Source organism: Anomalospiza imberbis, chromosome 2 (assembly GCF_031753505.1).
Source record: "Anomalospiza imberbis isolate Cuckoo-Finch-1a 21T00152 chromosome 2, ASM3175350v1, whole genome shotgun sequence".
Lineage (NCBI taxonomy): Eukaryota > Metazoa > Chordata > Aves > Passeriformes > Viduidae > Anomalospiza > Anomalospiza imberbis.
Window position 1 is genome coordinate 13,880,075 of NC_089682.1, and position 51,850 is coordinate 13,931,924.

A 51,850-nucleotide genomic window follows, 5' to 3' on the forward strand; every position below is an offset into this window, starting at 1 on the left:
ATAAATATTTCCAAGTATTTCAATCCAAGCTGTATGTCCTGTCAAATCTCTGGAGCAAAATACAGAAAATGCAATTAATATTCAGTGTTGACCTGTAATTTTTCATGATTTTGGACATTTGGGATTGTCTTATTGTTTTCAACTGAATGTTTTCTTCCTAATCCTTAAACCTTGCTTTGATGTTTATGAGTTCACAGTTGCTTCTGATGTTTTATTCAAGCCACTTAAAATTACAGTTTATCAGCACTAGGCTGTACATAGAAAAATTATTAATCTCTGTCAGAATAGTCCAAATACTAAATAAATACTGCATGAGCAATGCTCAGAATTCAGGGCAAATGCAAAATTAACAGTTTCATGTGATAAGCTACATGAATTTCTGTATGCTGGCAATAAAAGGACCATAATTTTTCTTTATTATCTTTGAAAACATATTTTAGATCATTAGAACCCTATTCCTGCAGGCTAATACATCTTATTTGCCATTCGTAATTATGCAGTTTAATGAATTTGGGATTTAGACATAACTAATTATCTGCCTGAATCCAAAAATCATCTATATCATGTGTGCAAATGATTTGGGTTATAAAAGTTATAGAAATAAATGTTGGGAAAGAATCCAGCCAGGCCTCAGTTTTGGATACAGTAGAAGTATTGTGTCTGGATACAGTAGAATTGGCTCTGATCCTGCAGTGTACTTAAATCAGGGGGAAATATCTCAGGCTTTAAAAATAAACCTATGAAATCTAAGTATTTCCTTATAGCTAAGGGGGGTTTGCACAACGAGTAGGTGTTTTTATTATGTATCACAGTCACAGTTTGTCTTTGGCACAGTCTGCTGCACTGCCTGGAGGTGATTCTTTTCATGGCACCTCGATTTTCGAACTTTCAGCACGCATGCATACCAGGTTTCCACATTTTTTTCCCACGACCAGATGAGCGAGAAGCTTTGCAATAGCGCCCTCAGCTTTTTCACGGAGTCGCAGCATGGTTTCAGTTGGACGGCACTTTAAAGACCATCTAGTTTTCAGGTGTTACCCTTGCATGTACTGAAATCTCTGGTTAATGCACTTTGTGTTTGCCAGAACATGTTTTCTCATATCCTCATCCAATCTCACTGGTCATTTGCTAAGTCTTCAGCAAGGCGTGCTTAGCAACTCCATTGCTACCCTGTACCTCCTGTATACGCCGTTTTGTTGGCAAGCTGAAATGGCCAGTGAGAGGCACAAAGCTCGTGGTTGGTGTGGAAGCCCTGGGCTGCACCTGGACACGTGTATAGATCCCGGTCCCGGGAGGTGCAGACACGGTGATGGCAAGTGCTCTGGTCCTTATGGCTCTGTGGAGTCTTGGTGCTGAGCCAGGGCTGCCCCTCTGCCTCACACCCCAGTGCAGGCCCCTTGTCGTCGCTGCTCCAAGTTTCTTCAGCTCCCAGGAATAAAAAAAATTCTGATTACTTGAACTTGTTGATTGTTCGCCTGTGCAAAGCACAGAGCTGTATTTTCACAACATCAATCAGGTTGGAAACGACCCGAGATTATCGAGTCCTACCTGTGGCCGAACACCAACGTGTCAACCAGACCATGGCACTGAGTGCCACACCCAGTTTTTCCTTAAACACTTCCAGGGACGGTGATTCCAGCAACCTCCCTGGGCAGTCCACTCAATGTCTAAACACCCTTTCTGTGAAGAAATTGCTCTACCTAATGTCCAACCTGAATCTCCCCTGACACAGCATAAGACTATGTCCTCTCGTTCTGTCGCTGGTTGCCTGGGAGAAGAGGCTGATCCCCACCCGGTACACCCTCCTTTCAGGGAATGGCACAGAGTGCCAAGATTTTAAGCCTCTTCTCCTTAGAAACTTCCGAGGCTCTCAGTTACCTTCCCTAGCAGTGCCACCAAGTGACGGGCCGGAGCAGGGGCCGTGTTCCCCACGGCCGTGTGACGGCTTGGGGCCCGCCTCAGGCTCCGGGCACAGTGCCCAGCTGAGCGCCGCCAGCCCGCCTTCCTCACGGCACAGTGAAAAAATGGAGCATTAAAACGAAAAAAGAGCGATGTTTATTAAGAGCAAGTGCCGGCAGGGCCCGCCCGCTCTGCCGGGCCCGCCCGACGACTAACGGTGTCCTGCCCCAACCTCCGCCCCGGGGAGCGGCCGCGCTGCCACAGGGACGCGGGGCAGGACGGGGCCGGGCCGTGCAGTCCGGGGATCCCGGTGGGCAGAGCGAGGGCCTCCAGCTGCGGGCGGCCCGGAGCCCTTTCCGTGCGCGGCCAGCCGCGAGTCGCTGGTGCGGGAGGACCGCGTGGCTGGGGCAGGCGCGGCCGCGCGGTGACAGCCCCGGCCAGCACCATGCTGCCCACCCGGTAAGGCGGCCCCCGCGTCCTCCGGCGCGGGTGGGGAATGGCGGCCGGGGGAGATGGTGCCCCCGGCGGGCCCGGGCCCGGGCAGGGAGGCCGTTACCCTCGCTCCGCGGCCGCGCCACGCTCCGCCATGAGGGGCTCGGGGCGCGGCCAGGGCGGGGCACCCCGGAACTTGAGCAGCGCCGCGGGCAGCGCGGCCTCGGGCGCGGCGCCCGGGCCGGTCCGGGGCACCGGGCGTGAGGGGGCTCTGGGGGCGCGGCCGCAGCGGGAAGGCGTTTGCTGGCCGTGCCGTGACACACCGAGCCGGAGGCTGCGGCAGCCACAGAGGCGTTTCACCATCGCCATTCACGTCATTCCTGTGTATACGGGACTCCGCTGCCTTCAAAGATTTTTGTTTGTTTGTTTGTTTGGGGTTTTTATTTTATTTTGTTTTGTTTATTTGGTGCGTGTGTGTTTGTTTTCTCTTTTACTCTCTTAAGGCCTCCATGTGTATGTGCAGACAGTGAAGGCTTGTGTCTACATGATACATACGTGTGGATAGTGTAGGCATCCATGAAGGGGGGAGAGAGAGAGGTGTGTACATGGCCTTGCATTTCTGTCGGTGCCTGAGGACCTGCCACCTTTCCTTTTTCGAGGTGGAACCCCAGTCCCAGAGGAAGAAAATTAAGGGACCAGCAATCCATATTCCTTGTTAGGATGATGCTCTGAACTGTCACAAGGGGGCTTACACACCCTCTGTGTGTTTTTGTGTTACCACAGTTATGCTTGCCTAGAGGAGTAGAGCTGGCTAGTTACCTTGTAGAACACTTAGTGAATTGTGGGTGGATTGCATTCTCTGAAGGGTTCCATGGTTGTCCCTTCTTGCTTAATGGTTAAGAGGTTTATATCCTGCACTTTAGGCTTTGGAGGAGAAAACCAGGCTTAGCTGAATGGGACTGCTTGTGAGACCTTGTGAAATCCTTTTTGGTATATTCCTCCTTCCACTGCTATGCACACCAGCCAAGTGCAGGAGAAGTGTATGGTTAGGGTCGTGGGTGATTTCCTAGAGGCCCATAGATCCCATCTTTGTTAAGATGCTACAGGGTAGAAGCTGCTGTTGAGTCTAAGTTGGTTGTCTCAGGACATCTGAATAGTCAGTGAAGAGAACAATTACTGCCAGAGAAGCATTCTTTTCTCTTGTTTTTAGATAACGAAAGCTGTCAGTTGGAATTTCAAGGGGAATAAGAGCCTTGTTTGGACTGGAGAATCCACAGCATTAGCTGGAGTTTTACCAGCATTAAGGACACCTCTATTGTTTTAGTAGCAAGTAATTAGTGGAACTGTTGCACTGAGTATCTAGTTCTAAAAATCAAGCTGAAAATAAAGACTTTCTAAAGTCAACAGCACAAATCCAACATGAAATCCTAAATTACTTTCATGGGATTATTTTTAATGACACTAAATTCTTCTGCTCTGCCTATAGGTTGTGCATCATGAGGAGGCTTCCTTCTGTTCTGGCTAGGACACTAACTTCTGGGACCAATGCCTCCCCAGGGCTTCCTGACATGTCTGAAGGTAAGGTAGATGGCTGTGCTCTGGAAGATTTAATGATGTTACTGAGGAGTTTATTTTTTCAGGTGGTGTCCCTTCATGTATTAATATGGTTTGGATAATGAACGTGTCCTTGTCTGTTAGCTCATGGTAGAAGTGTTCAGGAAGCAGCAGGAAATCACTGTGTGTTTGGGAGGTGAATGGCACAAATATGCATAATCATTGAAACTGCAGATTGAGAGGCTCCTCTGGTCCTTCAGCCTTGGCAGAGCTTGGTTCTTTAATGGCAGGATAACTGCTGCTCAGCTTGGGTCTTGATAGAAGGCCCATGTAGTGCAGATAGGTACCATGAGACTGGAGAGAACGGCCAAGAAATGGGGAATTGCGTGGAAATAATGCTGTACAGAACTTTTAATCTGTCAGTCCTGTTAATTTTGCAAACTTGTAGAAATCTTTTAATCGGATCAGCAGCATTGCCTCGTGAAATTGCTCTTGTCAATAGAGCTTTGTGCTGAAAGTTTGTTTCGATGCTCTAATAGTAATAAGCCATAATGCTCCTGTTTCAGAAGCTTTTAAAAAGATTTTCTTGCATTCTAATCCCTTGTACTTGAAAATGGTAGGAGGAATAAGGCTGGAGCCAGGTACAAGTAATTCCTTCATGGAGCTCTGCTTATTTCTGAGATCTTTTTTCCTTTGAAACAGAAGACACCAACAGTTACTGGTTATCCAGTAAAAGAGAAAATGAGGATTATTTGTTGTTAGAGAACTTATTTTCATTGGTGTTAATAAATGGCAATTTAGGAGGTTAAAGGAGAGAAGCAAGGATACATTATGTTGCATACTTGCAGCTTGCCTGAGTGTTTATTTGAGTATTTGAAAATTATGCCATCTAGAAGGCCAGTAAAGACAGTGAAACAGTGAGGTCATCCTCGTACTCCAAGGGGTACTAATATTTTGTGGACTACAATAACTAAACATTTGAGATTTTATTTCAAAATTGTTCAAAGTTTTTGTCCTTATGTAAACTGTTCTACTGTTACGTAAACCATCAATTTGGTATCCATGCTTTCACAAAACAACAAATACTTTTTCTTACTAGTTTTTCACATGCTTCCTTTTCACAATTTTGGGTTCCCACTTCTTCCATGGCTCTCCCAAAGGCTACACAAAGAAGGACTTTGGAATTTTCCTCTGAAAAAACTCTCATCCCACTTCCTGAAAAATGCTACAGATAGTATTTCCAAAGTTAACAGTGTTTGTCAACTGTACATGGTAGCCCCAAGTTAGAAGAACTGTTTGGGGTTACACTGGAAGCAGACACTACACAGAGTCAGTGGACAGGGAACTGGAAAGCTGGTTTGAAAGGAAAGGACAAATTGAGTTGAGAACAAAAGGACTCTGACTGTAAATCAGAGGATAGATTGCCTGCAGTTACTAAAATTAAGGCACACGTGCCTAAACAGAGCAGAAGCAGGTAGAATAATCAAGTAACTCCTTATTAGATGTAAATTGCATTGTTTCTTTTCATTATTAATCTAACCTGTGTTTTGTACTCCACAGGACAGTCACCCATTCATGTGAATAATGGTGTGTTGTGGTAATTTGTACATATTGAAATATTTGCTATAACACTAAACTTAGCTACTGTTTTTCCTTACTTTAGCATTGATGAAAAATGAAGTGCCATCATTCTTCTCTGTTGCGTTGCTTAAAGCCCCTTTGCCTTTGGTGAATGGCCCTGGTCTTAATTGTGGCAGTGTTGCACTAAATCTCTGTCAGCACACTCTGTCTACAGTGCTGGATAAAACGTTTCTGAGAGGCTTGTGGGATACAAAATCTCTCACGGCAGCAGCTCCTGCAGTACTTGGCTTCATTTCAGACATTTGAATCTGCATCCTTCACCTAAGTCCAGACCAAGCTGTGTACCAAAGCTGGTGGTCTCCCTGAACCTGGATGCAGCTGGGGAGGCATCAGCACGAGGGGCATGGATCTCACTGGTAGAGATGAATGCAGTGATCTTGTCCAGCTGCTCTCCTCGTGTCCTTTTCCACAGCACAGTGCAAATAAACTCGGACCCTGCTGCTCTGGCACTGATGATCCACTGATGCCAGTTTAGGAGATACTGTGCAATATGCTATGTGAGCATGATGAAGAGGTCCCATTTGCTATAACTGTTTTGCACATTTAAGACATTTGCCAGATAATAAAAGAAATAGCTTATAGATTTTTGTGCTTAATTTTCTTACTTAAATTTCTGTTGTTATTTACTTAAATTTCTAATATCTAGAAGAGCAGGATAGTCTTTCCAGGAGGAAAAAAAGGAAAAAGTTAAAAACCATGTACTTATGAACCATAAAATGGACTAGATTTGGCTTGACAACATTTAGAAACGCTTTACACTTTGTCCCTTTTATTGTTAAGATAAACATTTTAATATGTTCTCAGCCTGGAAAATATTTATTTTTATACCTAGAACTGAAATCAGATGTATTAAATGGGACTAACAGCTTGTATAAATTTTTGCAGGTTTGGTCCAGAGATTTTTTTCAGAGCTTTTTACCTCTTTAGAGTTGAAAAGGACAATGAATTTAGTTTAAACAAAGAGAAAGTGCTGCTTATTTCCTGTTCATCCCGGCACAGTTTGCACACTGTTGAAAAATTGAGGTTTTGTGTTCTAGAAGCTGTAACAGTGTTTCTGCTAACACTGTATTGATCAAATGCATGCTATGGCAGTTTCACAGGTAGAGTATGAGTAACAAGAAAGTAATACCTATTCAGTAAGCAAGTCTGCTGCTGCTTAGGGAAAAAGGAATCAGACCGTCCCTGTTTCTGAAAGAAATCAACTCTCAAGATTTTCAATCAGGTTCTTTCCTTGAATTTTTTTTTGTTCTTAGCATTATTAGTAGAGGTCTTCTAATTTCAAAACATGTTTTTAGCCTAATTTTGTAAAGAAATGAGGCCTAAGCAATCTATATTTTTGTCTTTGTCTACCTATCTTCATGTCTTCCTCATCTTCCAGAAACTTTTGTTCATGTCAGTCAAAATAGATGAGCCACCAGTCTCAAAGAGCAACATATTTCCACAAATTTTGTGAAAATTTGCTTCCAAATCAGAGATCTGTTAGGGTGCCAGAGCTGGTGCTGGGGTCAGCCACGGACGCTGGTGTTTGCTGGCTGTTGGTGAGTCACTGGATCCATGTGCTGGCTGCAGTCATTCCCTTGCCTGCCTCTAGCTCAGGCTGGTGCTTCTCTAGCAGGCAGGCAGAGCAGAAACAGGCTGGGAGTGTAGGGACAGGGGCTGAGGGTGCTGCAGGGGAAGGAGAAGAGAAGGGAAGGTTTGGGGTGTAGCAGTAGTGGTGGTGTGGGGGGACTTGGGCAGAAGCTGAAGTGACTGAGGAGGAGGGGAGCAGAGCTGAGCGGATCTGACTGAGAGAGTGGAATGTGATTTCAACCCTAGGAATTCTGCTAGGCTCCTCCAGCGTTTATAGGCCAGCTTGCTGATCACTGTGAATACTCTGACTGGGCATTTAGTTTGAAAAATGCCAAGCCTGATAAAGAATCAGCTTGTGACTCACCAGCGGTCTCTTTCTATTTCACAATGAAATTCTGGATATTTTTTGGTTGCTCTTCCTTGATGTGTCCCTAACATTTGAACCTCATGGTATAAAAGATCTTTGTATATAAGCAAGGGATCCCGTCTATACAATTCTCAGCTTCTATTCTGAGCTGAGGAATTGTTGCTGCTTGTTTTCAGATGTTTCCAAATAGCCAACATTCACCAGTCATGGAGTAGTTTGGTAAATTTGATGGGACCTTAGCACACTTAATAATCTCATCTGAGAAAGAGTAGAAAAGATGATTATTCTTGAAATTTAGGAAAAAATTGTGCAGAACTACTAACAACTCTGAGAGTGCAAATAGGGCCAGAATAAATCGTACAGGCCTCTCTTCAGTGTCTTAAGACTGTGTTCTTTCAGATTGCTAAAAATTTGGGCTATGAAACTGCTGGCAAGAACCAGTTTGCTGATACTGCCTGCCTTCGTGGGTGGGATTATTTAATTGGTATTCTCCTCATTCCATTTCCCAGCTGCACTGTTCCCTTTTATGTTCATTTATGACTTTCTGATTTGTGTTATCTCCACAGTGTGTGTTTGGGCTTAATATTTTCAGATCAAAATTCCCCAATCTAATCTTGATCCATGCTGTCTTTCAGCTGTTAAGTAGCACTGTAGGTGACTACACTAACAAACACTCTTTGCTGTCTGTATGCAATAAGCTATGGTATCATGTTACTCAGCCCATTACTGTGATATGCCTACTAACAGCAGCAGTGAATTTGGCCAAACTTTCATTTCTGGGCTGCTATATGCATGAATTTGCTTAATTTTCCTGTTCTGGGATGAGGATTGTGCCTTTAACACTGGGCAACCTCATGTTTATTACTTGCAGAACGAAGCTTGATTTGCTTTGATTTCTTTTTTTTTTTTTTTTTTTTTTTCCAGTGCGGAGCAAATTGAGGGATATAGTGGGAGCATCTACCAACTGGAGGTACAGTGTGCATTACATGTATTTTACTTCATTTGTGAAACCAACCTGGAGCTCAGGGTTGTGGTAGTAGAAATTAGCAATAGTTAGCTTGTTGTCAGGGGAAGTAAAAGATCCCACTAAAAGGTAATTGAAACAAAGCTTCTGAATTGATACATTGTGGATCACAAATTTCTAAGATTTCTCTGGTAGAAATAAAATATCTGATCTTGGTACTTACGAGATTGTCCCACTAGCTTTAAATCCAGTGGGGGTTAGGAGCTGTAGAGTCTGGCTGTCAATGCTGTGTTGCTGAGCTCTCAGCAACAGGTGGATTGCCTACATGGTGGGTTTATCCTGCACTGGTTTCAGAGGTAGCTGAGCTTGTTCACTGTGTACCAATGAATGGCACCTGTGTCCCTTTGGAAAATTGTCAGCTTGGGATCTGGGTCTCCTTAATCAGGAGCATCTTGAGCATTTCCTTTGTCTGCCCTAACTTAATTTTTGATTAACTTACATAGACTTTAAATAATTGCTGGTTTGGCTTTATTCAAGTTACTTTCTTCCCCCTCCATTACATTGAATAAACCAGAATTGACTGTAACCCTCTGCTGTTACAGTCTGGAAAAGTCAATTTAGCAGTCTGGAGGAATTACTCATTGTAGTTTGGTTGGTCCCATGTTTTTTGTTAATTTTGGCTGTGTTTGCCGAGCTCTTTTTTCCCACTTTGTGCAGTGATAGGGAAATTAGGAAAGGCATGCCTGGGTGAAGTGTCTGATGTATCCAGGCCTTCTGACTCAGTTCGTCTAAACACAACTTCAGTCATTCTAACAAAAATGCCTGAATCTGGGAACCTGATTTTTGCTTAGTAAGAGTAGTATCTAAGCCTGAGGGGGCTTGAACTTTTCATCAAGTCAGCTAGACAGGGCTCTAGAAATTGTTTATGAAAAAACCTTTCCCACATCCCTAAATGGCTGAGGAGGAATGATGCCATATGGAAATGCCATTTGAAAATTGAGATTTTAGAGGGCTCTGGTCAAGTCTGATCTTCCATCTGTTTTTTTCCCCCTTTGCTCCCCTCCTGGAGGGAGAGCAGACTGAGGCCAGGATCACCACCGCAGTGTTTTTCTTAGACAGGTATTTCTCTTGTGCTGGACAAAATACAGCAGAAATGGTTTGCAGATTAATGAATCCTTTAGCTACCATGAAGAAGTAAAGCCAGAGAGACCAGAGATGGGAGTGCTTGAGAATGACAGGTTAAATAAGAGAGGTTGGGTGGACATGGATTGTGTAGCCTTTGAGAGCCAACTTTAAAAATAGAGTGACAAAGAGTTGATACTGTGGAGACTGAACAGCTGGGAATTTAACTGAGTTAGGCCACAGAATGACTAGAGAGGACAAATCTGAGGAACAGCTTGATAGGGGTCCTGAAAAGGGAGCTGGGGAAGGACTGATGGACACATATCTGGAATGCTGGGTAAGAGGAGGAATGCATGTTGGAGGAACATCTTTAGCCATTGATTTTGCTAAAAGGAGACTTTGGTTTGTGATTTCTCTTGTAAAGGCCAGTGGCATTTTGTATTTGTTATGAAAAAGAAATATCTTGCTCATGTGTTCTGTTTTTGTACTTGTAGTTAAAACTATTAATCCGTTCATTGTTAAATGTAGTCTAGATGGAGTTGTGGCTATTTCAGAAATATATAAACATTCCTCAGAATGTTTAGGGCAGGTGCTAGTTAGATGAATTATTGTTACTGTATGACTAGTACTGCAGTGTAACAGTATTTGTCCGTTGAAAAATGTTACTGCATTGAGCCTAATACTTCTGCATATTGAAGAGCACATTCTGAAGTGGAAGTCAAGAAGAATTCTGCTCCTGACCTCAGAGAAGCCAGGATAGAGCTGGTGAAAACATAATGCAGTTAAATCTTTATTGTTAGGTTTCTCTATGTTTGTAGACAAATTGCTGATTTACTTTCTGATTAATTTCTTTTAAGCCTTTCACTGAAAGAATTTGGAAAAAAATTTCATTAATAAGGACTAAGATGCATCATCTTGGATCTTGCATCTTTCTTTAGTCATCCAGTAATATTCTGTTTCTGTTTAGTGGCATAACTTAAAACATTAACCCTTTGCCGGAAGTTGTTATCTTTCTGTTTCCTCTAAACTGCATGGTAATCACGTTTCCCAGATGAGGTAAACCACATCTCATGTTTAAAACAAACAAACAAATGAAACTAACTGAAGTTTTCTGCTTGACTTTCACTCTCTTTGGTCATGGATTATTTGCATTTCCCCAAAACTTATTAAACAGAAAAGAGGTAATATAAATATGTTGAAGCTTGACTTTCTGAAATAATCTGTAATAATACTCAGCCAAGTAAGTCTTCATATTAAGTGGCTAATACCCAGAATTTATCCCAAGTCAAAACTTAAGACAAAATATTTTTTTGGTGAAAAGGTTTTATGTTATTTTCTTTACGTCTTTTTTTGGTTTAAATTAATTTTGTTAAACACAATGTCACTGAAATCTCAGCAATGCAGCAAGCACAACTTGAAGGAATGGCACACATCCAGAAATCTACCATTAAGTTTGGTTGCTTAGTGTTTTATGCATGCTTTCTCTATGAAATGGATCCATATTTTTGCTTATTGCTTGGCTTTATACCAGAACTGTTGCATGTTTAACCCTTAGGTTTTTAATAGATGGGTATTGATTCTAGGGATGTTTTGAAATACTTGCTTTATTCAGTCAGGTTGCACTTTTAAGGGGCGGGAACTTTGGAACAGGTAAGAGAGCGTGTTGGGCAAGACTGTTCCATCTTGTAGATACCTGCGCAAGGAATCATCGTGGTAGATTGGAAAGAAGTGACAGTAAGCTGGCCCCTTCTCCATTGTGAGAGTTGCATCCCCTCTGACTTGGTGGTGCTGGAAAAGCAACTCTGAAGGAATTGTTCTCCGTTTTCCATGTTGTTTCTTTCTGTAACTTTCTGTAATTTTAAGATGTCTGTGTAGGAAGAGAGTAGGTTAGTTTACTTTGTCTTTTAACTTGCTGTTAGAGCTGATGCTGCAAAAGGGGAACTCACCTGTGGATGATGGCAAGTCTTAGCAGATTAGTTCACTTGTCATTAGTGCTAGCCAACACTGTGCATCTACTTTACTTCTTGGGAGAGACTGTAAATTGATGGTCAGTCCTTTAATATTGGCAGTGTGGAAGATCTGTGATACTGTAGCTTTGGAAGACATGAATATGCACAAAACCTCATAGGTTAAATTCTGTGTGATTTGTTCTTTTCAAGGGGAATGATTTTGGTGGCATTCAGAATTAGATGCATTTTGTTCATCTCATTAGTGTGAAGTGTGTGCTTGCCACTGGTACACAAACTATTTAAAAAATTTCTGCAGTAGTCTTGCTTAGCATCTCTCATTTTGTGCATTTCACGTTCTTTTCAAGGCACGCTCACTATGTCTTGCTATTTCTACTACTTTTTGGTTTTAACTTTGATAATCATTGATGTGACGTCTTTTAGTTAGGGTTTCAGTTCTCTTGTTGTACTTCAGAATAAAGGTTTTTTTCTTATCAGGGATCATGTGCAAGCAATGCAAGAAAGAAAAGCTCTTCATACTTTACTGGCAAAACGGCAGGAAGATCTCCCTCCTAGGAGAATGAAGGATAGCTACTTGGAAGTTATTCTGCCTCTAGGAAGTCAGCCTGAAATAAGAGAAAAATACCTGAATGTACACAACAGCGTAAGGTAACAGAGCAACCATGTTAGACCTACAGGAAACTGTTAACTTTCTGTTTGCCATGTATGTAAGTATTTAATTGTAACCCCCTATATTGCAGGTTTGGAAGGATACTTGAAGATCTTGACAGTTTAGGAGGTATGTACCTATGCCCTTGTAAAGGCTGCACAAAGTGAATTTGATTACTGCTGAGCACTGTTTGGTGTGACACAGTAGGACCTTGGAGAATAGAATTATAGGGAAACCCATAATTCTACAATTTCAGAAGGGAAGGGAAAAAAGAAGACACTGATACTGAAAGAGAAGGAAGGATGATAAAGAACAGATGGAAGCAAAATTGTTTGGCTTCCTGCCTCTGACAGATTTTTAAAGGACAGGCTACAAAAATAAGTTCCTGAAAAGTGATCCTAGATTATGAATTTGGATTGAGTGTGAACTCAAAGAAAATTTGTGGTGTGCATATTGAAAATGAAAACTTAGGATTTTTTTTAATCGTAAAAAAAAATCTCAACCACAACTGCCACAAACACCCAACAGTTAATGAGATGCAAATATTTTAATCTTTCCTTTGGGGAGAAGAGAGTATAATCTGGAAATAATGTAATGTATCCATTGAGAACAAATTAAAAACAACTGGTGTATGTTCTTGGGTTCTGCAAATTGTTGTTAAGGGTAAAACCAACTCAGTTATTTAATGAGTTAGCTTTCTTAGTTTTTTCTCCTTTTTATTTATTTGTGGTCTTGAAAAGTTTACCATCTTTTTCTTTTGTGTAATAAGTATGAGGTTTTTAATAAAACTGGGAGATACTTTGTCTTAAAACATCACCAGGTGACTTCCTCCTTCATCCTAATTCTGTAGCTGGTTGGGAGCTTTTTGATGGAGGTTTTTGACAAAGAATTAGGTACTTATTAAGGGGAAGTTGTGAATAGAACATCTTTTTTCTGTTCCTTCTGAGAGTCCAGATGGACAAAATTGAGGAAGGCAGAGAAAGAAATGAATGCATGTCAATTGAGGATAGATGAAATAGCTGCATGACTGATATTTCTTCTTGGAGGTGGAAGATACTTGTTTCAGTATCTGTCCTGAATTAGAAAAGGAGACTTCAGACTGTTGGTTATCCTGCATTGTTAAATGAGATGAGCCTGTTTTTTATTCTGTGCCTTGTTTAATTCCCCCAGAAATCTGTGAAGATCTAATTTTTTTCCTGTGACCTCATAGAATGTCTTTGCCTTGTTTGCAGTTATACTGGACTTCAGTCAGTTCCACTGGGGATGTATTGTTTTGGGTTAATCAAGATTCTGTCCCAATTAAACAATATTCAGGGTGGCCGTATTGATACAGTAAGTTGATAGGCTTAACAGGTTTTAGAATTGTGACTTCAGTAAACATAGGGAAAAAACATCTTCGATTACTTGGAAGGATAGAGATCTTCCAGATCACAGATCACAGAATATTCTGGTCTGGAAGGGCCCCGCAAGGATCGTTAAGTCCAACTCTGAGGTGAATGGTCCATGTGGGGACTCATTGTGTCTTATCTCATTAAGTACAATACAGATACTTTTGATAATGAAGATCTGTGTTGAGTGAAAATTATATGAACACTAGGAAAAAACATGTCTTTGCAGCCTTCAACTACTCCAAGGAGCCTGTTTACTTGAATGTGCTCTTATGAACAAAGCTAATTAGTTTAAATAGTAGTTTGGCTAGTAGTAAATTGCAGTGTGATAAATACCTCTGACTATGGTTTTGTGCCTGTAAGGCATAGTTTATTTAATCTCCACCTCTTTAAAGGAATCAGTATTTAAAAAGTCCTCAGATAGCATGTATCCTTGGACAGCCTTCATGAAATCAAAATAGAAGCTAGGAAGAGTCTGAGACAGGGAACTGCAGAGGTAGAGCAGAGAGATTATGTGGGATTGGAAGTCAAGTGATGAGCTGGTTTAAAATGCTTAGTTAAATTTATCTTTGCAGTAAGTAAACATGCATAAAACTGAGATAGCTGCTGCTGTTTTCTTTATAGCAATCCCACGTGTTACATACATGAAGATGTGGAAGCTTTGCTCCAGATAGTAGGATAGTTTAGTTTGTGTTTTCCAGGTACCTCTTATGCTTTGCAAAGATGACTTTGATCTGCTCCACTTATGGTTTTGTTAAAGAGCTGGCTCCATTTTTGATCTCTTCACAGTTCTTATTTGCTACACTCACACCAAGAAAGAAATGCAGCAGAGGTCTCCTTTATCCATAGTTACAGCTCTGGTGGATAAAATCAGTAAGTGGCAATTTAGTAAATAAAATAGTTTCATCTCCTTGTCCTTCTCTTTCATCAGCTACTGCCTTCCCATGGTTGTTATTGAGGATACCTTTTTCACTCCTGTTTAGTTCTCTTCATCTTGTTTTAGCTTTGAAGTTTTCTGGCTTTTGTTGACAAGAGGTGGGAAGAGGCTTCTATAGATGCTTTTCAGCATTTCATGTCATTTCCCTTCAAAATGCATCTTATATGGTTCCTGCACTTTTGTGTTTAATTTTATTTTGATGTGCAGATTCTTAGCTTCATTATTGAACAGTGTTTGTTCTGGTGAATTGGACCTTGCTTGTGTTGCCTGTTCTGATGAACACTCCCTTGGGTCTGCTGTCTGTCCACCTCTGTGCCTGCTTCCTACTCCTGTTCTGGCTTCAAAAGTCTGCAGCGCCAGAAACTGCAGACAAGCAATGAGGTCCCTTGCAACTACTGTCTTTTCTGGGTTGTCTTTGTGTGTGTTGCCACTTTCAGATCACATAAAGGTCCTAGAAAATCTGGCCTCTCTAGTATTAGTTGTGAGTGATCTGTCTCCAGTAACCCCCTATTGTTTGTCTTGTAGATTTGTGCCAAAAGATTATACATCCAGACTGTGACATCAAATTCACAGGCAATGTTTCTTGGGTTGGGAAGACCTCCATGGAAGTGAGGATGCACATGCTGCAGGTTAGTCCTGTGACTTATTTCTGTCTTATAATGGGCATGAGGTGCTTCAGGGTTAACTTACAACAGCATATAGTGACAGGATAAGGGGGAATGGCTTCAACATGAGAGAACTGGTTTAGATGAGATAGTGGGAAGAAATTATTTACTGTGAGGACAGTGAGGTACTGAAACAGGTTGCCCAGAGAAGTATAGATGCCCCATCCCTGAAGTGTTCAAGGCTGGGTTGGATGGGGCTTTGAGCCACCTGATCTTGGAAGGTGTCCCTGCCCATGGCAGGGGGATTGGAACTGGATGTCTTAAAGGTTCCTTCAAACCCACATTATTCTGTGATTCTATGATTCTGTGACAGTTCAGGTAAACAGGTACATTTTTTTTATTCAACTGTTATCCTTAAGTAAAGTCTTTGATGTAGAAGCTAATGTTACACCTTTTTGTTCTGACCTCCTTACAGTGCTGGCATTAGTGGCAATTAGTGGTATATATAAAGAAAAAGCTATGGCATTTCTCAGAGTAAAGGTTAAGTGAGTCCTTTTACAATGACTGTGTTGATTTCCTCCCCTCCCTACTCAAAGTTTTTAATAAGCATTCCCTGATAAATGTTTACATTGCAGAATTCCTGAAATGAAAGTTTTAATTATTTCCTTATTTTTGACCAATTGTTAGAGGTGTTGGAAGGAATGACAGAATATGGAAGTAAGCAGAATCAACAGTATGATTGAATAGTTTATGTCAAATAGCACATTCCCAATTTTAGAGTTCAGTAATGTATTTTTTCCCCGTCTCTTTTAGCTACATGATGGTGATTACAGTCCTGTGTTAGATGCAACCTTTGTCATGGTGGCCCGGGACCCAGAGAATAAACGGTAATTTGTAGGACAGGAAAAGTTTCCTGACTTCTGCCATGCTGAAAATGGCAAACATGGCAGCTCATTCTGTATGTGTAGAAGCCATATAATGTAGGTGGTAAATAAACCACACAGCTGATGCTTTCTGCTGGCAAGTGTTAACTTTCCTGTGACAAACTTCAGACTTCAGCAGTCATGATACCAGGAATTGCTGGTTGTCTTGGAATCTGACCCTTTTTTTAAACAGCTTTTCTTGTGTGTTTGAGTGACTGGTCTGAATGAACACAGAAGTGAATGAGTCTGCCAGAAACCAACCTGCATTCTAGTAGTTGTTTGAATTGATTGAGTTTCAGTGGTTAAATAGTCTTTGAGTGACTAATACCATTAATTCCCTAATAGACACTTCATAGGTGTCATCAGAATAATTCAGGTTAAAACTTGCTTGTATAAATAAAATGAAACTGGTAAGTATTCCCAGAGAACATAAAAAAAAACCCCAGACACTTATTTTGTTATTTTTCTGGTTTTACTTTCTCTATAATTCTTTAGCTATTAGAATAAAAGGCTGCTCAGTTGCCATTTAGGTTTATGACTCCAGCATCAGAAAAATTTGCTGTAATTCTTACCTCTTTCCTATATAGCCTGCCTAAGTAATAACCATTTCTCTGTTTCTAATTAGTTTAAATAATTGCTTGTATTTAACAAAGGTGTGTTTAATGAAGGGGTTTTACTTACTATAATTATGTGGTCCTGATAACATTAGAAGTAGTTTCTAGGTTTTTCTTCAGACTTTTTCTAAAACCAGTGAATATACTATACATTAAGAAAACAAATTATATTATGGTTCCCATTTTAAAGACTAATTTTTCAAAATAAGGACATCAAATCTGCTGTAATTACACAGTAGCAGATTGACTGAGGACAAGCCTACATGGACTTGTGCAGATAGATGCAAACTTCCATGGCTGTACAAGCTAGCTGGCCACAGGCCAGCTGTGTTGTGGAAGCATTGTCTATATAAGGAGGGTATTTATGTGAGTCAAAACCCTTCAGAGAGGTACAGGATATGTTAGGTTGGCTGTAGCCCCACAGAAACAGTGTTGTGTGGCTTTGGGACCATAGCAAACTTGCATCTCAGGAGCGTGGGGCATGGCCAGGAGAGCTGATGTAGATGTGTGCTGAACTGAGGGGAAATGTGCTCTGTGATGGAGAAGGAGCTGGTGGATGTCCAAAATCCAGAGGTTTAGCAAACCAGGAAAGATCAGTTTGTTCTAAGAAAAAAGCACCTCTCTGCCTCTTGTTGCCAGCCCAAGTAAAGGCTAGGGGTAGAGGTGATTTTTTCAGCAGGTCTGTGTGTGTGTGCATGTATGTATATGTATGTTGTTCTCAGCATTTGTATAAATGTTGAAAGTTAAAAAAATAATAATTAGAAACTATGGGGAAGAGCAGCTGTTGAAAATAAGTGTTTTTCTTTACTTGTGCAAATAATTAAATGTCATATAATTAGGTTAAAGTAAACTTACTTGTGCAGTAGAATAAACACAGAAATGTGCTCAAGGCATGTCATAATCTTTGATAAGTGGTACATGTGGTTCACAGCTTTTGGCTGTTGATAAGGCTGTCAAGGGAGCATGTAGATTATAAAACCACTTCCTGGCTACAGCACTGTGCTTCTGTTCCAGGAGGAATGGTACCAGTCAAGTTTTGCTTTAGACTATCCTAGATCATCCTGTTTCATTTGCTGAGTTTCTGAACAGCTTTATTCTTGAACAATTTTCATTATAATTTATGAGTACAATTTTGGCTTCTTAAGAACCATAGATGTGTCATTTTTCTCTTTCCTGATTTCACTAGGTAGTGGTTGGATCACTTAACTGCCCCTTCAGACTTAAAGCTAATGTGATAGTCTGTTGGCAGCCATATTTATTTTTATCTTATAACCTGAAGTATGTAACTTTATTTTGTAGTGTGTCTGTAAGCAGAAATGAAAGACTGTTACTGTATTTATGGGACAAATTCTTGTAAAATTTGTAACTTAAAAACTCCTGTTCATAGGCCAGCATTTGTTAATCCACTCATTCCTGAGAGCCCTGAGGAGGAAGAAGTCTTCAAGCAAGGAGAATGTATGTCATATTTCCTGGTAGTATGCACATCTGCCTCAGATTCAACTTAATAGCTGGGAGGAAGCAAAGTTCAGGAGTTCTGCTACTTAGAAATGTTCCTAATTTGTTTAAAATCAGATTTTGGTTCTGTCTCATTTGTGTCAGTAGAGTAAGAGAGTTGAAAAGCCTGCTACCACAAGCTTGGAAACTCTTTGGCTAAACTGACAGACACTCCTGATGTGCTCTGCACACCCTCTGGACTTCTCCCTTGGCAAGATGCTCCATCTGCTTCGTATCTGAGTGCAGCACAGGGCCTCCTAATTCTCTGGCCCACTGATTACCTTGTGGTGGGCCTGCAGGACATCACAGCTCCTCACCTGTATGGGTGCTCATGTTCCTTTTGGAAAGAAACTTAGGAAAAGTGGGAGAGCAGGGGAAGGAGCTTGTACCTCCATCCTCATTTGTTTCAAGCTGGAGTTTTAAAATGGAGAATTAGAAAAACACTGAAGACTGAATAAACTGGACAGAAGATCTTTTAAGCTAAAATTTCAGTCATTGCAGCCTGTGGTAATGAGTTCTGTCATAAACTTTCATTTTGTACCATTGGCAAAACCTGAAGCTGATTGTTCTGTAGGGTTTTTTGTTAGATATGTTCTGTACTTCGAGGGCAGTACTCAAGTTTTCTGTAGGAACAGTGTGTGGGTGTCATAAAATATGTGTAGAAGTTCTTCATCACATTGGTGAGGTACTAGTGAACTTCTGCTTTATTTTTATTTTACTGCAGTCAATTATAAAAGCCAAATTTCTCTTTGGATTTATAGCACCATGTAGCTTTTAAGTTATGGGGGAAAAGGAAAAATAAATGGAAAGATGGTTGATTTCAGGTTGAAATCTTCAGAATCATTATTTGGTTTTTTCTTTGAACTTTAATACTATTTTTTTTACTATTCAGTGAACAAGTTGAAGAGGATTGAATTCAGCACTGCTTCCTTACTGAAAATGGCTCCCACTGCAGAAGAAAGAAACATTGTGCATGACATATTCCTTAATACACTGGACACAAGGCAAGAAGGGGAGGGGTGAAGGAGAACTGACATCTTGTGAAAGAGAAAATTGCCTTTTGAGTGGGTGCTCGTAGCAGAGTAGTCAGGAATAAATGCACATTTAAATTCTGTGGCAGTGTATTTGAAAGGCAGGTACAAACTTTAATATGACATCTGCGGCTCTTAGAACAGTCTTCTGTTGTTCTAAACAAGCTGTTAGGAATATTTTTGAAGAAAAATGTTAATAATGTTTAACCAGATAAGAGAATGGAACGGTTTTTTCAGTCATGACTTGCACAATTTGTTTTCTGCCATGATATCTAATTAAAAAAACTGTGAGGGCAGGAACTGGTCACCTTTTAACCAAATAACCTTGCAATGTGTTTTAAATACAGTAACTGACAACGCTGTTTGAGGGAGTTGTTAGCATGCTTCTCTTATACTTAAGATTGAAGTCATCTGATGCCAACAGTGACAGAACAATGTTTAATTACATTAGTGCAGTGTTGTATTTATGATACTTTATAATTTCTTTAACTTATTACCCTATAAAATTGTTATTTTTCAAGCTGTTTACCAAAGACAGACCTGCTTTCTCTTAAAAGTAGAGGTTGTACTTCTGTCTGGGTTTGAAAACTTCAAAAACTGTCTGTGTGTTTGATGTTGAATTTTTCTATTAGCTCACTGTGTGCTTTTATTTCCTATTATGACTTATAAAACAGAGCAAGGCTTTTCTGACCAAGTGTGCACTTTGTGGTTGTGATTCATCTTTTCTTTCATGTACCTTTCTCAAGCCTCTTCATTCACATAAGCTTGCACATTAACAAAAGTTTTTGAAAGGTCAGGAGCATAAATTTATTGCAGTAATAACTCGACGGACAGCTTTAGATAAGGCTTCAAGGTCAGCTGGAACAGTGTTTAGTGGTACCATTTCTGTTTTGGGCTTATTTTGGTGTTCTATATTTTTGTGGGTTTTTAAACTATGTGTCTGCATTTGCTATTTCTGCTTTTTTGGCTTGCTGAATTCTACTAATTCTGTGGACTGTAAAGTTTATTGTCTCTTCCAAAGGACAGTGAGTTTCCGGAGTCGTAAATTACCACCCAATTCAGTGTGGATGGAAGATGCAAAGCTAAAAGGCCTGCAGATTTGCCATCCTGAGGTATTTTGAAAAATATTAATGAATTACTGAAAGTTACTTGAGAAGTAACTTTGAGAGGGAATTTTTACAGGGACACATAGTGGCAGAACAAGGGGTAATAGCTTTAAACTGAAAGAGGAGAGGTTTAGAATAGCTACTAGGAAGAAAATTTTTACTGTGATTGTGGTAAGGCTCTGGAACACGTTGCCGGGAGAATTTGTGGATGCCCCATTTCTGGAAATGTTCAGAGCCAGACTGGATGGGGCTCTGAGCAACCTGGGCTAGTGCAAGGTATTCCTGCTTATGGCAGAGAGATTGGAACTAGATGTCTTTAAGAACCCTTCCTGTCGTCACAGCCCCCAGCTGCATAATAATTAGCATTGACTCCATGATTATCAGAAGGCTGATCTATCAGTTTATTATACCATACTTACTAAGAAACCCATCCCCCTTAAAGACAGTCACAATGCAGGTGGACCCAATTGATCCTTCAATCTAAACACCATCACCAGTGGCCAATTCAGAAACCACCCTTTGGTAAACAAATCTCCATAACACATTCCACATGTGCACAACAGCAGGGACAGCAAGTGAAGATAAGAATTGTTTCTCATTCTTTTCTCTGATCTTCTCACAGCCTTCCCCAGGACGATGCCTGGGAAAGTTGTGCCTGCTGCTCTCTGTGGCCAGAGAGCTGCTGCCACACCTTGCAACCCAAACCATTCTACGACTATGAATTTTTGCCTAAGATTAGTCAAACCATTACTTGTTTGGCTTCTGCAGTCCTTGCAATTTAGAGCCTAGTTTCTTTTGCTAGTTTTTTTGTTATTTGTATGGATTACCACCACAAAATGGACATTTTTTAATGACCCTGTTTTCTTACCAGACTGTTCATTCTGTGTAAAGAAATTCCTTTGCAAAGTGTTTCCAAAAGTTTGGCCTTTGGTTGCTGATACAATTTTACGTTGTTATATTATCCTATCAAATTAGTCAGATGAGCTTCTATTAAGTAAAGTTGCCTTGGACATTTTGAATTTTACATACATATTTCATTAGTGCTTTTTATATATTCAGGTGTTGGGACTTCTGTTATATACTGTGAACTGAAGTGCAGACTTCAACACAAGGCTTTGAAGATAATTTGGTATTTGTTTCTATGTACAGGAACGGAACATCTTCAATAGGATCTTTGGGGGTTTTCTCATGAGAAAGGCATTTGAACTGGGATGGGCAACTGCTTGCAGCTATGGGTGAGTTGTCGACCCACAATATTTGTATAATCCAGAGCATTTTGCTCATACACAGAGGTTGGAAACCCGAGCTAACCAACTTAATGGCAATCTGAGCTGAAAAAAATTAGGTGTCTGGTAGAATCGTGCACTATTAGAGCGCAGTGCTGCTTTATTTGGAGCTTCTATCATATTTACAAAGAGATTGGCATCTTGCTCCTTGGAGCTTGGGTTTTAAGCATTACTTGTCAAGACAGAAAATACATCCATTTTCTGTTTTCTTTTACCTTACCAAGCTATTGAGATGGACTTTTTAACCATATAACATATTCATTATATCAAATAATTATTGCATCTTTGTATTCAGTACACAAGAGGAGCAGGTTCTAAACTTCTTCTGTTAACTGCTTGAGCTTAGGAGGTGTGACTGAAGTCATGAAGATTGTCTAGAAAGTGTAAGTCATAAGATACAATAATTGTGCAATAATGTATCCTTAGAAAGTGTGTACTTCATTGGTGTGAGAGATTTCTTCAAGTGATGACAACTCCTTACACTTCCTGTAGCCTCTGTTTAAGAAGAAATATATTCTCTAGTAACCTTCATTAAAATGCTGACAAGTAAATATTTTAAATTTTTGCAAACATCCCTTTTAATCTTGAGAAGAAATTTCTCTTTTGCTTCCTCAGGGGTTCCAGACCCTTTATTGTATCTGTTGATGATATCATGTTTCAGAAGCCAGTCGAAGTTGGATCCTTACTACTGCTTTCTGGACAGGTAGGAGTTGATTTCCCTTTGAAAAGGAGCACACCTTGTCTTTGCTGTCACCAGTGTTACTCACTGAAAATGAACAATGTGTTATGAGAGTGTGGGACTTTTCTTGTTAAATGGTGTAATGAAATCTGTAACAGTTTTCAGCAGTGGTGATAAATTACAATCTCTAACTCTTGTTTTAACTATGTAGGTCTGTTACACAGAAAAAAACTACATCCAAATTCGAGTACACAGTGAAGTTTACAATGCAAATACCAGGGAGCACCATACTACCAATATTTTCCATTTTACATTTATATCAGAGAATGAGGTCCCACAAGTTGTACCTAAGACATATGGAGGCAAGTATCCTATTAATATGTTCTCGTCATAATTCTGTAAAAAAAGATGAATTTGTTTCTCTTGGAACACTGGTCATTTTAATAGATGAACTATTGGCATTTAAATAATTCAACAGGATTTCATGGCAAACCACATAGATTCTATACTTTGATGATAGTGTGGATTACTTCTTTCTTTTGCCATTCTGTTAAGTTGTAGTTGCCCAGTATTGATACTAAGGTACTAATGTGGTTCTCTCTTTTCTCCACTTTATTTCAGAGTCCATGTTGTATTTAGATGGGAAGCGACACTTTACTGCAGTCATGAAAGAAATCTGACAGGCACTGGGTGCTGCAGCAGCATGCTGTCTTGGCAAGAGTTGTCACTACAGGTGGCTAATGGACAGATGCTTGTAATACTCAAAGGAAAACCCAACAACCACCCAAAACCAAACCAACCAAACCCAAAGTCCACACCAAAACCTGTCTTTTCAGTACTTTTCATGTATTTGCTTATATTTGGATTTTTTTATTCTTTTCTGCTGAATTTGTTGAAATCTTTTACATGCCAGTGCTAGGAAAAGAGGCTGAAAAAATGCGTTTGAGGCTTTGGATAGATTCTCTTTGTCTACTTTGAGAGATCTCATTACAGTCTTTGCTGTCTTGTCACCATCTGCTGTCTTTCCCTTAGTAGCTCTCCTTTGTATTTCCCTGATAAGGGATAGAAGTTCTGTCAGAAAAAAGGTGTGCAATAAGTAGATACACACAGGTGAGGCAGTTTGACCTACATTCTTGTGTAAATTAGGTTAAGGGTCATAATTCTTTTTTGAATAAGGACACATGCATCTAAGCAGCAGCTGAGGCTCAGAAGTTACTAGTGTGTACACAATGGAAAGCAGGTGTTTCCCATCACTGGGGATTTTACAAGGTTATTGCAGCTTATGTTTGGGTGGTTTTTATGTTCCCTTGGGGGGAAACTGATTTTTGCACTGAAAGGAGGTGGCTAGATGGTATTTTCTGGCACTCTGTGTCCTTGCCAGTCTCTTCTAATTTTTTGTTTGTTTATTTTAATATATAACTTTGAGTTCCTTAGTGAATTATTTCTCGTGGCTTGGAAACTAGAGGTCTGACTGGTGAGACTGGGTGGGACTGGGAAATGGTGTTGTAGAACAGAACGTTTTGGTTTATTAAGGACTGGGAACAAAAAAGGTAAAATGCTGCCCAAATGGTAATGGTGACGCTTGGTGCTGCAGTTAGGTGTCCTGAGAATCTGTATTGAACAGCTCCCAGGTCAACTGCTGAATGATGGGATCTTTATCCCACTGGTACAGCTAGAGGACAATCTCCTTCTCAGCTGGATTGTTTATCTGTTCCCTTGGTGGACTGAAGTGCAGTATGAGTACTGCACAGCTCTAAAAGTTGTCAAGTTTACTTGTGAAGGACAGAGAACTTCCCCAACGAAGAGGGGACACCATGGTGGTCATAACTATGGCAAATAAATAACAGGAAGAGAGTACTTGGTACTGAAGTGCTTCTGATGTAATGGAGAAAGTTTTAATTATCTCCAATTTCTAGCACAAAGCCCAGTTTCTTGAAATCAGGAAGCTGAGTGGATGGGAGGCATCCGCTTTTAGCAGTGAGTATGTCACAAGCACAGAACTGGATCTCTGGTACCTCACATCAAGACTGATGTCCCAACTTATCAGGACACCCAAAGAAGAGTTGGGCTCAGGGGTTAAACAGATGAAATGTGATGTCTTACAATACGCAAGAATGGATTCTGGCTTCCCTGTGAAGTTTAAAATCTTTTGAAAAGAGGATGCAGCAAATAGTAATTATGTCAATCAGCACAGATGCCTGAACCATGTTGATAAAGTAGCATGTTGAGGTTTTATTTCTGAGTAAGAAAGCCTGAGACAGTCACAATTAGGAGCAGTTTCCTTTGGTGCTAGGATGCATTGAAGTTCATGACCCCTAGCAGCTCTTTGCTATTCCTGTGAGAAATTGTAATTGAGCATTGTAATAATCAGCATGTTACACATCAGCCTTTCTTTCTTAAGATTCAGCTGCTCTATTGGGTAAATTAGATGGCTTTCCAGAGGAGGTACAGCGTTGTGGCCTGATCCAGAACAGATTCTTGGATTGCTCTGATGGTAAGGTCTTGGTTCCTTCCATAGAGTTTCTCTGTTCAGCCACACTCCAGTGCTGACTCAGCTCTATGACATTAAAATCTTAATGATTATGATGCTGTGGAGATAAATTGTATTTTCTGTGTTTTTTCCTTTTTAAAACTGACTCCATTAGACTGACCACACAAATAAAGAACTGAAATTGTATCTCAGCTTCTTCCCCCTTGTTGCAGGGATCAGTGTCGACTGTTAAAAAATAAATAGGAAGGCAGGAAGTGAAAGGATCTATTTCAGAACTATGTGTTACTCTTGAGTACCTGCAGGTTTTTATTACTGACCCAGTGATCCTACCCGGATCACTTTTTTATAACACATATAAGTATAGGGGATGCCAAATTCATTCTCTACTGACTTTTCAGCTGCATTTAAAGGTGAATTTATCATAATTTCTATGATAATTTAGCCTTTGGGAAGGGGTTGGAGAGAAGAAGAGGTAATATAGTATGGAGGAAGGTGTGACATCAGAACCTCTGGACACAGTGAAGAAAATGAATGCCACAAATGAAGATGCATAGAAGAATTGATGTGTTCTCAAAGATCATGATAACTTAATCACATACCACAGTGGCAGTAGTTTCAGAATGTATGTGCAGCCATACAGAATGTGTGTGCATATGCACATATGTAAAAGATACATGCTTTTCAGTTTATTGCTATATATACGTGCTCATGTATTTTTTACTCTGAGATGGTAACTCCAAGCTGTCCCCCTCTCTGGTATCTTTGTTCAAGGGTATGCATGCTGCTTTGTGCCTTTGTGTGTATGTGAGAAAAATGTTCTCAGCTCTCACATTTAGAATTAAAATATTTCAACATAGTAATTCATGTTGGGTTTATGTTGCAACTTTTATCCAGCCTGTCACTGCTGTAGGTGACTAACCATTACCACAGAAGCCTAAAGGAATTGCTAGAAAATCTTCTTATTTATAGTAAGCTTAACTATATAATTAATTGACTGTGGCTCTGTAGCAGGAAGCAAATGTCTGTGCTCATTGTTTCTTGGAATACAGTGAGGAGGAGCAGGATTGCCTCCCCTTACCCTTTCACTTAAGAGTGATATAAAAGGAGATTTCTGTGGGATTGGGTGAACTCAGTGCCCAAAGGAATGCCTTGTTTCAAATGTTTTTATTTTTCTGTGGTTAAAAAAGTACTAAAATTACTCAAAGTTCATGTAACAGCTTCTGATAGACCTTTTTCAAATAGGAACCATTCCTTCCTGCAGCCCTGTCAGATTGTGCAGCCATGTCACATTGTACAGCACTCTGGAAAGAAGTTTGCAGGAGCTGGTGCAATGTGGGCCATAGAGCAAGAGTTCTAGTTCAGAAACCTGCTCTAAACTCACTGCATGCTCAATTGGTTTTACTGCACATCTGGTCCAGCCTTTGGTGACACTGGTTTGATTGCTGATCCTGCTCTGAATACATTCTCAACTAGGCATGGGAGAGATCATTTCTTCATGGCCTAGGCACAAGCTAACAGGAAGATAAAAGGGTAAATACTCAGCTTTCGTGAAAGAGAAATTGGGGACTCCTTTTGTGGAAGGTGTAGTTGGATAACCAGACCTGCACAGAAAATACACTGGAGCACTTCTTTGCCAGCAGAGATCCTCATTCCTGCAGGGCTCCTGTCCACAAAGCTGGAGGCACTGCTGGGCATTGGCAGGCTGGAAAATACCTGTAAGATCACTGAGTCCAGCTGTAAACCTAATACCAGTACAGGCTCCCAGCAATGTGGTGTTTATTTTTTGGATATACTTGCATTTGCATAGGAAGAGGTTTCTGTGGGCCAGGAATGGGCATAACCTAGGAAGGCTGCAGAAGGCTACATCAGCTAATAACATCAAGAATTTGTGCCATTATTATTATTATCATCTGAATTGATGCTTCTTTGATACTTCTGGAAGTGATATCCAGGTCTCAGCTAGATCCATCCTGCTTGGAGAGGTGGCTTTCATCTGCAGACCTCACCACCACCTATAGTTTAACAGCTGAGGGGGCAGTAGAGGGGTGTAGGATGCTTGCCCAAAATAGCAGAGGAAGTTGAAGACTGTGTCTCATTATTAGTCATTACTTGCCTTGCAGGAGCATTTTTGCTTTTTCTGTAGAAGGCAGGCTCACAATGGCATCTGCATTTTATGCACTTCCAAGAATATATCCTGGGGTTTGGGAAAGCAGTGATGTATGAAATGTAAGTTTTCCACTATTTCAAACCTCAGTTAGAGTCCTGGAAGAACAGGCTGCTTTGTCATTTGTTCATTTCCAATATGTACAATGACATGGCAACTCAAATCTTTGCTTTAAGGGCTATGTCCCTATTTCCCTAGTACTTTTTATCCCCATTGAACTGCATTAAAAAAAAAACCCAACAACCCTATGCCATCCCTTACCACATGTTTAAAGTGTAAATGTGCATTTATAAAAGCCTTGAAAGTTTTCTCAGCTACACTGCTGTGACTTAAATTTGCAATGGTCAAAGCATGCAGATGGCCTCAGTTTTCTTCAGTCACAAAGTGTTCTCAGCACAATTTTCTATTCTTGACTCAGGCTCTCTACAGCTTTTGACATCTGCTGTAGTTTGCTGCTCTTGGTGCTGACTGCTACAGAGACAGACCCTGTGGCTGTGCTGCTGTAACTCGCTGCTCACTGGGCTCTGCAGGGAGCCATGAGCTGGCTGGAGTGTGTTCAACACATGGCAGATAAATCATCTCTGTCTTTATCAGGTGTCACGGGCTGGCTCAGTGCCAGAGGTTCCTGCAGCTGGGGGAGCATTAGGTGTGACTGAGAGCCAGCTGGCTGGAGAGGTGGGCAAGGCCTCTCAGGAGCAGGGCACCAGTTCTAAAGGGGGCACAAGCAAGTTCATTTTGTGCCTTGGGCTGCTGCTGAATATCCATGTGATAGCTGGGCCCACATTTCTCATGCTGCAGTGGCTTGGAGTTATTTGAACATTTTGTGTGTTGTTCTTGGTGTTTCAGGGTTGATGTAAACAGAATCCAGAGTAAAATTCAAGGTGATTTACATCCTAGTCATGTGAGAAGGCACCTCTCTCTACATGCTGCCCTCTGGTCTTTGCACTCACAGGCTAGAGCAGCACATTAGGAGTCTTTGGGGTTTGGCACTGATCCCGTTCTGCCTCTGTTACCCTCCAGATGGGATGAGGGAGTCCTTTCCCCAGACCTCATAGGAACAGGGAGGCTGAAGCTCAGTGAAGTTCTACTTGCTCTGGCTGTGGTTCCCTCTGCCCGTGGCTTGTGTGTAGGTGTTATTTGTATCAGAGCTGAAGCGAAGGAAGCAGCTGTTCCTGCTCTGTGTCTGCAGTGACTAACATGGAGAGCTGCTCAACACTCACCCAAGTCCTCAAAATCATGTAACTTCACAGGGCAAATGCAAGTCCTGGCTTGGTTCTGCAGAACTGTAGTGAAGAGTCTGTGTATGGGGCAGGGAATTGTATGGTTTGGTGAGGGAAGGGGAAGTGAGTTCTCAGGCATGTGGGATCAACCAAGAGTAATAATGTAGTGGTGCAGATTGGAGATGGAAGGTGCCTGTTGACTTTTCAAGGATGACCCTGGTGAAAAGCTGACACACATTTCAGTTGCTGTTTTTCCAGTTGCACAGACTCTAGAACACCATGTCAAAAACAGGTAGAGGTGGGAAGAAGCAAGATGACATCCTCAGGAAAGGGTTCTCCAGTGCACACAAGTATGTCTTACATGGAGATGTTCTTTTCACTTCAAAGAAGAAATTCTTGTCCATCAACCACAAGAGTTTCTAATGATCACATGTCAGTACTTGGGAAAAACTACAACTACTCCCTTAAAACTAGGAGCCACAGTTAGGGAGATTGGCACAGGACACTATCCCCCACATCCATCTGTTAACAGTGTAGGGACAGGAACAAAACTCAGAAAATGTAAAACAGAATCAATCTTACCAACAAATACACTACAAATTTAAGCATAGAAAAATTTACTGGTTCAGCCCTTAAATCACATGAACTGGTAGAGGTGTGTTTTTTTCAGTGCAGATGTACTGATTTATGTAGTGTAGGGTATGTTCTTAGTAGCTGAAAAATATTTTCAAGCTTTACACAGACTGGAAATTCAATTCAACCACTGTATCTTATTCCTGGCTTTTAAGTTAGCTGCTGTTGCCACTGGACTACAGACAAATGTACCATAACCAAGTGGCTCTTTTCTAGCTGTATTTCTAGAATGTGACCAAACACACAAGATTTTTGCAGAAATTAAGAATTCTATTAATAGCAAAAGTGATGAATCTAAGCCCGTGATGCTAAGTGGATTTGGGGAAGACTGAGCATTTAAATAAAACCTAAAGAGAAAACACGTATTTCGTAAGAATATTCTCTGATAACTAATGAGGTACCTGTACTTCACACAGGTTAGACTTCTGTTTAAATAATGAGCCCTTTAATGTTTTATTACTGTTGCATATTAATCAAACTCACAAAAGTACCAAAATTAATGAAATTTTATTGGCGAAAATCAAGTTGAATGTGACCTACTGAATTCAACAGAAGCGAGCCTCAGTTTAGTTTATCAAAATACTTCAGTTTTCCAGATGGATCTGGAATTATCTGTGCAAGAAAGAAAATGAAAATGTTAGTCAAAAACCAAAGCCAGGAAAACATAGCAAACTATAAAGCTAGAACAGCACAGTATTTCACAGTAAGATGCTAGTGCCAACTCACTTGCAACACTGAAGAGTAATTTATCAGTTGATTTGGCACTAGATTACTGTGCATCTCTAAAGGTGTCTACCAGCAGTAGCAGAGAGATTCAACCAATTGAGGCATGAGAGAGTGCAGCCTACCAAAGGAAGAATTTTGACAGCTTGCCCCAAAAGCAAGATATTTTGGTAAATTAGTATCTGCAGTCTAGAGGCTTAGAATTTACTTACAGTTCTTCCCTTGGCCACCACACTCTCATGGCTTCCTCTGGTTTGATCTAATTAAATCAAACAAATTCAGAAGGCATGACTACATCTTTGAGAAAGGCTTTTTCAACTACTCTGCTATTGTCTGCATCTTTTGCACAGAGGAGGTGGAGAATGCTTATGTACTGCTTTGTATTACTAAACTGGGAGTGTTGGAGCTGTTAATATCAGCATTGTAAGACTGTTTGTTAGAAAATATATCAATGTCATGTTAGCTAGGTGATCCTAGCTATGGAGGGCAGAACTTTTTAGTGCCAAAATACGAATGTTGGGCCAGCCTGCCCTCTTTCATTTTACAGTCTTAATATCCAGCTTCCCCCATTATGATACTCCTCTGCTAGCTTGAAAAAATTGACTCCCAGCCTCAAGTCATCCTAGGAAACTTTCACATCCAGCAAACAAACATGGTTTAACATTCCACTGTTTTTTACTATTAAGTACAATGCTCACTAACTCCGCTTAGAGGCTGCTGGAACCTGGTTTTTGTTGAGCCAGCTCTTTAACAACAGTGCTCTGTCATCACCAGATGGTTCAGGAGGAAGCCACATGCTCAAATAAGTGACAGTGATCTCATCTGAACAAGGCGGCTCAGACCTCTGGTGAAAGTTTCATTATTCTGCTGAGGCTCGCTCTGGGCCAGGGAACACAAACAAGTTCAATGAGTGTTTATGTGAACTCTGGCTCCTCTGCCTCCAGTCACATGGAGCCCAGGAGTAGCAAAGAAGGGAGGGCAATTGCACAGCAAAGCAGTGCTCCCTGCTGGAGTGCTGATAGTGGCACTGGCTCTGGCACATACCACAGCAGCCTGGGAACTTCGGTCTGTCTTTTTTTAAATAGTGCCCAGGATCTGCAGTAAGAACCACCAAGAACTTATATGGACAAATAACCAAGAAGATACAAGAAACTCAAGAGTTTTGAACTTTCCCTCATCAGGCGTTAACAGGAAAAAGTTCTTGATCACAAAGTCATTGCTGATCAAGTGAATTTTGTTCACACACCAGGAGTTTGAAACAACTGCGAGATGTCTAGTGTGAGGGAAACAATCCCCTAATGAAATCAATAGTAATCCAAATGGTCTAAGTTAATAATGCAACATTACTCATACCTTCTCACTGAAAGTTGCTGAGATTTTGGATTTGGCTCTAGTAGAAATGGTAACTGAATGCTTGTTAGTACTACATGCATGTTAATATAAACAGTGACTTACTGTTTCACTGCCAGGTTTCCAACCAGCAGGGCAAACTGAAAAAAAGGGGACAAAGTTAGCTCAAGTATTTTTACACACACAGACTTTTGTGTCCTTAATATTCTCTTTCTGACTTTTAAGTAAAACACCATGAAATGTCACATGTCAATATCTGAAACTATTAAATGTGCAGTTTTCTTTACACATGGGATGGTGACCTAGCAGTTTATCCCTGACACCACCCACCACTTCAGTTACCTGAAAACTGCTGATCTCTGGATGGATGCCTATGCCTTAGTTTAATTCTTGTACTCTTCTAAACGAAGTACTGGCAAAGCAGTATCTGAGAATGAACACCTACTCTAGTAAAACAGAAGTTTTGCAATACAATTCAGGTGACTACACAGAGATCTACCTTTTTTTCTTTAAAACCAAAACTAGAGGCATTTTTTAACAAAGAGAGCAGTTCAAAGGTTCCACACGAGGCTAATTTTATTTTTAACCTTGCTTAGGAACAAAGGAATTGCAGCATGTGCTTACCACAGAGTGCCTGGGAGCCCTGGGACCACCTGGACAGCTGCATATTCTGGAGTAAAGCTCTCATCTATTCAGAGCTCTCCCTCTTGAGGCTTCAGCCCAAGCAGTTATGTTATATTACACTGCTTTAAGACAGGCTGGCAAACAAAACACCTCAAATGCTAGAAGGAATTGTGGATTACTGTTGTTCTGTGCAAAGAAGAATACAGAATAATAGTTCTTCCTGTACAAAGAAGGAGAGTTTCTACAAAAGCTCTTCTCAACATTCATGTAAAAGCTGGGGAAAAAAAGTAGTATTCTGGAAACACTGCAAATCAACATTCTGTAAGTTGGCTTTGTACTAAATGTGGGTAAATTTCCTTAGTCAGTTGTGCATAGCCTAAGTACCAGCATCTATTTTTTCAACTCTGTACAGCACAGCAGAATAATGATCTGTACCTTCACGTAAAGGTACTTTCAAATGCTTGGAGACATTGAGTTGTACTGAAGTTAGGTTGCTAAATGTGTATTCATATCTAAACAAATCTTCCAAGAAGTTATTTAAAGAAATGTGAAAAAGTTCACCCCATGCTTGAACTGGAGGAATAAGAATTTTTAATACAAAGTAATGATCTGAAGACAGTAAAATTTCTTTGTTGGGGAAAGATGATCACACAGCACTTATACAAAAAACACAAGTAATGGTACTATAATTTTCACAGTATCACCATGTATCTTGCCAAGAAACACTCATTACTTGTCACAGGTCCTCACTGAATGACACAGGACAAGGATGGCCTGCATCTCCATTATTTTAGTATGCAAAAATGTACTGAAATATTGGGCCTCATTCTTCACAGCCTCACTTTTTGTACAAAGTTATGCCTGTGACACATGGCACATCATGCCAAAATTCAGACTGCAGGAATGCTTTATGCTCTTGTTCTCATGGATGTGAAACAAAATATAAATTACTATTCTAGAAACATCCTAAGGACCTGGGACCACGGAATCAAGCAAGGCAATCAAACCACTTCAGTCACTGTATGAAGCCAGTCCTTAATGCTACTGAACATCCTTCCTCCAAAAAGTTAATACAGCTTCCAGGCTAAGTAAAACAATCTTCAATATGGCAATACTTAAAAGAGCACCTTCTCCATGTTTGTCTGTGTACTGGAATGCTTGTACTAAACGAAGTGTTTCATCCACTGATCTCCCAACAGGAAGGTCGTTCATTGTGATCTGTCGAAGGATTCTCTTATTGTCAATAATGAAAAGGCCTCTGTGGGTAAAAAAATTGTGTTTGTGTTAGGAAACAGAATTAATAATAGTGGTGTTTTCATGCACTATTTTATGTCTGCTGGATGGGAGGAATTTGATCTCTGCAAACATCATATAATACCACCAGTAACCTACTATTCTTTACCAGGGTATCAGAGGACATGAGCTGAGCTCCAGTTAAAACCAAAAAGATATACTTCTTTGCAGAACATAGAACTAAGCTCTCACAGGCCCTGCCAGGGGATGCTGCAGATGCTAGGGCATTACAGGGATCACAAAAGAAACTACTCAGTTTTAGGCAAATTTTTCTCTTCAGGTAATCTTAGTCTTGACTCTACCTAGACTTGGGAGGTCCCTGAGCAACTGCAGTTTTGGGGAATCCTGCTCATTTGCCCTGGTCTAGGTATCTGCTGATGCCTGCTGTTAAACAGGATATTAACCTTGACCCCTCTTTTGATTCATTATGACTAAATTTTTTGTGTTCTTCAATATTTGCTACTTGCCATGAACCCCCAAGTAAAAGCTGCTCTAAAAGAAAAATTTCAAATGCTTCTTTAAATATTAAACAGTAAGTATTCAGCAAAAACCCAACCAAACTGCAACCCAGTGAAATACCTAAGTGTATGCCCTTGATCTTCCAGATACACTCCATAATCCTTTGAAATCTGGTGTGTCAGATCAGAAAGAAGAGGAATCTTCATTGGTCCAAGTCCTCCTTGTTTACGAGGAGTATTAATCCTTTGAAGGAAAGGAAATATAGATGTATTTCTCATACAGATTTATATTCCCTACACAAGTCAGAAATCACAAGCTACATCAGTATGGAAAGAAGGATCTAGTGCCAGTGACATTTTTTCTGTTCTGCACACAAAGGAGATGAACAGTATTTGTGGCTTGAACAAAATGTTCAGTAGATCTTTTGCAGGTTTTGGCCACATCTGTCAGTGATGACCTTTTTCTTATCAGTTCCATTTGCTTTATGCCAACATGCTCATGAACTGGGACAAGTGAAGCATTTACTGATAGTTTCATTAATATTTTCTTTTTCTATTAGTAGTATTTTTTGGACTGAGACATGACACATTGCAAGCAATACACATTAAACAAGCTTAAAAAATAAAGGCACTTTCACATACTAGGATTAAAATTTACTTTAAACATTTTGTCAATAGCATCACACTTCACACTTTCACACATTATGATATACCTCCACAGGCTAAAAATCTGGGGAGTACTGTTCTTTTGCTCAGTTGGAATCATGAATAATGTTTAGTGAAAGACAAGAGAAAGATACATACCATGCTAAGTGAGTGAATTTTGAGTCCACAGAACATGCTACTACTTCAGTATTTATTGCTCTGAATTCTTCAATTCGGTCACTGAAGGCAATGATCTCAGTTGGACAGACAAATGTACTAGATAATTTAAGACAAGATAAAAGTCAAAATTTCATGAGAAAGCCAGTAAATTCTCTGCCTAACTTAAAATGGTATATTTATAATAAATTATTTCAGCTTTTGCTTATTTTTATTGCTCCTTCAAGTATTTAACCAAAATGCTGCCTGACAAATCCTCCATCCTCAGACTCCAGCTTAGTTACTAATGGATTATTTCTGAAGACTATAAATCTATGGTTATTTTACAATCTGCATTGAGAGCTTGTACAGTTACTTTCTTTTAGACTTTACAAATCTGGCTGAATTTAAGCACTATAAACCAATTCTTTCAGAGGATCATACTATAATTTGTTGTTACTGTGCAAATCTGCAAGTTTTAACTAATTTGTCTTCAACATTTTCTATTACAGAAGAACTGAAGTAGTAAAGCTAATGATGTTATCATATTAAAAGTAGTTATGCATCTCTGTCCTATCTTCATTTTGTGGAAAAGAATGGGATTGTCCTTTAAAAAGCAGAGATGTTTTCACTCAATCATTGAAGTTACTGCATTCTAAATAAAGGAGGTTAACGCTAAGTGCTCACAGGATGTTATGGGATGAGCTTAAAGGGAAAATGCTCACCTCTTGGATATATTGTATGCACTCTAGAAAGGAGGCTTTCTTCTACTTGCAGCACTGATTTACAGCATGAAACAGAACAAAGAGTCTGCCTAACTAGGTTAGGCAGTTGTTTGTTTTGTGTGGAAACACAAATTAGTGGACACAGTTACTAGGACAAAGACTGTGGTGCAATTTTACCAGTGCATGATGAGAAAACAAATGCCAAGAATGTATTTTCTTCTGTCATTCCTTTCTTCTCTCCCAAATTCTTACCAAACAAAAAATACAAGACCTCAAAAAAGAGAAGAATTAATGAATTATGAATCTAGTGTAGCTGCACTCAGTGGTATGCCTACAGTGCTCCTACTTACAAGTCAAGAGGATAGAAGAAGAAGACAAGATATTTTCCTTCATAATCTGTTAGCTTCAGCTCTTTAAACTCTCCATTAATGACTGCAGTTCCCTCCCAGTAAGGTGCTGGCTTGGAGACTGAAATGCAAAGAATGTTGAATTATAAGTCAGAATATAACACATGTGTTCAAACCAAGCTGCCCAAGGACAGCTGTTCTTCCTTTTGCTTGAAGAACAACCTGCAGCACAGTTCCAAGATGAAAGTGCTTTCCAGCTCTAAACAGGGGAGTACAGAATGATGAAGAAATGAAGGCTTTAGTACACATACAAAGTAAATAATTTGACCAACTTGTGCTCATACATGAGCCCTGCTGATCACTGATAATCAAGGCCACACAAACCTTATCTGGGCCGCCTGAACAAACCCTGAGTGCACTGCCAGCTCAAGGCACCTGCTAGACTGCAGGGGAAAGCTCCTTAATACTTCAGGGACTCTCATTGTTCTGTTAAAAATAGCTGTTGGGAACCAGAAGCACAGAATAGTTCAAATTCACTTTGCTTTTTAGCCATGGAAACCTGTCTGGAATTCTGGTCCACAAAAAATATATGCCACAACGTGGTTAATGACAAATGCCTAAAAATGCAGCATATGTTTATTAATTTACAACTCCTAAGCAAATTTTAACTTGAAAAAAGCTATGTTTTAAAAATATACCCAGTTGAAAAGCATGAAATATATTTAGTATTCCTATCAGAATGGATTAACCTTGAATTTAAAATATTAAAAATTAATCTGCCAGGCCGTATTTTCATACCACTGTGAACTCTGAGACAAAGGATAGGGTATGCTGGAATTACAAGGTGGTGTGAATACACTTGCCATGTCAAGGACATTGACATATATCTCAAAAAAATTAGCGAAAAGCTCCTGAGAAAAATATATGGAATCTTAAATATCATCTGGATGATGCCTGAACTGTTTGGCTCTCCTTTCCTTAGGACAACCCACAGCTGCAGAATTTAATTAGCAAGGATGTATAACAAGGACCTTCAGATTAGGAGGGAGAAGGAAAAGATATTAAACAAAATACTGTATCTCTTGACCCCCTTCTAAATTAAGGTAGTTGTTTTTGCAGTTGTTTTATAAACATCTGGCTGTAATAACTTACGTTGCAAAGGGAGAAAAACTCAAACAGTATCGGTTACAAACTGCAAACGCTGAAAACAGAATGTATGCCCTGGCTCCGTAAAGGAAAAGGATTTTAAATTCTCACGGGGAAGATAATATCTGTGTGATCTCTCTGTACTCTCCGTCCTGCAGGACAGGACTTTGAGCAGGCGTCCCTGAACATCTCACAGCGATGCGATTTACGGCGTTTGTCCCCACGTCTGCCGTGTAAAGCATCTGAACCGCGCCAGAGCTAGGCACGAGAGCAGCGCCAAAGCCAGCGCGGTGGCGGCGGGTTACGAGAGGCGCCCGTTCACTGCTCCTGACCGCAGCGGGAGCGCAAAACATCCCTGTGGATCCCCTGAAGCGCTTCCCTCAACTCCTTCGCCATTTCTGGAACCACGGACCTCGCTGGACGGCCGTGAGACGGCGGCGGGGACCACGATGGAAACGTAGCTCTGGAAGGAGCCGGTCCCCTCCCCCTCCTTCCCTCTGCCGCGCCTGCCGAGGCCGGCCCGGAGGCCGCGGGCAGAGCCGGCGTGGGGCGGGAAGGGCCCGGGAGCCCCGCGCTCCGCCTGACGTGGCGCGGCCGCCGCTCCGCGGCCCCGGGGGCACTGCGGGCACGTCCCCGCCCGGCCCCGGCGCTCCCCGAGCCCCGGCCGCGCCCCGCACCTACTCTTGGCCTGGCTGAGGTGCAGCGAGTGGTCGGAGACGGGCAGCCGGGCCGCCTCCCCGGGGTACACCTGCCCGCCCGCGTAGTAATGGCACTGCTCGTCCCCGCGCTGCCGCGCCGGGCGCGGCTCCTCCGCCTCCGCTTCGCCTCCCAGCGCCGCCGCCAGCAGCAGCACCAGCAGCAGCTCGGGGCGCCGGGCCCCGGCCCCGCCGCCCGCCTCCATGTCCCGCCGAGCGACTGCACGTCCCCGCGGCGCGGCGAGGGGCGGCGGCGGCGGGGAGGAGCTTGGCCCGCACACCCGCCCGCCACATGGCCCGGCCGGGGCTCAGGGGCACGGGCGGGGCCCCTGCACAGCCACCCCGGGTCCGGTATAGGAGCCCGGGCCCTGCACAGCCACCCCGGGTCCGGTATAGGAGCCCGGGCCCTGCACAGCCACCCCGGGACACGGCACAGCCAGCCCGGGTCCGGTATAGGAGCCCCAGCCCGGCACAGCCAGCCCGGGTCCGGTATAGGAGCCCCAGCCCGGCACAGCCAGCCCGGGTCCGGTATAGGAGCCCCAGCCCGGCACAGCCAGCCCGGGTCCGGTATAGGAGCCCCAGCGCGGTACAGCCACCCACCCCGGGCCGTGCCCCTGCCCCGGGCGCTGAGCGCGGGCAGTGCCGGCGGGGCTGCGAGCTCGTGTTCCGGGCTCGGAGGAAACGGGAATGATGGACGTGTGTCGGGAAAGAGGGGAAAGGAACACGTGTGTGTGGAGAGAGAGCGCGCACGTATGCGGATTGCAGAAGGAAGCTATGATTGTGAGACGCTCCCTATCTGCTGTCGTCTCTCATCTGTGGCAGCGTGGGTTCTGTGGGCACGGCTCCACTCGCGGCCATAGCCAGCTATGCCAAACGCAGACTGTGCGCTCTGGCCTCATGAATACAGGAGATGCAGAAAAGGGTACTGCCTCGGGCCCAAACCCTTGAATTGTTGCCAGCTGGGCAGCAGCTCATGAATGGGCACCATGTAGTGCACGTGGTGACTTTGTAAGAGTGTGGTTAGACATAAATTAAATACTAAGTGTCTTAATTCACAGAATCACAAAATGGTTTGGGTTGGAAGGGACCTTTAAAGATAATCTATTCTAATACGCCTCCAATGGCAGGCTCATTTTCAGCTAGATCAGGTTGCTTAGAGCCCTGTCCAGCCTGACCTTGAATGTTTTCAGGGTTGGGGCATCCACCTCTGGTCAACCTGTGCTAGTATTTTGCCACCCTCATTGTAAAAATGTCTTCTTTTGATGTGGTGTTAAACTACTGTTTTGTAATTCGAAACCATTACTCCTCGTCCTATCACAACAGGCCCTGCTAAAAAGTCTGTCCCCATCTTCCTTACAAGCCCCCTTTAGGTACTGGAAGGCTGCTCTAAGGTCTCTCTGGAGCCTTCTCTTCTCCAGGCTGAACAACCTCAACGTTTGCAGAAAAGATGCTCCAGCACTTTGATAATTTCTGTGACCAGATGCCTTCGTTCAATTTTGCCCAGTGAGAGGTCATTTTTCTCAGTGCTGAGTAGATTGTGACTCATATCACAAAACAATTACACATGTCACAGATAAGCATTGATTGAATGTAATTCTGCAGTGCATTTAATAACAAGATTTTGAAGACAGTAAGTAGGCTTTGACAAGCAGTTGGTAAGGTTTTGCCGCACAATTTCTGGTTGAACTAGGCATACCTATTGGACAGGGACAGGTCAGGTCATCTGTCAATTAAATTGTACCCAGGATCCTTAAAAATAAGGGTGTGGAAGAGCTGGAGCTGTCCCTTATCCAAAGTGTTGACCTTTTGTGCTTTGAGCTCTGTGGATGCCATCCTCTGGGAAAACTGGTGGTCCAGGAAAAGCTCTCCAGACTGATGATGTCAGGAATGTCTGCATTGCAGCCTGTCTCTGCAGATGATGTGTGATAAATGCTTCAGGATGCTGTGGTACCTGTGCCAGAATGGACAGTACAATTTCTCTTTTTTTCCCTTTTCCCTCAAATGATACAGAACAGGCATGTAAAGAGCAGAGGCAAAAGAATATACTGAGGGCCATTTTCAAAGAATAAAGGCTTTGTAAAAGAAGAAAAGGATTAGCAAGGCACTTGTGATTATACATTGTGTCTTGAAAAAATCCTAATGTTTTTGTGGTTTCCTATAACAGATTTCACTCTTTAGAAAGATACTTCACAAAATTAAATTCACAGGAGTTGGAGAAACAAGATTTTTCGGGTGTGCTTGGACTTCTTAACCTATGATTTAATTGTTCCTTTCTCCCAAAGCTTGGACTTCTCTCCAGACAGGACTCCTATTCTTTCCCATCTCTTGGGCTATTTGCCTTTAAGTTCCAATCTAGATTCTACAAGTTAGGGTCATGCCACTCATATCCTTACTGCCACAGTAAAAATCTTCCTTGGGCACATTTGCCCACCTGAAGGAAGGGGTTGAAGGTTACTGAGGGTCGGAAGTGTAAGGCTTTGGAAGAGCCTTCTCATGAGTACAGGAGCAAAACACCTGCATATTTACCAGGCTTGATCAGCATGTGTGGAATTATAAAAAAAATGTATCAAATGTCTGCCTAAAGAGGATATGAACTTGATGGCACACAAGGTTCCCTTGTCCTGTATTTTTCACAGGGAGTTGGTGGTGGCCATTCTCTGATTAGACCTCCCCAAATGTTGAAAGCAGGATAGAACCTGTTCTTTTCAGTGCTGCTGTTTGAGTTTGACATCCCTCCCCTAGCAAGGTCATGTCATTAAAAGGAGGATGAAGAAAACCCATTTGCTCATGTTAAGCACTCTGGCTGTGGTGGAAAAAAGCACTTAAACAATCTGTGTATTCCCACTGATCTCAGAATCAGACGAGCTTTACATATAAGCTTGCTAAAATCTGTTGATAGATTACTGTCTTACATGATCTAACTTTAGTAGCACTGAATTTAATATCAAGTTTTCCTCAGTCTCAGTACTCATAAGAAAAGTGACAGTCTTGGCCTCTGTGAGTTCACAGAGAAAGTTATTTCAGTTGACCCTGCTCTTTTCTTTGTGCTGGTGTTTTGAGCTGTAGGATATTGCAATGATTTGAAAGGTAGACATACAGTAAGGTTGAAAAAAAAAAGAGCAGTTGCAAGGTATGGACTTTGAATAATATTAACACCCTTCAGTTGAAAGATATTCCTATGTATTTCTAAATGTGAGAGAAAACCAGTAAAATCAATGCAGTAAAAATAGAAAAAAAGCAGGCCTCTGGTGAGTGGAGAAAATGCTGAAGGACAAAAAAAGGTTTTATCTGCAGAATATAATGTCAGTTTAATAGCACTAATTTGAGGTTCATATGTGATTAAGTGTATATATAGGCATGGAACAGAGTTCAAAAGAGCCACAAGAAAGACTTTCTGGCTGATGCTATACTCTCAAGACTTCTGCAAGTGATTAAAAAATGAAAACAATTCATAAGTGGAATCCATGATGAAATCCAAATATATATCACTCTTCAGAGTCTAAATGGAGAAGATGGGCAGCAGTATTTCTTTTCCCAGTGATTAAATACTTGACTGCATGCTGATTGTTGTGTTTCAATTGGTGATATTAAGTGATGCTGTTAAAATGTGATGAGAGAAACACTGCTACATTCATCCTGTTACACAGCTCTTCTGAAGCTGGGAAGGCTCAGCACATGTAAGGGGAAATCTCTTAAATCCTTCCTTTCTCCCACTGCGCCCAGGCAGCATCCCTCCTGTCATGCCCTATCCAGCCCTATGAGGAAGGTTCCGTTTTGGCAAAGGGCTTGACAGTGGCAGGATGTCATTGCCACAGTGGCACTGAAGTTATGTAAGCAGGGAGTGATTTAGGTTACTGAAGCAGTTTAGAAGTGGTTATGGAAGTTCTGTGTGGTAATAAAATACCTCACTGCAATTTAAATGACCAAACATAAAAATATCTTGGAAAAATTAGTGTAATATATTGTAGCAAGATACCCGTCACCATTTCCTGGAACAGATGGAGCAGATGTTCAATACTGTGCTGGTGAAACTAGCAGTTGGTTTTATCCTTCTCATGGTTACAGGGACATTTTAACAAATATATTGCATTGCCATAGTGCATGACAAAAAATCTATAGCATAGAAAACTTTGCTGGAGAAAGGAGGGTAGAAAACATCTGTTTTGTGAGAGGGATTGGAACAGAATGACCATAATTAAAATTAACAATTAGAGAACACTTCTCTTTGGCTCTTGCTAAGGCCAGACTGGTGGGGTCAGCTGTGTGTGCTGGCTGCAAAGGGGCCTTGAAGAAAAAGTGTATCAAGCTGGGAAGTGTTAGGTGGTGCCATTTGCTTTAACAGAGCTGCCTCCTTATCATAGCAGGGGTCCCCACCGGGTAATAATTAGCATTGACTCCATGATTCCAGAAGACTGATCAATCACTATCCTATCCTATCCTATCCTATCCTATCCTATCCTATCCTATCCTATCCTATCCTATCCTATCCTATCCTATCCTATCCTATCCTAAAGAAAAACCCATGACCCTTGCAGACAGTCCGATACAGCCAGACCAGATTGGTCCTTGAAATCCAAACACCATCACCAGTGGCCAATTCAGAAATCACCCTTTGGTAAACAAATCTCCATAACACATTCCACATGTGCACAACAGCAGGTGCAGCAAGTGAAGATAAGAATTGTTTCTCATTCTTTTCTCTGATCTTCTCACAGCCTTCCCCAGGACGATGCCTGGGAAAGTTGTGCCTGCTGCTCTCTGTGGAGAGAGCTGCAGCAACACATCCTGACTTCTGACTGCTGCTTGTGTTGTCAGCTATGTAGTATGACTGAGTAAACAAAAACATAGACTTTGTAAAATCTTCCCCTTTATACTATAGAAGCATCATAGATATGTTTATTCTTGCAGCCTGTCTTTGGAGAATGCATTAATATTTAGAGATGAATTTATGTTTTTCCTCTGCAGACACACCTGCCATAGAAAAGTTCTGCTTCTTTTCTTTCTCCTCCAGCCAGCTCTGCTTCCTATGTCACTGGTGTCAGAAACCCTGCAGGGCCTGTGGGATAGGAGCAGGGCAGAGCAGGTTACTGATGTGTTTGACTGAGCATGGCAACAAAGGGTGGTTGGTGCTGCTAGTCACTGGGTGAGGGGGGAGTATGGTTTCTAAAGCACCTCTGTTCTGAGCTTTCTTCTGCCTCTGTAATGGCTGACAGAATCTGCAAGTTTGTGAATAAAAACAAACATTGTGAAACCACCTTCTTGAGTTGACAAATCATGTAGTCCTTGCAAGACCTCATCAATTTTCCTTTGGCAGTCACCTGGGGATGAGTTACAAGTGTATGCTCTTATTTTTCTTCCTTTAACAAGTCTGTATTCAAAGAAAGTGCCCAAAACACCTATGTGGGCACTAGCACAATTTTTGGCCAGCTGTACTGATGAGGACAGAGAAAGTCAGTGCTGAACAGCACCTGTTAGACATATGCTGTTCTCTGCAAGTCAGTGAACTGTGAAGGACAGCTGAGGAATTGCACTGGAAAGCCAATGCTGGACATCTGGACCTGCTGTTGGCAGCATGCTGCTGCTGTGCCCTGAGGCCATCGCAGCCAGGAGCTTGCTAGCCAAAATCACCTTGCTGGCTTTGTCTGGTGGTGCTGACCAAGGCAGAGTTTCACCCACAGAGCAGTAACCCCACTGTGTCAAGTGCAGTGATCTCCATCAGTGACATTCACAGGCTCCTGCCCTCGGGGTCCCACCCTTGGCTCTGCCTTCTCAGATCTGAACTGAGCCTAGAGCACTCTGGTCCAAGCCTTGAGCTCAGTCAGCCTTTGGGAAAAGGTGGAAAATTTGTCACCTCTCTGCTCAGACAAAGCAAAGCTGTGTCTTGTCCTCACAGGTGTCTGAACCACAGCCTCGTGGATGGAAAGAAGCCCTGTGGCAATCTTATTTCCTATTCTCTTAAACCGGAATGGGAACAGATGTTGCTGATGTTTATTGGTGGCACCTGGGGGATGCCTCTTCTGTAGGTAGCCACTAAAGCCTTGCTCAAGCTTATGGGTGTGCTACATGCCTTGCATTTGGGCAGTGAAGGAAAGTGGAATATTTAGCTATTGTCAAAAAATTGACCCTACTGTCTGAAGCACGGGTGATCCCTTGATCTGTGTAGGAGAGAAGGCTGCATTCCCAGGATGATGGGATAACATGGTCATAAAGTACTCCTAACTCCTCTTGTTATGCAGGCCTGCCTGCCTCTTCACTTTTATCTTGCAAAGCTTTTTATATTATCTATTTTCTAGCAGTGTTCCATACCTAAAATTGCTTTTCTCTTCTATATGTACTTTTGAAAGAGAAAAACGGCTTGTAATGAGAAATATTCCTGCACCTTGGTGTGTCAGTTGCTTTTACATTGCTCACTAGATGGCAGTACGATGCTTGTTATACCGATGGAAAGAACTGAAGTCATCTAGTCTGCAAGAGTCTGAAATTCCCTAAAATCTGGGATCTGGTATTTTTTTTCTCTAAAATACAAGGTTCACAGGTGTAGGAAATGTAATCTGAAATCTATATTCAGTCCTCACAAACAACCCCAGTTTCTGTGAACTTGTTACAACAATCAAGCTTATATAATTTTCCAGTAAAAAATTTACTCTATTGAATAAACTCTGAGAGTGAAGATGCTGGTGATACTACAGTAGTGTCTTAAAAGGAAGAAAAAATAAAAAACCCATAAAAGTTCTGGTGGAAGAGGTGAAGATGTGTAACAGAAAATGAGTTTTAACCTGGTCACTATGGAGTACTGAAATCAGAACTGGATTTTTGTTTCTGCTTCCTTTTTTGCTAGCTATGCACAGTTTCTGGGAGAAGCAGTCCAGAAAGCTGTCATCTCTACTTTAATTGGAGTGGAATGCACAGGCCCTGGTTCTTCTCTGCTTTTTCAGAAATCTCTGTGCTCCATTTAGAATTGCTGTAAATAAATTAAGACTTTACATTTTTTTATGGTAACATCTTCACCTATCCCAGTTCAATTTTGCAGATATTTCAGAGGTTAAACTATTTCAGCTTGCCTGCTTGGTCTAATGCAAGGACCTAAAGAAAGATTTCCTTACAAAGCAAAATTTCTTAGTAATTGGAAGTGAAATGAACCCAATATTTGTGTTCCTTGGTCCATAGGTATATGGCTTAAGTCTCCTTCAGATAAATCCAATAGTCTAATATAGCATATAAGTTGTGTAGTAAAGTGTAAATTACTTTGAGTTAATACCAAAATAACTCCTGCTGGACTCAAAGCTCTTTCTCTGCTTTGATTTGTCAACTTTCCAAGTAGCCTTGGGAAGCCATGCCTCTGTGCAAGAGTGAATATTTGATCAACCACAACTAAACTTGAAATCTAGTGCTGTATTTTCCCATGATTAAAGAGAAAAAAGCCCATGGTACATAGATATGAGTATTATTTATTATTACATGTTTACTTATTTTTAAGAAAGGCATCATTCTTAAAAGTTTGGAGACATTTGCAAGTTTACAAATTCTTAAATGAAAGCATAAGGATTTTAAGATACTATAGGTACTATAGATAGTACACTTGAAGTATACTACCTGTGTGCAAAGCATTTATATGTTTATACCCTACAATCATATTTACCATTAGCGAATCAAAATATAGACAAAAATGTATAGAAAATACTGATACTTGCTATAGTTGGGTGCAGCTGCTTTTCTTTTTTCTGCTGCTCTTGGAAGCCCAAAATAAAGCACAGTGTGCAACTTGCACACTTAAATCATAAGACAAGAATGAGAACCAGTATATTCTGCCTGTTTTCCTTAGTATGGAGTCTAAAGGGATGAAAAGGGGAATGGGTTGGTTCACACCATCGTGTAATCAGAAAATAAAATAACACTTCTGCATGAGCACAGTTAATGCTCCCTGAGCCACTCCAGGCACGGCCCAAAGCCTGTCCCTGGACACAGGGATGGGTATATCTGACCCACTCTACAACTGCAGCTGTCTTGTCAAAATTTGTGTCATCTCTGTCATTCACTGTGTGGGAGGTGCTGCCGAATAATCCCCCTATTTAAAAAAAGATTTTAAAACTTTCTAAGATTTTGAAGATGGTAAATGTTGCTGAGATATATAAAATGATGTGTTGACCTTCTGCACAAATAGCTGTTGCAAGGGATTATTCCTCAAGCCTACGCTTTAAAATAGTTGCTGTGAGCAACTATTGAGTGAACTGAAGTTGCCAGTTAAGAAAGCTGATAACACAGAATAGTTCATGGAGCAGAGTTCTTCTCCTAGACCTGGGTGTTGATTTCTAAGATAAGTTTTCTGCCAGATGGTATTTTTAATGGAAATGAAACAAGCAGCATTAAAAAAAAACCAAACAACCAAAGATGTCAGATTCTTTATCTCCTGATCATCCTATAGGAAAGCAGTCTTCAAGGTCATTTGCACCATTTGCTGCCATTTCTCAGAGGCCTGACGTGATTTTTGTCCTGTTGAGTCTGCAGACACATTACCAACAGACTGGAGCCTCTTAGTGTTTAGCAAGAAATAATTCATTTTAAAAAATGCCTCATTAAAAATACCTGACATAATCTCTTTGTTAATTTCATTTTTGTTACCCCTTTGTTCAGTTTTCTTACTAGAAAGTCATCTAGAAACTGTTGTGGCAAGTTGGCATTGATACTGAAAGGCTTGGCTGGGCCATGAGCTTTGTGCTTTGCTCCTCCCCAGGCAGCAGCAGTACAGCTTGAGAGTCACCTGCTTGCTGTGCCTGCTGCCTGGACGTACTTGAGTAGGTCACCACAGCAAACCACTGTTTATATTTACCAAATTGTTTGCTAAGGGTCAGTAGTTCATTATAATCCCAAGCTACTTTGTGCTTCAGTGCGTTCCCGTTCTCATCTCGCTGCTCCTGGGTGCTTCTGATAAAGGCAGGAGAGCTGTGCAGGGTTGTTATTGTGGAGGGAGGGGTAGACTGTCACCAGTATGTCCTGCCTCACAGAGGGGTTTCTTTGAAAAATTGCAAATAAAGAGCAGGCAGAAGGCTCCAGATGACAGAATCTATAGCCTGGTCAGTAAATGTACTAAATCCTTCTGCACCCACTCAGAGAAAGCAGAAGCCTGTCCTGTCTGCAGCTGCAGGGGCTGTCTGTTTTTCAGAAGCTGTAGAGGTTTTGCTTTTCGCCTGAACACTGGTGGTGTGAAGCCTGCTGTTGGTGGCAGCAGTGCTTCCACAATGGAAGAGCGTGAGCTCTGCTGGGCAGCAGTGATTGCTTCCCAGCACACCAGCCAAAATGCTCCCTCTTTCTTCACTCCCCACAGTGAGCCAGATAACAGCCCCAAGCCTGGAAGGAAGAAATGGTGAGTCCTGAGCTTTTGTGCAGTGTTGCTAAACCCAGATGCTGAGAGGCTGGAAGATGGAAAGCAGTAGCAGTAAGAGGCTTGGAGATCTTTGGACCAGTCTGGTTCCTGGTGTGCATCTCGGATTCACGTCTGGGTTTCCATGGAGGCCTCAGAGGGCTGTTGTTTTCAATGAAAGATGAGCTTCCATGTAATTGTGAGAGGTTTGAAGAAAAGACTTTGGGGAAACAAGCAAATACTGTGATGTCCCTGAACAACCGTGCCCAGCCTTTGGGCGGCTGAAAGCAGAAGAGTGAGGAGGAGCCTTTTGCCATGGGTCAGATTTGGTTGTTGTTCTTACACGAGGTTTGTGTAAGGGCAGAGTGTGTGGGGTTTGCCCTGCTGTGTCTGCAGGCTTCTCCTGCTGTGGGCTGGCTGAGGGAGAGGCCAGCAGCTCCTTCCACCCTCCCTTCCCCAGCAGAAAACTGCTGCTGGGAGATGCGGCAGGGTCAGGGCTGTTTTCAGAGTCTGGTCGGAGAAGAGGTTACAGGCATCACCAGGAGAAATCTGGCCTTACCCTGCTCCCACTCAGCCCACAGGATGCTGCTGCCCTGGTTAAATATCTCAAAAGAGCTGGACTGGGCTTGGGTTTGGAGGAACATCATCTCTGAAAGATTGACTCAGAAATTAATGTGGAATAAAGACTTGGGGAAACTGGGCTGAATCTGAGTGTCAGCAATGCATCAAGAGACACAAATATTGCTAAAATATATGAAATGAAAGTCAGTGGAAAAACTTAAACGTTTAATGAAGCATGCAGAGCTGGAAACATTGCCATGGTTATTAGGTTTTAATTAGTTGGAAACTGTTCATTCAAGCTCGATTTCTGTGCAGTGATTGTCCTAATGTGCTTGGACTTGGGATCTATAGTTTCTGAATTTTCCTTTCTTTATGAGTTCTAAGTCCTGAAATATTCATTGTGCATGTGTCCTTCTGGCTTCTGGGCTGCTGTGGAGGGGGATTTTTTGAACACAAATTTTGCAGTAAATTATACCATTTACTACCTAGTGGTACTTACTGTGACCCCAGAGACTTAAGTGGTCCAGCTCAAAGGACATTTCATGTGAAAGGAAATATTTGAGGGTGTTTCACAACAGGAAAGTAGTGCCACCTTAGCTGTTTCACCTTTCAATATTAAAAACACTGAGAAACTCACGGCCTTTGTTTTTACAGTGCTCTGTGAGCTCATGTGGCCTCTGTATGTTACATGTATGCACACAGACACCTAAGCGTGTCAAATTAAGTATTTTTTTTCCACTGAAAAGTTTCAGCTCCTCAGTTGAGAATACTCCATTACTGTTAACATACTTCATAATAACTGTTTTCAGGGACAGGAACATTTTAAATCCCTGGTCTCGCCTCACACGGGTGAATACAGATCTACCTGTTAACTGGAGCATCAGTACCTGGAATTAAAAAGGCATATTTTGGGCATCACTGTGTGTGTCTGTTTTCAAATTCCTTATTTGGAAGTCTTTATCTTTGCTATCTTATCTGATGCCTTCTGGAAACAATTTTCCCTTAACACCACTTCATAAATTTCAACATAGACTAGACTGAAAGTTCTGGGCCATTTCTCACATTCTGTAATGAATTTGCTGATTGAATTCTTTTACAGATAGCACCTCATACATGCAAAGCAGTGCCTAAGATCCTGGTGGATTTTTTACTGATTTTATGTATACATCTCTAAGAACTTGTGATATATTCTGAAAAGCTAAGTTGTCACTGAAATGTGCGTGCTTATATTTTCTAAGGCATTAAATGAAAAATCTGAAAAGGGATAAGAATAGGATAAGAATAAGCCTATTAACATAAAACCAGGTAAAATTAGGAACCAAGTGTGTTTGCATAGTACAATTTTATTTGGAATAACCACAACAATTTGAAATAACTACCAGATATGTTGACAAATAGCTGAATGTTATTAGGCAAACTCTGTTACTTACATTAATTTAATTAATGCCTCAGGCTTTACATGAGTAGCCATAACACTAAGATGATTAATCTCTGATTGTAAAAGGAAGCACCAGTATAGTTCTGTGGCTTCAAAATTTTCTTCACTGGGCAACCCAATGAATTTGAATTTGGAATTTAGTTAAACCTTCTTAAAAGATCGTTCTGTCATGTCATGTTCTTCAGGGATGGCTGAACGTGGGGGAGAAAGGCAGGGGTCTCTCCCCTGTGAGAGCAGATCCCAGCAGATCTCTCTCTGTGATCTCCAGAAAGGCCTGAGCTCACAAGGAAGGTGCAGCCTGGCTGCAGGAGAGGTCTGGCTGCTGAGGGAAGGATTGTTCTGTGGGGGTGTTTTGGGCACTAAAGGTGTGGAAATAATTCACAGAACCGAGCAGCTGCCGAAAAAAGCAGGAGTGTTAGTGGAGAGTCATGATGAGAGGGATTCTGATGCTGTGAAGCAGCACGAGTGACCGTGTGTTGAAGGCATTAAAGGGGAATCCCTGGAGAAGAAGCAGTGCTTGGCATCATTCAGAAGGGCGAGCAGAGCCTTGTTTGCATGGTTAGGGCTGGAGGGACTTTTGGTCATCGCAACCACTGCACACTCAGATTCAGCCAACTTTCAGTAGCGGAACAGGAACACCTGCACCTCTGCCCCACACATCTACTGTACCACAGAAAGGGAAAATAGCAATTTGTCACCTCTGTTTAAAAAGGACTTTGGAAACATGTCAATGTGGCTTTTGTCAAGAGAAACCATGTCTGAGAGAAATCCACCGCTCTTTGTCTGAAGCACTGACATGAGTGTGGATTAGGGTGATTTGGTTGGTACAGTGTGCTCAGATTTTCCTAAAGCTTTTGATAAGCTCCTCAGTCGGAAGATCCTAAAGAAGCAAAACAGTAGCAGGATGAAAGGAAAGTTCCCTGCTGGAAATGATGTGAGGAGTAGGAATAAACAGTCAGGTATTTCAGTGGGAGATAACAAGTAGAATCCCACAGGGATCTGCACTGAGTTCTGTGATGTCTGGCATATTCATAAGTGGTCTGGAAAATGTCCTGAATAGTGTTGGATGCTTCTTTGACGGAGTTATTCAGGGAAGGGGAAAAAAAAATCTACTTTTAAAAACGTGGTGATTGGCATTGCAGTAAAATGGCAGCCTGCATTTGGTGCCAATAACCACAAGATAACGCACATGGGAAAAAATAAACCTGACAGTACGATGCTGAAATGGGCTTTAAACTACCTATTGTGACTCAGGGAACAGAGCTCAAATTAGCTGTCAGTAATTCTAAGAAACATTGGCTGAGGGCAGAGCAATGCTTTAAAGCAAATGGATTGTCAGAAATTGCTAGGGAAGACACAGCAAACAAAATAATTATTTTGCTGTCTATTCACCTCTTGATTACTGTGTGTTGTTCTGGTCTCCACGTCTAAGAAAAGGCATGCCAGTGTTCAAAGGGGACAGAGAAACCTGACAAGTGTTTTCACGAAGAAAGAACAGCTTGTGAATTGAGATTGATTAGATAGACTCTTTAGATGGGGAAAGGGAAGGTGGAAAGGCATTGCGATAGCGGTGTTTAAAATCATGAGTGGCACGGAGAAAATAAGTAGCAAATGATTGTTTGCGCTTCTCCCAGAACAAGAACAAGGGACATCAGGTGGAATTACTGGGTAGTGGCTTAAGCAAGCAACAGCAAACTTGGTCCTTGTGGTGTGTGATTAAACTGGATCCAATCTTACAATATCTGCTGGGTGCCAAGAGGTTAGATGGGCTCAAAACTAGTGAGGCGAATTAACAGAAAAAGAAAATCTATCAGGGACTAATAAGCGATAAGATGACATTTGTGCCTGAGGAGATGCCTGCGTGGAAGGCTCTGGATGTGGGGAGGAGAGAGTGGAGAAAAGAATTGCATGGTTAAAATTATAAAATTGTTTGCCTTAGTATCTGCTGCTGGTTCCTATTAGCAGTGTAATACTGGACTAAGTGGACCTTTGATCTGATCCATTAGAATTCTTCTGCATAATGTTTCTTTTTAATGTTTTTTCATGTTTTGCACATAAAATAGGTCAGATGCCTACAGGATCTCAAGGTTTGATCCCTACTTAAATAATATAGGCCCAGCCTGGATGTCCACTTGGAGTCTTGAAAGAGACGTGTTTGGAAGGTCTCATTGATCCAGCCACCTGAGAAGGGAAGAGCCCTGGGGTCTATGGTAATGAACCAGAGGCACCCGTGCCTCTGGCTATGGAATTTGGTTCCTTGTGGGATAAGTAAGTGAAATAAATACCAATGCTGCATTGGGTTTTCTTCATCCTGTAATTCAATGATTTGTAGTTGTCTGAAGAGTACCTTTTGTATTGTACAGTTTATTGTTCTGCTTTCTGAGCTTGTGTATAAAATGGATGTGCAGGAGGAAGCCAACATATTGTCATTGGATAGAGAATGTCCCTTTAAAGCAGTGACAAAATTACTCTGTAGCTAGAAGTGTGACCATGAGAACTGCATTTTGATACCAGGAGAATGTTGAACTAAAGTTAAATTGAATGTCTGTTTCTTCAAGGAGGGTAAATTTAATCAGCTGCTTAAAATCAAATTAAGGGGGAAATCAGTTTGGAAAAACACAAGAATTACAATATAGCTAATGACCTGAGGTAATACTGGCAAGAAATTTGCTTTCACATTATAAAATGAAAAATTGTTTCTCTCCGAGGGAGCTGCTTGTAGCTTGTGATTGCCTGCGGTAGTTCAGAGCCCGGTGTTTCCTTGCAAGAACAATTAAAATGTGCCACCCTTCCACCATTCACTTCCCCTCTATTATAGTAGCGACACCAGCAGTTACTATACTGTGATCAAGCCTGTCAGTGTTTCTATCACTGTATTATTTTCTAACTGGGATGTTAAGCTGGAGATGTTTTCCCAGCCCAGCCTGAAACAGCCTCTTGCAGCTGGTGGTCTATGAGTGATCCTCAAGTGTCATATCCTTTGCAGAAACACAGGCTTTCCTACAGCATCAGTCCTTACAGGAGCCATCTCCACAGCTGGGAATAGAAACTGAATCCTGTGTTTGACTGTGTCTTGCTGCAGAGAGGGATTTGGATTTTAATGTACAGATTATTTTGATTAACATGGGTGAGTAGAGGGTCTTTATTTAGAGTTGAAAGGGGGAATGTCTTCCCCTGCTGATTTATTTCCAATATAAAGGGAAGACACTGAAGGAGCTGTGGCTCAAAGGTACTGCTGCTGTTCTCATCCCTGAAGGTGATCTCTTCTGGCATAAATTTGTCTCTCTTATTGACAGAGAATTTGGAGATGGTGGCCAGAAGCTGCAGCCATGACTCTGTAAGAAGGGGAAAAGTGATGCTCTGATATTACCTAGAATTGCCTTTGACTTGAACCAGCACAGTGCCTTGCTCTTCTGTGACCTTTACCCATCAGGAGTTATTAGCTAATTGAATTCAGAAGGTAACTCCCTAACTGTTTTCAAACTAAATTAACTTGCTTCAAGGGACCAAGTTGTGTTTGTATTTCCACAGAGATAATGAGTTTAGGCTTCAACTGAAACCTTGCCAGATAATGAGGGAAAAATAAATCAATGACC

General features: G+C 41.5%; 2 protein-coding genes and 1 long non-coding RNA gene across 6 annotated transcripts; 1 reads left to right on the plus strand and 2 right to left on the minus strand.

The window, feature by feature from the left end:
* Positions 1-1,955: 1,955 nt before the first annotated feature.
* On the plus strand, positions 1,956-25,578 carry ACOT9 (acyl-CoA thioesterase 9). 3 transcript variants are annotated; one of them, XM_068179868.1, is made up of 16 exons: positions 1,956-2,358; positions 3,818-3,909; positions 5,446-5,472; positions 8,387-8,432; positions 11,993-12,163; positions 12,256-12,293; positions 14,342-14,425; positions 15,015-15,118; positions 15,908-15,981; positions 18,019-18,086; positions 19,018-19,129; positions 20,178-20,268; positions 21,412-21,497; positions 22,164-22,251; positions 22,439-22,589; positions 22,849-25,578. In XM_068179868.1, exons 1-16 carry the CDS (start codon positions 2,345-2,347, stop codon positions 22,905-22,907), a joined length of 1,305 nt encoding a protein of 434 aa, XP_068035969.1. In that variant the 5' UTR covers positions 1,956-2,344; the 3' UTR covers positions 22,908-25,578. The 3 variants fall into 3 exon arrangements, with proteins under 3 accessions (XP_068035969.1, XP_068035970.1, XP_068035971.1); XM_068179869.1 differs by lacking the exon at positions 5,446-5,472; XM_068179870.1 differs by lacking the exons at positions 1,956-2,358; positions 5,446-5,472; positions 8,387-8,432.
* Positions 25,579-29,223: 3,645 nt separating this feature from the next.
* PRDX4 (peroxiredoxin 4) lies at positions 29,224-37,147 on the minus strand. 2 transcript variants are annotated; one of them, XM_068179872.1, is made up of 8 exons: positions 36,884-37,147; positions 35,060-35,177; positions 33,988-34,104; positions 33,305-33,427; positions 32,560-32,690; positions 30,914-30,948; positions 29,671-29,717; positions 29,224-29,347 (listed from the first exon to the last, which is right to left on the minus strand). In XM_068179872.1, exons 1-8 carry the CDS (start codon positions 37,101-37,103, stop codon positions 29,344-29,346), a joined length of 795 nt encoding a protein of 264 aa, XP_068035973.1. In that variant the 5' UTR covers positions 37,104-37,147; the 3' UTR covers positions 29,224-29,343. The 2 variants fall into 2 exon arrangements, with proteins under 2 accessions (XP_068035973.1, XP_068035972.1); XM_068179871.1 differs by lacking the exon at positions 29,671-29,717 and having other exon boundaries at positions 36,884-37,146.
* A 3,368-nt stretch (positions 37,148-40,515) lies between these two features.
* LOC137468297 (uncharacterized) lies at positions 40,516-42,214 on the minus strand. Its single transcript, XR_010995850.1, has 2 exons — positions 41,680-42,214; positions 40,516-41,248 (listed from the first exon to the last, which is right to left on the minus strand). It is a non-coding gene; the product is annotated as an uncharacterized lncRNA (long non-coding RNA).
* Between the last annotated feature and the right edge of the window lie 9,636 nt (positions 42,215-51,850).

Coding starts and splice junctions, on each gene's coding strand:
- PRDX4 (XM_068179872.1), bottom strand. CDS start 37,103: ATGGAGGCGGGCGGCGGGGCCGGGGCCCGGCGCCCCGAGCTGCTGCTG. Junction 35,178..36,883: donor GCACCTCAGCCAGGCCAAGA/GTAGGTGCGGGG, acceptor TTTGCATTTCAG/TCTCCAAGCCAGCACCTTAC. Junction 34,105..35,059: donor TTCTTCTATCCTCTTGACTT/GTAAGTAGGAGC, acceptor TAAATTATCTAG/TACATTTGTCTGTCCAACTG.
- ACOT9 (XM_068179868.1), top strand. Junction 12,294..14,341: donor AGATCTTGACAGTTTAGGAG/GTATGTACCTAT, acceptor ATCTCTTCACAG/TTCTTATTTGCTACACTCAC. Junction 22,590..22,848: donor TGTACCTAAGACATATGGAG/GCAAGTATCCTA, acceptor ACTTTATTTCAG/AGTCCATGTTGTATTTAGAT.